Source organism: Furipterus horrens, unplaced genomic scaffold (assembly GCF_987537825.1).
Source record: "Furipterus horrens unplaced genomic scaffold, mFurHor1.1.pri manual_scaffold_3, whole genome shotgun sequence".
NCBI lineage: Eukaryota > Metazoa > Chordata > Mammalia > Chiroptera > Furipteridae > Furipterus > Furipterus horrens.
In genome coordinates, this window is record NW_028327173.1 from 4192992 (window position 1) to 4262458 (window position 69467).

At 50.4% G+C, this 69467-nt stretch overlaps 2 protein-coding genes and 2 long non-coding RNA genes across 8 annotated transcripts; 2 read left to right on the top strand and 2 right to left on the bottom strand.

The window, feature by feature from the left end:
• Window positions 1-3141: 3141 nt before the first annotated feature.
• Window positions 3142-17404, top strand: LOC150014119 (uncharacterized). Of its 2 annotated transcripts, none has more exons than XR_016509897.1 (3): window positions 3142-3634; window positions 4517-4676; window positions 17064-17404. It is a non-coding gene; the product is annotated as an uncharacterized LOC150014119 (long non-coding RNA). The 2 variants fall into 2 exon arrangements; XR_016509896.1 differs by having other exon boundaries at window positions 3142-3257.
• A 4933-nt stretch (window positions 17405-22337) lies between these two features.
• Window positions 22338-35072, bottom strand: TNFRSF9 (TNF receptor superfamily member 9). The gene is made up of 8 exons (XM_090268525.1): window positions 35037-35072; window positions 33944-34120; window positions 33160-33267; window positions 32658-32795; window positions 31877-31943; window positions 30302-30454; window positions 29665-29780; window positions 22338-23788 (listed from the first exon to the last, which is right to left on the bottom strand). Exons 2-8 carry the CDS (start codon window positions 34041-34043, stop codon window positions 23697-23699), a joined length of 774 nt encoding a protein of 257 aa, XP_090124651.1. The 5' UTR covers window positions 34044-34120; window positions 35037-35072; the 3' UTR covers window positions 22338-23696.
• A 9855-nt stretch (window positions 35073-44927) lies between these two features.
• Window positions 44928-47796, bottom strand: LOC150014121 (uncharacterized). 2 transcript variants are annotated; one of them, XR_016509620.1, is made up of 3 exons: window positions 47666-47796; window positions 46246-46317; window positions 44928-46160 (listed from the first exon to the last, which is right to left on the bottom strand). It is a non-coding gene; the product is annotated as an uncharacterized LOC150014121 (long non-coding RNA). The 2 variants fall into 2 exon arrangements; XR_016509619.1 differs by lacking the exon at window positions 47666-47796 and having other exon boundaries at window positions 46246-46407.
• Window positions 47797-47936: 140 nt separating this feature from the next.
• PARK7 (Parkinsonism associated deglycase) lies at window positions 47937-63413 on the top strand. 3 transcript variants are annotated; one of them, XM_090268526.1, is made up of 7 exons: window positions 47937-48022; window positions 49094-49206; window positions 50726-50827; window positions 52643-52702; window positions 53462-53531; window positions 57591-57677; window positions 63238-63413. In XM_090268526.1, the coding sequence occupies exons 2-7, from the start codon at window positions 49117-49119 to the stop codon at window positions 63396-63398; spliced, it is 570 nt and encodes a 189-aa protein (XP_090124652.1). In that variant the 5' UTR covers window positions 47937-48022; window positions 49094-49116; the 3' UTR covers window positions 63399-63413. The 3 variants fall into 3 exon arrangements, with proteins under 3 accessions (XP_090124652.1, XP_090124653.1, XP_090124654.1); XM_090268527.1 differs by lacking the exon at window positions 47937-48022 and adding an exon at window positions 48029-48114; XM_090268528.1 differs by lacking the exon at window positions 47937-48022 and adding an exon at window positions 48461-48484.
• Window positions 63414-69467: the final 6054 nt, after the last annotated feature.

Consider the following 69467-nt stretch of genomic DNA (forward strand, 5'->3'; position numbering starts at 1 on the left):
CGACCCTGCCGCCCCCCGTGGGGGCCCCACCGCTGTGCACGGTCCAAGCTGTGTTCGCTTTTTGTATGAATGGCCGTAGAAAGTGGTAACAGAGATGGGCACCGCAGGCTTCCGTGTTTACAGAACTGTTGCCCAGAGGGCTGTGTTTGCTGGGAGAAGAGGTCAGGATTTATGAAAAACCGGATGCTGTGTGAATGGAATCATTTTGCAATTAAGTGAAGTTTCATTATGATTCACAGGGTAAACTTAATCCAAATGAAATTTTGTTCCAACTGAATTTATAATTAGCTGTGTGAATCCGCTTGTTTTTAATGGTTATTAATATTTTAATTGGATATCTTTTTAAATAAAAACAATTTAAAAAACCACGTACGTGTAAAACTTGAGGCAGCTTCTCGCACTGTGTCAACGAACCTTTGCCCAGAGTGCGTATCTGATGTCATTTGGGAATCTGGACGGGGGGGTGCTGGCGCTGCTCCCATGGGCCCTGGTTTGTCCCCCCGTGGTGTGTCCCAGCGCCCGTGCGGACCACGCCGTGGTTCCACATTTGTTACCACTGATCCTCACACAACGGTGAACAAGTTAGTAGGTCCTGAATGTATGTACATATTTTTAATACTAATATTAATGCTGAGTTTATAAAAATCAGTGATCAGAATTATTCTTCAAGATTCTTCAGTGAACCTGTACTTTGCAAAGGCTGTGTCACTGGTAGCAACAAATCTCAAAACAGGAAACGAGCCTGAGACCAAGAGGACCTATAAAGCAGTATTCTTTTCAACTCATCTGCCCCTTCCCATAGCAGAACGTAGCTCGGGGTCTGTGGGGTGTGCACCCCTCTAGCAGGAGCTGTTCTAGGTGCTTCCCAGGAGTTGTCTCACGTGGTGCTCCCAGTCCCACAGGGAGCAGGGTTCTTATCTTCACTTACGGAGAAGGACCGCAGTGGGAAAGGAATCAGGGAACTCGGTCAAGGACTTTCTGGCTGAGTGCTTCGGATCGGGGATTGGAACCAGGCAGCCTGACTCCAGGGCCCCACCTGCAGGGACAATAGCCTGATGCCACTGAAACACAGGATGGGTGTCAGGGTTGTGTGCAGTGGCATTCCACCGTCAGCTCTTTCTGATAATCATGAATACGAAACCATCTCGCAGTTCAAATGTTCGGTTTCACCAGCGATAGACACCACAGCGCGGGAGCATGTTCCCAAGCTGACCGTCCGTTCCCCGAGTTGGAAGCCTCTTGTTCCGTGGGTGGGTTCCTGATGTCTTCGGGAAGGAAGGGGGGGTGGGGTACCGAGCCTGCGCTCTGGAAGAGGCCCGACGTTTGTGGACAAGATCAGCGCCCCTTGTGTGCAGCAGTCTGGTGCAGACCTGGCACTTGACCCCTCCAAGGTGGTGGTGATGAGGACGGCAGAGCGTGGTGGGTGCGGACGTTCACGTTCCCAGCGAGTTCTGGGCTGGAAGCGCCCATGGCTCTCGGGGCCCCCACTGTGTGTTCCGGGCCTGCGGGGCGGGCAGACAGAGGCGGACAGTGTTCGCGTGGGAAGTGGTAACAGGTTCAGATATGGAGGAACGAGGTAAATAGCACGATAATAAATAACAACACAAGGACAAAGTGTGTTCCATGGACTCACAACTGTACTCCTCCTTTTGCCCGCCCTGCCTGTAAGCCGCACTTACATGTATGACTAGAACATACGTCACACGCACACATGCCAGGCTGTTTCTTCATCACACAGTCCCAGGTCCCACCTCAGCCTTCTGCTCTCTGTGGGAAGCGGGTCGTGAAGGTGCTTTCCTGGTAGAAGTGAGCTCACAGGAGCGGAGATCAGACAAGTTCGGTGGTAAGAGACTCTAGTGTCCCCATGTCCAGCCCTTGGGTCAGCGAAGGGAGGTCCCCCGGGAGAGCACCGTCGGCCCGCTGTCCTGGGCTCTCTCCTCCTGCCACTCGCCCGCGTCCTTACTTCTCCAACACCAATGGGGTACGCTTTCTCTCTGACGGACCCTCGATGACGCACAAGCAGGGACTCGCTTCGTCACGTCGTGCAGCCTCAGGACCCTCCTTCCCCCCAGGCCCCTACCGCAGGCCCCCTCAGCCTGCTCTGGCTTCTCTCCACAGCCCTCTGGCTGCTCTGGAGCCGCATTGCCTGGAACACAGCCGCTGCGCAATTAATAATCGTTGACGGTGCTGACCCCTCATTAAAGAACCTATCTGTATGATAACTACATGCCTGGCCTGATCACACACGGCCTTTTTTCCAAAGGAATGTTCCAAAGTCCTGATTGCCAGGGCTGCTCTTCCAAAAGATAAGAGCAGTTCCATCCACCACCCGTTATGCAGTCATCCTCCCTCCATTCACCCATTTACCCGCCTACCACCCATCCGTCCCTCACCCACCCATCCATCCAACCACCCATCCATCCCCCACCCACCCCGCCATCCTCCATCCATCCACCCATCTACACCTTTTACTGGTTTGTGCGTGAATTTCATTAGAAAACGAACATTTTTGGAAAGTTCCCTAAAGGTAAGTTTTCCTTTCTTGTTTCTTCCTCGTCCACATGTCCAAGTCCCTGGCAGTCACTGTGTGTCCACAGCGCCACTTTGTCAGGTGTTTCGTGAACCAACGCCTAGGCTGGGCGGGCAGTTCTAAGAGTGGATCCCAGCCCGAGTCTGGGCTTCCCTGGGGCCTCGGAAAGTATGAGGTCCGGCCGCCCTGGAAGTGCCGGAGGCTGGCCGGGTCAGGGCGCGGGGGCGTGGGGGCGCGACTTGGGATCCCCGCAGGGGCGCCACCTTCTGCACTGTCTGCTCCTGTGCCGCCGCTTACCCTCCTGGGCTGGGGTGGGGGCGGGGCCTTTGTGGGGGCGGGGCCTTGGAGGGCGTGGCGAGGGCGGGAGGGGCGGAGCCTGACTGCGGGGCCTAGTCTAGGCTGTGTCCACAGTGGTGAGTGGTGGCGCGCGGCGGTCGGGAAAGGGTCTGGGCCGAGGCTGGGCGGGGTCAGACCAGGCGTCTGGTGGTTGGCAGGGGCGTGGCGCAGGTGGGAAAGGGCGGGGCCAAGGCTGAGGAGTGGGTGGGGCGTGGAGGGGGCGTGGCCTTGGGGCCCGGCGGCGGGGGAGGCGGAACTAGTCGGTCTCGAGCTGAGACTGGGCCTGAGTTCCTAGTTCAATGAGGGCGGAGCCAGAGGGATAAGGTGGCGAAGTCAGGAAGGGCTTGGCGAGGAGACGCAGGTGGGACTTATCGGGCCGGAGCCTTGGAAGGTGTGCGGGGAGGGTCGGAGCCCCGGGCTGGGTGCTGGGGGTCAGATTCCCTGATGGCGAGGCCCGGGCGGGGCCCTGTGTCTTGCTCCATCTCTAGAATCAAGGGATCTTGTCTCTTGTGCCCATCGGCTGGCACCTGCACAGCACCTGTCCCGAAGCATAAGGTATCCCAGGTATCCAGGTGCAGGTCTCCGTGCGGCCTGCGCCCTCCCCCCACACCAGGACACTGATGTGGGGGAGGATCTGGTACAAGCGCTTCCTGCCCGCGCAGCGTCTCTGGGACCTCAGAAGCTTTCAAGGTCATTGAGGCCCGTTTTGGATGTTATAATAGAAGTTAAGTTGTGGTCACAACTGCTCTCTGGCTCTAACAGTCAAAGGTAAATAAAAGTGAAATAATTTCACAGTTGGAATTAGTTTTTTGAACAGAAATTGTTTATTAAAGATTTTTAAGTATGATAGTATGTTTAAATCAATTAGTTAACCCGTTCTCCCTAGTCATGTTAAGAATGTAGATCATTAGAAGTTATGTGCCAAGCACTTTGTTGAATGATAGAAACACAGAGATAATTATTGGCTAAATTTTTTCAATTTAAATTTTATTTTTCAATGACAGCTTACATGCAATGTTATTCTGTATTAGTTCCAGTGGTACACGTAGTGGTTAAACAATCGTATCTTTTACAAAGTGTTCCCTGGATATTTCCAGTAACCCACCTGACACTATACATAGTTATTACAATAGTAAAGATATTTTATACTTGACATTTTGTTGTATTTTTCACCTTATTACATTTTTTTATTTATCCCATGGGGATAAAATTTCTTTTTTGAGAAATTGCTAAAGAAAATTCTATGTTTTTGCTTTTTGGTAAAGGCGTTTTTGAAAATAGTTTTCAAATATTTTGTACTTATAGAACATTCCGTTTACAAAGCACTGAGAAATATTGTTTCTTAACGTTCTGTACCATCGATAGACTTGTACCATTTGTGGACAGAAACGGCCACAACTGGAAGCCAATGAATGATCATCCCTGTAGGGAAGACTTGTGGTCATAACACTCCCCTTAAGTGCACATGAATCTAGTCTCCGGTGTCTGAGACAAAGGGGTGTTCTAACAGCAGGGCGGCATTCAGAGAGAAATATTTAAAACTGCTTTGATGGGGTTGTCGCGTGCTGAAGACGGGTTTCTGACGACATGAAAGTCTTATTTCTGCTCCTGACCTACATTTTACTGTTTATATTTTTATTTCAAGCGCAGGAGAGGAATATAAGGACTTTAGTAGCCCTCTTGAAATAAAAGAAAAGTAAAGAGAAGAATCCAAATATGGGACCGTTCCAGAGGAAGAAGTTACCTGGGCACATCATACGAGGAAGCTGGATATCACCTTACTGAGCTCATCAGTATTTTTATTTTGAAGGTAAATATCCTCTTAATTTAAAAAATCTATTGACAGCTGTTGCTGTTATTTAATAACATGACACAGCACATTTGCGTCCCTTCTTTACTCTATTTTATCAAAGTGAGGTAAAAACAACAAAAGCAAATTTCCTCTCATTGTTGATTTAGAACTCTGCTTTGTAATCCCACCATCTCTTGAACAGGACTGGTGACTCAGATTGGTCTCGCATGAGGAGTGTGGCTTTCTTTGTTTTAAAATGTTTTTCAATGATTGAATTTAAAATTATCATGCAGTGAAATGTATCCTTTTTGTTCAACAGTTTGATCATGTCTTGCCTCTTGTACTTTAAAGCTCTTTTGTGATGTATGCACAGTTGGGAACGGCGTGTCTTTGTGGTGACTTGACCCTTTTATCATTAGGTACATTTTTTTCATCCCTGGTTTTATCCTTGTTTTGAAGTCTACTTTGTCTATATTAATATAGCTACTCTGGTTTCTTTTGACTAGTGTTTTTGTAGTATACCTTCTTTCATCCTTCTGTTTTTGACCTATTTCTGTCATTGTATTTAAGGTGGTTTTCTTTAAATATCACATACATTTGGGTCTTGTGATTTAAATCAAATCTGACCATCTATGCTTCTTCATTGGTGTGTTTAGGTCATTTACATTTAATGTAGTCATTGATATAATTGGACTGAGGCCTCCCGTTTTCTATTTGTTTTCTGTTTGCTCCTACTATTCTTTGTTCCTCTGTCCTTCCTTTCCTACACTCTTTTTATTTGAAACTTTTAGTTCTTTATTTTCATTTATCTTTTTTTTTGTCCATATCTCTTATTGTTACTTTATAGTGGTTGCACTAGGGATTATAATACACATATCTAACTTTTCACAGTAAGACTTAGATTTCATATTTTACCAATTCACATAAAATGTACAAATATTATAAACATATAAATCCTTTATCCTCCTCCCTATATTATAGTTGTCCTATGTACAATATTATATCCTGTTCATTAAAAGTCCCACCAGACAATGCTGCAATATTTTCTTTCAGCAGTAAACAGATTTTAAAGAACTTAAGAAAACGGTCTTTTATATTTAGCCTGATAGGTACCATTTTTATTGTTCTTCCTTCATCCCTGAAGCACCAGGTTTCCATCACTTCCCTTCAGCCTGCATAACATCATGTAGCATGTCTTTTTCAGCAAGTCTGCTGGCAACGAATTCTCTTAGCTTCTCTCTATACTGCTGTTGTTCCCAAAGAATATTTCATTGTTCTGCTTTCCTTTGTCCTCTGCAGCTCCTGATGAGCAAGCCATGGCCATTCCCATCATTCCCTTGTGTGATGTGTCACTGTTACCTGGCTGCTTTCAAAAGCTTTCCTTTATCTTTGGTTTTCACCGGTTTTTCATGATGTGTCTGAGTCTGCATGTCTTTGACTTTCTCTTATTTGCTGCTCCATTGAGCTTCTTGAATCTATAGATTTGTGTCTTCCACCAGATTTGAGAATTTTGGGACATTATTTCTTCTAATATTTTTCTCCTTCAATCTCTTTCTCTTCTCTTTCTGGGGCTCCAGTGGCACAAATATTAGACATTTTGTGTTGTCCCAGAGGCCCCTGAAGCTCTGGTCACTGGTTTTTAATCACCTTTCTCTCTGTTCCTCAAATTGAGTGATTTCCTCAGATTTATCTTCACATTCACTAAGTCTTTCCTCTGTCAACACCACGCTACTATTTAATTTCAGACATTGTATTTTTCAGTTCTAAAGTTTCCACTTCTTTTGTGTATTTTCCATTTTCTGCTGAGAATGTCTATTTCCATTTATGTGAGGTGTATTTACCTTTTTCCCGTAGCGCATAGTTTAATAGCCACGGTAAAACCTTTGTTAATTCCAGTATCTGGGTCAACTCAGGGTTGGTATCTATTGATTTTCATTTTTCTTGAGAATTGTTCACATGTTCCTGGTTCTTTGTAGGCTGAACCATTTTTTGACATTTTGATGATTTTGTTGTGTGACTCTGTGTCCTGGTAAAACCCTTGGGAGGATGTTGGGGGGGGGGGGGGGTTGTTTCACAGGCAATCACCTGGTTAGCTTCCTACTGCAAGTTCTGTTTTGCCTTTTGTGAGTGGCGGTTCCAGAGTCACTTACGTTCTTTGCCACGTTCCTTTGGGTCTGCTCGTGCATGGGCTGCCCAGAGCTTAGCCTGGGAGGCAGACAGCTGTTCATATCAGCAGTTCGGTTCTCAAAGCCTTTGCTATGTTGCTCTGGGTCTGCCCTGCACGGGCGTAGCTGAAGGGCAAGCTGAGGACTTGTGCCTGTTTATACACAGGATTAGGAGACACCCCCCACCCCCTGCAGCTCACTCCTCTGTGACTCCCTGAATGCTCTCTGGCTCCCAGGGTCCCCTTCCTCAGTCCTATGGCTAGGCATCCAGACTTCCTCTCTGAGTTACGGCCGCTCTCCTTGCCCCCTTATAATAGATCTTTGCTCCCAGGGCAGCGCCTGGAGAGAAAAGAGAAAAAGAACACTCTCGCACTCTCTGGTGCGTGAGAGCCCCCGTTCTTGGTTCTGTGATGCAAACCACGGAGCTGCACGGTTCTAGGACTAGGACTGCCTTAGGTCAGAGCCATGAGAGGGGAGAGGAAAAGAAAAAAGCTCCCCACGCCCCCCACCCCAGACACACGTTACCTCTTCAAGTCTGCCTTCCCTCCCAGTCCTCTACAATGGCTTCCTTTCCAGAGTTCTCAAACAGCTGCTCTTTGTACTTGGATTTCTTCTCTTAAAGATGTTAAGGAGCCTTAACATTCACTGGAGTCGAGACTCTGTCTAAATAATAATCCTGTTAAGTTGAAAAGTGAACTTTTCCTCCCTTTGTCTTCACGCACGTCTCAATGTCCCGTTTTGTGCAAACCCTCCGACAGTAACATTTGGATTTAGGACACAGATGAACACACCACACACATACTTACCTCTTTTGCCCGGTGGGTAGACCAGATCCCCTGAAGAGGGATTCTCGAGAAAACACTTTCCTTACACGGACAGTGAAAACAATCAAGCCTGGAGAATGCATCTGTTCTTTTGACCTTGGCAAGGTGGACCTCATGTTTTCTCTGCACCCTGTGCCTCCTCATCTTGTTGGCCTGAATACGTGGGGCAGTGTAGCTTCATCAATGGGGTTTGAACTGCATTTTGGTGAATCGTGTTTCGCCGTCATTAGCGTGTAATTACAACAGGAGATTTCACTTCCATTAAACAACTCCTGGTCTTATGTGAGGCCTGGATGTGAGCATTAGGGTTGCAGTTTGCCCCAAATGCAGGCCACGGGCATTCATTATTCAGCGAGCCTCAAGTTTTTAGAGGGAAAAACAAAGACATTGTTTTGAAATGAGAAATGTCAGGTGTAGCTGAGGAACTTGATAGTTTCATTGAGCCTGGAAGTTTCCGTGTAGAACTTATAGTTCAATCAGACTGTCCCCCAATTTCTCTAGGTCTGAATTTTCATGCCTACATCTGACCTAGGATGCATCAAACCTGTTATGAAAAATGACTTGATTGCCCCTTTATTCTCCTTCTCTCCCTTCCTTACCTCTTAAAAGTATGGCACACATCAATAAATATAATTTATGCCCTGGCCAGTGTGGCTCGGTTGGTTGGAGCATCATCCTGTAGCTGAAGAGCCGCAGGTTCAATTCCTGGTCAGGGCACATACCTAGGTTGCAGGTTTGATCCCCAGTCCAGGTGTGTATGGGAGGCAACCAATCGATATTTCTCTCTCATGTCAATGTTTCTCTCTCTCCCTTCCTCTCTCTCTAAAAGCAATGAACAAAAATGTCCTTGGGTGAGGAGATACATATAATTTATAATCTGAGAGAGATTATTTCTTTAAACATCATTTCTTTCTAAGAATTGTGACTAATGGAACTTTTTGTTTCGGTTGAGAATATAGAATTCCATATAGAATCTTGGGGGAAGCTCCGGTTCTGGGGTCTGAGGACTCACTACGTGGGTGACACGGACAACTTCTTAATCCCTCAGTGTGACAGTTTTCTCCCCGGTATAGAAGGGGAATGGCGTTCCTTCTTGTCATTCTGAGGATTACAAGTGATGGTATGAACACATGCTGGGCGTGGTGTGTGGTGTGGAATGAGCACCAGGCAGTGCCAGCTCTCAGGGTTGTCTTCTAGACGGGGACATCATTGCCACCATTGTTCGGTGACAGCAGTCCTCTCCATGTGCTGGGTGCTGGCCCCAGCGGGCGGGTCCGACACGGTCCCTGCAGCCGTGCTGGGGGAGGAAGTACGTGTAGGTGAACAGACCTTCACGAAGTGCAGCGGCAGTAACCGGAACACGGGTTCGTTTTCTGTTCACACGGTCTCAGCCTTGACGCCTGCCCAGAAGATGCTCTTCCCATGGACTCTCCAGCTCTTTGTCAGCTCCTGGGTGCTTCGCGTTGTCCCTTTGGACGTTTCTGGGGAGCAGTGACATCTAAAATGATGATGGCTCTGGCATCTACAATCCATAAAGAGAAAATCTCACAAAAGCTAAGTGGGTATTCTGCATATAACAGGCTCAGAAAAATACTCCTGATGGACTCGTTTTATTAGATTTAGAAGCAGTTAAAATTTTTTTAACCAGGATAGTTTTCCTTTCTCTCCAATCCCTTTTTTTTTTTCACCCATATTCCGCCTCCAGAAGCCCCAAAGCCCACACGTAACTATCTCATAGGCGAGAACCCCGGGAAACCAGTTCGTCGCTGCAGTGCGCTGGTCCCATCGTGAACACAACCTGAAGCCCAGTTGAAACGTTCTGCCTTCAAAGAAACAAAAGCAGCAGCAGTTGATTCCTTAAAGAAGTGGGGAAATCAGTAGCCCTTGTGGGGTTACGTGTGTCAGCTGACGATGGTTAGCGCCAATTCAGCACAAACAGGAATCCCCAATTTGGGATGCAGTGAAGAAGGAAACTTGATTCCGTTCAAAATGGCTCAATTGTGACACAGCACAGACAGCTGGGAGGCAGCCCTGGAGCCAGGACCCCCTCCAGCTCAACAGCGCCACCCTGCTCCAAGGAGACGTCTGTCCCGGTTCAGCTACAGCCAGGCTAGCTGGGGAAACACTGCCACGCAGCTCCCACGGAAAGCAAACGTGCCCTCCTAGGGCCCCGGGGGAGCTGCCTTATATAGACTCAAAGCCCCACCCCTAGTCCCTGATTGGTCCATTCTCATGTAAATGAGGACTTCAAGTCCTTGAAGTTTGATTGGTCCAAAAGGCACTTTCCTGATTGGTCAGAATGGAGCTGTTCTGATTGGTTGGTAAAGATCCTGATGGGTGGGGCTATAGTTGTACATTTCTGATTGGTTGGGGAAACCCTCAGTCCTATTGGTTGAAATAGGATTCCAGGAAGTCCAGGGCTGGCTCAGGTGGCAAGACCGCAGTGCAGACAGGCAGCTCAGTGCCAAGGCAAGTAGTTCAGTACAGGCTTCTCCCTGGGGTGCCATTTGTGTGACACGTTCTTGTGTAGAAGTGGCCGCTAGGCTCTGTTTTGTAAAACTTGACTCCAGTTAGCCACCGGGAGCCCTTCTTAGTAGGCATCTTCTTCCTCGGGGTTGACACCTGTTTTCAGGAGAAGACGGGGCTTACAGGAGAGCTTAGAGCGGGTCCTGCCACGTGGGAGGGGACCTGACGGCAGAGGGGCTGCTGGAAGTTGCCAGGTGAGTTAGGTCCTCAAAACCTGGGCGTTAACCCGAGAGCAGAATTCTTCTGCCCTTCCGTCCCGCTCTCACTTTCTGCTTCGCCCTCTCCTCGGGCAGCCATTGCCTTACACAGCAACTCTCCGATGGCTGTGTTTTTGAATTGTCAGAAGACAATTCCAAAGGAAAGTTCCTGTCTGGCCGCTCTTCTGCGCTGTCACCTTGTATTTCCTTCGCTGTATGTTGTCCCCATTATTTACTACTGAGTCATAGGCGGTAGGATAGGATTTTGTCAGCGTGACCATGGCGATATCACAGAAATTGCCACTGTGGCTTTTTCCAGTTCTTCAGAGGATTTATTGTGGAATTAAGTTGCTGGAGACCATTTCCATTTGGGGCACCCTGCAGTGGCCCTTCAGCGGCACAGGGTCACACAGCAGCGTGTTTCTAACTAGAGGAAGCCCTGTGTCACATTTGGACTTGGGCACATACTTAGCATCAGGAGGCTAAAGCAAAGATCAAGGAAGTAAAAGGATGGAATTCTTTTGTCTAATAATGAATGTGATCACACATTGTGTCCAGTTTCCATCTTTATCTGCAGCAATAAATGCATTATTTATTTTTTTAAATAACTGAAATTTAAAACAGTGAGCTTGGGATACTCATGAGGGACCATTTAAAAAAGAAAGAAAGTACTCAGCGGGATATTTTATAAGCTTGACTTTCAATTAGGCTCAAAGGCAAAAACCATCTATCACAGGGGAAGCAGGGTCACTTTCCAAAGCCTAAATAAAGGGTGTGTGTCGGAAATGCTAAGAATTTGTGCCCCGGCTCCAGCCTACAAGGGCTAAGATTTTAGGGGATCATAGAGCTAAGTTTGAAAAGCCCCATCCTTCCCTGCTGTGTCTTTCCCCCCATGTGTCTCCTGTACTCCCGCACGGCTGCCGCGCTCACGCCGCGGGGCGTGGGGCTGTCTCCCCGCCCCGCAGTTCTCGCGACGCGGCCTGGGTGTCCTACAACTTAGCTCAGTTGTGACCCTATCTGCCCGGAGAGCGCGTCCGATCCCGCAGGGCTCAGTCCCACGAGACTGCGCCCCCCGCCCCCCACCCCACTTCAGGGGCCAGTTACAAGTCCAGCTTGTCCCCTGTGCTTCCGACTGACTGGCTGTGGATCTGAGGCTCCCACGACCCCCTCCCGGGGTTCGGTTAGTTTGCTAGAACTCAGGGAAACACTGACTCACGTCGCCAGTTCATTAAAGGGTGTGACGAAAGTTCCAGATGGAAAGCCAATGAAGACACGCAGGGCGGGGCCTGGGAGGGCCCCCAGCGCAGGAGCGTCTGTCCCGTGGGGTTGAGGGGTGTCACCTTCCCCGGCAGTTGTCTGAACCCTGTACTGTTGGGGTATTGTGGATGCCTCTCATGATCAATCCTTGACTCCATTTCTAGCCTTTCTCCCCTCTCTGGAGAGTGGGGGGTGGGGCAGAAAATGCCACCGTTCTGATCATGGTTTGGTCTTCCCGTGACCAGCCCCCACCCAGCAGCCCACCCAGAGTCACTTCATTGGAGAAGATGCACCCACCACCCAGGAAATTACAAAGGTTTTAGGAGCTTTGTGTCAGGAACCAGGAACAGAGACCAATATATCTATGTCCTATTATAAATCACAATATCACATAAGAACAGGCACGTTAACGAAATTAAAATGTTAAACACTTCTCTCCATCAAGTGGAGAGACCGAAACAACCCCCAGACCCAGATTCTTTCCTCTCCCCTCCTTGGTGGGCCACGTGTAGGTTTCACTGTAACTTCTGCGTCTGGCGTTTAGGAGCCTCGTCTTTCTCTAGAACCTCTTTTCGCACCTAAACTGTGTCCCCAGCCACGTGACTCATTGTCGCGTGGACGGCACTTGCCCCTGAGGCGCAGCAGTTCCAGAGGAGCGCTGCGCAGCCCCGGCTTCTCGGCCGGCCGTCAGGCTGGCTCTGCGGCGGCGCCCCCGGCCCGCCGGCCCAGTCTCGGCCTGGGACGCGTCCCCTGCGGCCACGGCTCTCCTCTCCAGCCAGGGTTCGCTCAGTAACGAGGTCGGAGCAGCCTTTCCCGAAAAACCCTCCTGCCCGTCCGCCTCTGTTTCCAGCGCAGCGTCCCCTCCAGGGTCCGGTGAGCGGCGGGAGCCAGCGCGGGGTTGCGGCCGCTGACACCCACCCGAGACGCGGGGTCTGAGGCCAGGGCGCTCGCATGCTGCGCTCCTGCCTCGTCAGACCACGCGGGACATGCGAGGCGGCGGCACAACGTGGCAAAGCGAGCTGTTTCCCGACGACGGCTGGGTCTGGACCCTGTCTCGGGCTGAGGACCCATCGAGGCGACAGGTCGCTGACTATCAGGAAAGGGGCCGTTCTCCGGGGCTCGGGACAGGCGCATCCGCCCTGACCGTTTACCGTTCTGGCCAAGTCCTTGGAAATCGTTTCCATGAACTTGATGTCACGGGCGCCTGAAACCTGGCCCTGGCCGCCAGCGCGGCTCTTCCCGTGCGCTTTCCTGCCCGTGGGCGCGTGCTGCGCACAACCACCAGGCACAACCACCAGGCGGCGGGGCGTCTGGGGGGCGGCGTCCCCACTACGGCGCCTCCTGCGTCCTCCCCTGAAGTGTGGGGGCCCGTCACCCTTCGGGGAGGGCTGCCTCTGGCACCGCAGGGGCCCGCTCCAGGGTCTCAGACGTCTCGGCGAGGCCGGGGGCTGGTGGGCTCTCCGGAGCCCGGGCCTCCCAACACTTTCGGCCTGGATCCCCGGCCGGAGGTCCGCGTTGAGCAGTCTCCGCTGCCCTCGTGTGGCGGGTGGTGGTTATTCTTTCCTGGTCCCGCTGAAATCCGGACGGGTCTGCGGGTTAGTGTCACCCCTGACTCAGCGTGGCTGCGGGTTCGATCCCCGTGCAGGGCACAGACAAGACGCAACCAGTGAATGCATGGATACGTGGAACAGCAGATCGGTGCTTCTCTCTCTAAAGTCAGTTTTTTCAAAAAAGAGTAAACCCCTGCTCTTTGATGTTTGAGCGTCCTGCTTAGTGACAGGAGGCAGGAAGGGAGGGAGAGGGAAGTTTCCCTGAGGCCTGATGTGCGTGGGGCGGGCAGGAGAAACGTCGAATTTCCTCCCTTTGATAGGGATTGCACAATTCCAGGTCAAGACTTAGATCCATTATCCTAGGGGAAAATGCGAGAATATGAGCTGTTTTTCCTCCTGTCGTGGACACTGACCGGGAGCTTTCCTGAGCCATGGGGACATATGGTGGGTTTTATCATTTTTGAAATGTAGAAGTGTTTCCTTATTGTCTTTGAAAGCTGTTTGTCTAATAAAAAAATAAAACATAAAACTAAAGCAATGGCCTTAAAGTGTGGCATCGCTAAGCCTACTTACACGCCACTTGGATGTAACTGCCTGGAAATGTGGCCCTGAGCCCCCCCCCCGGAGGGGCAAAGAAGGCTGAGCTGGAGCTTGGGGTGCGGGGGCGCAGCTGCAGAAAGATGGAAAATGGTCGGCGAGGGAGGAGGGCAGGAGGAGGGGTGGGCTCCCAACAAGAGAGCAGAAACGTTCTTAGCATGTTTTGGGGTTTTTTCTTGAGGTTTTAAGGCTGAGGAAACGTGTATTCTGTCAGGCTGGATAAATTTTAGAAATCTCTCCCGAGCACTTAAGTAGAAGGTCAAGGACATGAAGAACAGAATGTAAGTGCCTGTGTGGCCAGCTCGCTTGACTTACTCTATGGCCATTCAGTCATTAGATTGTTCACGTGTTCGTTGTACCTTTATTGAGCACCTACTATGTGCTGGGGACTGTGCCAGGTGCTGGAGAGACAGCAGTGAACAGAACAACCCACGTCTCTGCCCTTAATATTTTAAAAAGTTATTTCTTTTTCAAAATTGCAATAAATTATACATAACATACAATTTGTCATTGTCACCATTTCCAAGCGTACAGTTCAGGGGCACTAAATGCATTCACACTGTCGTGCAGCCAGCACCCCCATGTGTCCTCAGGAGGCTTTGCATCTTGTGTCACCACATGTCCCAGGGTTACCGCGGAGAGTCACCGGCCCCTGCTGTCAGCGGCCAGCAGCATAATGTCAGGCCGTGATTACCGTGAGTCCTCCCCAGGATGCGATGCACACACCGTCTGTGCCGCTTAGCTTTGTCATTGTCAAGGTCATTTTCTGGTATGAAGGCTCTGTGCCTCTTTTGTCCCATCGAGATGGGGTGGGGGGACAGGGGCGGTGGGGAGGGGCACGTTTCAGCTGACAACTTTGCCCTGCTGACTCTATTTCCCCCCAGAAATTCCCATTCACCAGCGGAGGCTGCAGCCTGTCCATATCCTGTCACCACTCTGTGGGTACAAATTCTGTCACCCCATCCTGGGAAACAGCCTGCCCCCCCACAGGCTGGGACAGTTCCCAGGGCCTCCCGAGCCCTTGCTGGAACCCCAACCCTACAGCAGATATGGGCCCACCCCTTGCTCCCTTATGTTCCAAATCATTGATTTGATTCTTGGCTCCATTTACTCTACTGTTGTTACCTGTAAATTGTTTTTTTATTTCAATTAGTGTATCCTTCGTTTCTGACTGTATCTTTTTTATGCTGCTGAGATCCCCACTAAGCTCCTTGAGCATCCTTATAACCAGTGTTTTGAACTCTGCATCTGACAGATTGCTTATCTCCATTGCGTTTAGTTCTTTTTCTGGAGTTTTGATCTGTTCTTTCACTTGGGCCAGGTTTCTTTGTCCCCTCAGTTTGGCAGCCTCCCTGTGTATTAAGTAGAGCTGCTTTGACTCCCTGTCTTGGTGGTGTGGCCTAATGTAGTAGGTGTCCTGTAGGGTCCAGTGGCACAGCCCCCCTCTCACCCAAGATGGGTACTCAAGGTGCCTTTCATGTGGGCTGAGTACACCCTCCTCTTGTAGTTGAGCCTTGGTTGCTGTTGGCAGGTCAATGGGAGGGATTTACCCAGGCCAATCAGCTGCAAGGATTAGCTGTGACCCCCTATGTACATTTTATTGTCACCTCTCTAGCCTCTTGGTGACCTTTGATAGTCCTGACTCTCATCTTCTGGATTGTGGAGATGCCCCACCCCTGCCGCATCATTCCTCTTTCCCACCACATGGTCCCTCCACTGGGGCATCCGCAGCATCCTGCTGCCCCCCCAGATGCCCAGACCAGGAACCAGGGCCCCCCTATGAGTCCCCCACCTGGAGGAACCCCAGTCTCTCTGATCCATTTTTCTCACTGTAGTCGGGGAAATCGTCCTAATGTGCAAATCTGATCAAATCCCTTCCCTGGCTCCTCAGTCAGTGTCCACAGTTTAAAATTCTAGCTTCTTAACACGGCTTGTGGAAATCTGGGTATCTGGTCCTTGCTGACCCCATAGCAACCTTCACACCCCTCCATCCCAGCCACTGAGCCTCCCTCCCATTTGTCTGAGCCCTTTGCTCCTGGGAAACACAGAGCCTGATATATCCTGTTCATCCCCAGAAAGCCCCCCACCCCTACCACAGCACCCGCCCCCCACCCAGCACACAGGTGCACCCCCAGCTTTCCACCAGCCCTGAAGCTCCAGGAGGACCGCACAGCCCATTCCTGACGCACGGAGGGCCCAGGTTCCATTGTGTGTCTTTTCAGGTGGTACTCGTCAGTCCCCTGGACTCCAAGCCCTCCGGTGGCAGGAGGGTCCTTTATCTTTGTGTCTTTGCCTGGTGTCTGGGTCAGAGCGCCCAGCTCCATGAAGGGTTCTTGGTGTTTCAGAGTCACCCCTGAATGGGTTTGTGAGAATCAGCCTCTTCACTGAATTAGTGCAAGGCATGTGTGCAAGGCTTCAGTGACGAACAATTTGAAATACAGCTGTTGGTGTCAGCACTGATATCAAAACAGGATTCATTTGTATGTGACCAATACATCAATTTCTGGGAGCAAAAGAAATCCCAAACTCTGAATCTTGCACAAACCTCGGCACTAAAGTCTGTTTTCAGGGTTCACAAAAAACGGCACGTTATTTCACTATTAGCCTTTATGATTCGACGCTGCAATAATGTTATAAAGATTTTTTCATGAACCATTTTTTCTTAGTTTCTTTTTTGTGAAAATAATACCTTTGTGTTTTATTATAGAGTCCTTTTTAAAACTACAGATAACGATCACTCACTGAGCCCCACCACACACAGACCACACGTAACTCACCCGAGCTGTGGTCCAAGGGTGTAGCCCACCCACAGTGGAAAGATCTGCCTGCACAGGAGGAAGACACCCACTTTTGCAGCCAGATGCCCCTCATATCAAAAGTTTCCGTTAGAGTGATATCTTCCACCACAGAAGAAAATCAGAATTTATTTCAGAGGTAACCTAAGCTTGTTTTTAAGCACATAGAAAACTATTTCCAACACGTATATCCCTACATGTGTTCATTTATTTTGAGCACAGAAAGTTACATGCATTTTTATTAAGCTCAGTAATTCGGATTTCCTAAATAAATCCCCAGAGAGGATCATTTCATTCTGTCCTGCCTTCCTTTCCTTGCTCGCCGTCGTTTAGGGGAAAGGATGACTCATTTCCAAGTGCCTGTGTTTTTCATTTATAACTTCTACATTTCATACCAAACTCTACTATGATAAAGTCATCATGCAGTCTGTGCAGTAAAAAAGCCTCTGTCGGAGAAGCAGAATAAACTGGATTTATCTGTGTTTATAATCTAGGACAAAGGAGTCGAAGTGAGTTACCTTGAGGGACCCAAGTCTCTGGGGCATGACCATTCCTTTCAAGTGTGTGGATGAAGGACAACAGAGAATTAAACACCAAGCATCCAAAGCCAGGAGGGGAAGCCACATTAGAATTTATAGCATCGTGGTGTGGAAGGAGAAAAAAAAAAAAGGTTATACTTAGCCCTGTTTCTGAAGTGGTTCTGTAAACGCCCTAAGCCCTGCGCTGCCTCCTACTTTAAAAAGATTGTACCATCGGTGATGATCGTCTTGCCAGAAAACCAGATGCGCAAGATTAAAATCCAACTGAAGGTACTTTATTTCAATTAAAACAAATGTTTGGCCTGGCCGGGTAGCTCTGTTGGTTGGAGCGTCGTCCTGATACACCAAGGTTGTGGGTTCAATCCCCGGTCACGACACATATAAGACTTAACCAATGATGCATCAGTAAGTGGGACAAGAAATTGAAGTTTCTCTCTTACTCGCTCTAAACTCAATCAAAAAATAAAACAAGTATTTTCTGAACACATACAATTATATTATACACCAAGCATAAGAAAAACACATTCTTTATGGAAGGAGGAGGAACACCTATTATTTCATTGAATTTCTTTCAGGCAGTAATTTTCTTGCTGAAGTTTAAATCCAAATCAAACATGAGAGGATCACAAGCTGAGTCATGTGCAATTGAATGCTTTTTAAAATATATATTATATTTATTTTACTATTACAGTTGTCCCAATTCTTCCCGTTTGCCCCCTCCTTGCCCAGTACCCCAATTCCATCCAGCAGCCCCCTTCCCCTTAGTTCATGTCCATGGGTCATGCATATAAGTTTTTTGGCTTCTCCATTTCCTATACTGTTTTTAACATCCCCCTGTCTATTTTGTACCTACCAATTATGCTTTTTAGTTCCTGCACCATTTCCTCATTTCTCCCCTTCCCCCTCCCAGCGGATAACCCTCCAAGTGATCCCCATGCCTATGATTCTGTTCCTGTTCTGGTTTGCTTAGATGGATTTTGTTTTTATTTTTTAGATTCAGTTGTTGATAGTGGTGAGTTTGTTGACATATTAATGTTCATAGTTTTGATCTTCTTTTTCTTAAGTAAGTCCCTTTGACATTTCATTTAATAATGGCTTGGTGATGATGAGCTCCTTTAGCTTTACCTTGTCTGGGAAGCACTTCATCTGCCCTTCCATTCTAAATGATAGCTGGATAGAGTAATCTTAGTTATAGGTCCTGGCTTTTCATCACATTGAATACTTCTTGCCTGCAAAGTGTCTTTTGAGAAATCAGCTGATAGTCTTATAGGCACCTCTTTGTAGGTAAGTCTCTGCTTTTCTCTTGTTGCGTTTAAGATTCTCTCTTTACCTTGAACCTTTGGCATTTTAATTATGATGTGTCTTGGTGTGTTCATCCTTGGGTCCAGCTTGTTTGGGACTCTCTGTGCTTCCTGGACTTGTATGTCTATTTCCTTTACTAATTAGGGAAGTTTTCCTTCATTATTTTTTCACATAAGCTTTCGATTTCTTGCTCTTTCTCTTCTCCTTCTGGCAGCCCTATGATTTGGATGTTGGCACGTTTAAAGTTGTCCCAGAGGTTCCTAAGCCTCTCCTCATTTTTTTCAATTCTTGTTTCCTCATTCTGTACTGGTTGACTGTTTTTTTTCTTCCCTATGTTCAAAATCATTGACTCCAACCCTGGTTTCCTTCCCTTCACCATTGGTTTTGTGTGGATTTTCCTTCGTTTCACTTAGCATAGCCTTCACTTCTTCCCTTATGCATTTGCCGTACTCAAGCATACCTGTCAAACCTGTGAGCATCTTTGTCACCAGTGTTTTGAACTCTGCACCTGTTAGGTTGGGTATCTCCTCATCTGTGAGGTTGGCTATCTCCTCGTCCCTTAGTTCTCCCACTGGAACCTTGATCCATTCCCCCTTTTGGGCCACACTTCTCTGTCTCCTCATCTTGACAGGCTCCTGTGTTTGTTTGCCTCTGTGCCTTAGCTAGAGCTGTCACACCTGTTATGTTGTAAGGAGCGGAGCCTTAAGGATTCGTCAGTACAGGGTGACCCGTTTCACCACATTGTGGCGCTGTGTGGGGGGGAGGTGTCCGAGAGGGAACAATGCTGCCTGCCCAGCACTCGCCCCTTTTCCAGGCACCTCTCCCACCTCCATATGGGACTTGCGCCCCTCTAGCTGCTTCCCTGGCCGTCGTTCCCAGAGTGGGTGGGTCTGCGGATGTTCTAGGACCAGGGGGGCCCTTTAAACAAGGGGACTCTGCTAAGAGATCAGCAGTTTCTGCCTCCACCCCAACCCCCACTGGTCTGCACAGTCAGAAGCAATGAGACTTGATTTTCCCTGGTGCTGGGACTGTGAGCTGTGCTGTCTAGTCTCCTACTGGGAGCGCTCCACAGGTGTCCCTCCCGACTTTCTAAAATGTGTAATTGTGCTTTCCACCGGTCTGCTGCTGCCACCGCTGCTGCCACCACACCGCGTCCTCTCCACCCCGGCTCCACCCCTCCTACCTGTCTGGATGAGTATTTCTTCTTTATATCTTTGTTGGACTTCCATTCCATGCAGCTCGATTTTCTGGAACTTCTGGTTGTCTCTAGTTTTGAGGTAGTTGTACTCCTTCTTAGTTGTGGAGGGAGACGCAGTGTGTCTGTCTAGACCTCCGTCTTGGTCGGAAGTCCCTCTGCAAAGTATCTTTTGAGAAATAAGCTGACAGTCCTAGGGGAACTCCTCTGTTGGTAATTACCTTCTTTTCTCTTGCTACTTTTAAGATTTTCTCTTTATCTTTAACCTTTGGCATTTTAATGATGATGTGTCTTGGTGTGGTTCTCTTTGGGTCCAACTTGTTTGGGACTCTCTGTGCTTCCTGGACTTGTATGTCTATTTCCTTCATCAAATTAGGGAAGTTTTCTATCATTATTTTTTCAAATAAGTTTTCAATTTCCTGCTCTTCCTCTTCTTCTGGCACTCCTATGATTCAGACATTGGTATGTTTGGAGATGTCCCAGAGAATCCTTATTCTGTCTTTGTTTTTTTTTTAATCTTTTTTCTTCTTGCTATTCTGATTGAATGTTTTTTTCTTCCTTATGTTCCAAGTCATTGATTTGTTCTGTGGCTTCATCTCCTCCACTGTTGGTTCCCAGCAGATTTTTCTTTCTTTCTTTTTGTTTATTTATTTTTAGAAAGAGGGGAAGGGAGGGAGAAAGAGGGAGAGAAATATCAATATGTGGCTCCCTCTCGTAAGCCCCCAACTGGGGACCTGGCCCACAACTCAGGCATGTGCCCTGACTGAGAATTGAACCTGTGACCCTTTGGTTCGCAGGCGGGCATTCAATCCACTGAACCACACCAGCCAGGGCTAGATTTTTCTTTATTTCACTTAATGCAACCATCATTTCTGCCTAGGTCTTTTTTTATACCGCTGTAGTACCTGATGAGTTCTTTGGGCATCCTGATAACCAGTATTTTGAACTCTGCATATGATATGTTGGCTATTTTCATTTCGTTTAGTTCTTTTTCTGGGGTTTTGTTCTGTTTCCTCATTTGGGCTGTGTTTCTTTGTCTCCTCAATTCTGCAGCCTCCCTATGTTTGTTTCTGTAGGTAGAGCTGCTTTGACCCCCTGTCTTAGTAGCGTGGCGCATCCAGAGGAATGTCACTTCTTTAAATCCTTAGTTATTGCACTTCATACAGTTCAATTTTATGACGAATGTGGTGATATTTGTTTTGTAGTCTAGTAATTTTTGCTGTGGTTGTGCAAGGAGGCGAAGTATGTTTACCTACATACTTCTTGACTGGAAGTCTCTGCTTTTTTTTTTTTTTCAGATAAATAACTTATTAAAATTCAACATCTATTCATGATTTAAAAATAAAAAAACTAATCCTCTTCATAAACCAGGAATGGAAGGGACCTTCCTTAAACTGATCATATATTTCCAAAAACAAACCAAAAACTCTGAAAGTATCCCCCATAAATAAGATAAAGCAGACGTTGTACCGGGGGCCCGAGCAATAAGCTGGACGGTACCTCAAACAAAAGAAAAAGAACACAAGGGACTAGAAAAGGAAGAAAATGTTATTATTGAACATAAATGATGTTCTAGAAAACTCCAAAGAATCTACCTACATATTATTAGAAATCACAGAAAAGTTTAGTTAAGAGACTTATATGAAGTAATATAAGAAATCAATGGCATCTCTCTGCCAACAGCAAATAAAACCATCTAAAAAGCAACCACAAAGCATGGAAAGAAGCGTAACCAAAAAAGAAATGCACAAATTCTGGAGAAATTTCCTAACGCTTTATTGAAGGGCATTAAATTAAAGACCTGTCCTACCAGACATCAAGAGCTTGTCTAAAGCTACTGTAACAAAGACAGTGCGAATGGACCCGTGGGACAGAATCCAGCCCTCGGGCATGTGGAGACAGGATGAGTGACAGGCAGGACAGTAGGTCCGTGGGGGTAGGACGGAGCACCGGATAAACGAATTAACGGGCTGGACTGTGGCTCCCCATTTACAAACCTCAGTCGGGTCATTGGCTCGCAGCATACACAGAAAGCATTCCTGATGGATCACGTTTAAATACCGAGGACAACACTTAAGACTTTTAGAATAAAATGTGAAGAAATATCTTTATGATATTGGGGCAGGGGAGGGTTTCTTTAAACAGGAAACAAAAGGCCGTGTAGGAAATGAGTTGTAAATTTAGCCAGAAATTTCACTCCCAGGACAGTTCCCTGGAGGCCCTCCGACACAGGAAACACGCAAAAGGACGTGCATAGCAATGTTATTCATAACTGCAAAGACCTGGAAACTACCCGCAGGTCCTGTGGTAGAAAATGGATCGATAATTTAGAGTTTATTTGCGAAATTAGATGGCAGTCAAAACAAACACCTTGTAGCTACACACAGCATGAAGGAGTCTTAGAAATGTAATTTGGAGTCATTAAAGTGAAGTCACCAAAGTCTCCACACAGGACGATATCATTTCCAGAAATCTCAAGAACACACAAAACTAAATAAAATAGCTTAGGGTATATAATTACATAATAAATGATTTTTTTTTTAAGCCAGGGTGATAGACCCAACATTCCTGAAAGAGGTTGCTTGGGGCGGGCTGAGAAGGTGGGCAGGAGATGAAGGGAAGAAGCGCACAGAGACGGATGCTCTGACCTTGACCTTGACCCTAGAAGGAGCCCAATACTAAATATCTTAGGCTTGGTGGGCCACAGAGCCCCTTGGCCCAGCCATTCAACTCTGCTGTTGTATCACAAAGGCTGCCTTAGACGGTAAGTAAGGAATGGGTGTGGCTGTGTGTTCCAGTGAGACTTTATTTACAGACTCTGAAATTGGAGACTCATATAATTTGAGATGTCATGAGATATCACTCTTCTTCTGATTTTAAGAACCACGTAAAACCTGTTCTTAGCTCCTGAGCTCCAGGAAGGCACACAGCGCCTCAGCCTCAGCCCAGGGGCGTTTGCTTGGCTTCCCCTGCTCCAGCTCTCTGGTTAGGCCCGTGGGTCTTTATCCCATGACTGTGTTTCGTTCCTGTTTCACATATCGGTTTATGTGTAGAAAACATTATTAGAGGTTTTTTAAAAGATTTTATTTATTTATTTTTAGAGAGAGGGGAAGGGAGGGAGAAAGAGAGGGAAACATCAATGTGTGGTGGCCTCTCTGCACACCCCCAACTGGGGGTCTGACCTACAACCCAGGCACGTGCCCTGACTGGGAATCGAACCAGTGACCCTTTGGTTTGCAGGTTGGCACTCAAACCACTGAGCCACACCAGCCAGGGCTATTATTAAAGTTTTTAAGAATGAAAAAAAATGTTCACCCTGGCTCAGAGGGAAGTAGGAACAAGGCAGATGATATGAAGATGGAGGGAACCCCAGGACACCCTGGGACACTGGCACTCTTCCCAAACTCGGGAACTGTCACCCTCGCCCCAAGCAGCGGAGGAAGCCATTGTGCTGAATGACTGAACTACCAGAACATTTGGTTGGGGATGTTTCCTATACCTTACAGCTTATTGTCACATGTCATGTATATTAACACACACACACACACATGCACGCACACCCTGAATAATATTATATGGACCGTTCATTTACATGATTAAATTTAAAATATAATTGTCTTCCAATTTCAAAAATACTAGCCCAAACCTGTCAAGTACTATCTAGAAAATGCCCGTTTTTCACCAGCTCTGTCCCACCTTGTTCTGTCAAAAGTGACACATTTTTAAAGCCGGACTCATTAGCATTTAGAAGAAGCTTGGTCCTGGCTGGGTCGCTCAGTTGGTTAGAGTGTCCTCTGGATATGCCAGGGTTGTGGGTTCAATCCCCAGTCAGGGCACGTACCATAGAGTCAACAAATAAATGCATAAATAAGTGGAACAGCAAATTGATCTCTCTCTCTTTCCCTTTCTCTCTCTCTCTCTCCCCCCCCCACCCCCAAAATCAGTGAATAGAGAAAAATAATAAAATAAAATAAACATTATATGTTGGAGGTAATCCTGGGTATCATCTCGGATGGTGTTTTCAATACAGAAAGCTGTGTGTCCTCTTTGATTCTTCTTACAAGAGTCCTGGCAGCTCCTGGGATTCCCATTCACAGTTTACATTCTTCTCCTTCTTCTTCTTCCGGAAATCTGCAACTATAGGCGTCTTCCTCTTGGGCAGTTTGCACTGGTTTCATAAAAGCTAAAAAGTAATTTCAAAGATATTTATCTTTGGTTGCCTGCTTGAATCATTTAACACTCGTTCACCACAAATCATACTTGTGGAACAAACCTCTCTAACTAGCAAACATTCTCCGCTTTAATGCAAACCAGCTCACCAATAAAGAGGTAATGGCAAGTATGGGCTTTTTTCTAAGGATTATTTAAACTTTTTTCTTTTTGCCAAATATTTTTATTGGTGCTGAAAAACTATATTCTATATTTTATACAATGGCTACACATATACACTTGAGCGTGAATCACACATGCACAAAATGTGCCATGTCCCAAACATAGCTGTGGTTTCAGTGAGGGTTATTTAACACATTAGACAGTTTCTTCCTAAGGAAATGCCGTGGCATTGAGGTGCTAAAGATGCACCCCTCCTTCCATCGGTCAGTAGGCAAAGGACTGACTTAGGCATCAGCTTCCAGGGTTCCTTTCACGCATCAGGGTCGAGTATCTGTGTTACTGCTGAACAAATTTCATCCTAAGCAGATATTTTTATAGCATGACGAAGTAAGAGGCCCTATCCCAATTTTACATGTTTACTACAAAAAAATAACCAAAACCCCAAAACTGCACCATCTCCAAGAATTTATGAAAAACTGGCAAGACTTATTCAAAAATACCAATGGGATGTCATGTCTCAACTTATTTTTTGGCACCAGTATTACTCTGATACCCAAACCAGACAAAGACGGTGCTAGGAAAGAAAAATACAGATCTATATCTCTCAGGAACATAGCTACAAAAATTCTTAACAAAATATTAGCAAAATACAATTCAGCGACTTAGAAAAAGAATTATATTCTACAAACAAGCAGAGTTTAGTCCAGGGATACAAGGCTGGTTCAGTATTCAAAAACGAATTTCTGGCTGGCTGGTGTAGCTCAGTTGATTGGAGCGTCGTCCCATGGATTCAGTTCCCAGTCAGGACACATGCCTAGATTACAGGTTCAGTCCCTGGGCAGGGCAGGTACAAGAGTCAGCCAATCAATGCTTCTCTCTCACATCGATGTTTCTCTCCCTTTCTCCCTCCCTCCCTCTCTTCCCTCTCTCTAAAATCAATAAGCATGCCCTTGGGTGAGGATAAAAAAGTGATTCTTTGTAAGCCATCATCTTAACAAGATAAAGAAGAAAATCATGTGATCATACCAACTGATGCAGAGAAGGCATGTGAGAAGACTCAACGCTCATTCATGATTCTGAACAAACTTCTCAGAAAACTAGAGATAGAGGAGGAACTTCTTCAACCTATAAAGAAGATCCACTGAAAATCTACAGCTCACCCCATACTTACTGGTGAAAATGAAGTGTTTCCCCCTGAAATTAACAGCAGGGCAAAGACGTTCCCTCGCAACTCTTAGCCAACACAGTTCTGGGAGTTACAACCAGCACACAGGCCAAGGAAAAGACATAAAAGCCTACAGATAGACAAAGAAAAACAAAACTGTCCTATATTTGCAGATGACATTATGGTTTATACAGAAAATCCCAGGAAATCTCCAAAAGACTCCTACGACTAATAGACGAGTCCAGCAAAATCACAGGATACAAAATCAATCTGCAAACATCAGTCGTACTCCTATAGCGGTGAACAGATGGAGACCAAAATTTAAGAGAAATACCATTTACAATTGTTTTTAAAAATTAAATTCTAAGACGTAAATTTAGCAAAACATGCACAGGATTTGTATGCTGAAAACTACAAAATGATGACAAAATAAATCAAAGGAACTATAAATGAGAGGCACAGTGTGTCCATGGACCGGAATACCTAAGGTAGCAAACAGGGCATTTCTCCCCAAATCGATGTACAGGTTTAACACAATGGCTATCAGAATCCCAGCTGACTTTTCGTAGATGCATATAAGATTATCCAAAAACCTATACAGAAACACAAAGGAACTATAATAACTAAAATGACTTTGAAGAAGAAGAAAGCGGGGAGAATCTAACCTCCACCCAATTTTAACATGTTCTGTAGCTACAATAATCAAGGCTGTGTGGACTTGGCAGGAGAATAAACATGCAGGCCCGTGGGACAGGAGGGAGAAACCAGAAACAGCCCCCACACGAGAACCACCAACTGGTTTTCAGCGAAGGCGCAGAAGCAATTCCATGGCGGGCAGATAATGTTTTCAGCAAACGGGCCCGAAGCCATTGGCCATCCATAGGCCAAAGCAGCAACAAAAACGGATCTAACCCTCTCACCCCTTACACGAGGCTTCACTAGAAATGAACCATAGACTTAAATGTAAAACATTCAGAAGGCAACACAGGAGGAAATCTAAATCCTTGCGGCCCAGGACTTGGGGAAGCTTTCTTAGGCATGACTCCGTAAATGAAAGAAAGAAAGAAAAAGTAGACGTTATCAAAATTAAAATATTTTTCTCTGCCAAAGACCCTGTGAGGAGGATGACAGGCACCTTATAGCCTGGGAGACAGTACTTACAAACCACATATCTGACAAAGGACTCACGTCTAGCAGACACGAAGAATTCTCAAATGTCTATGGAAAACAAACAAACACTTCAATTGTAAAAATGGGCAAAAACCATAAAGGAACACTTCCCTGGAGAGCATAGGCAGATGGGAAATAAGTATATGGAAAGACGCTGAACTCTTAGGGAGAGGCAAATTAAGACCACAAGGAGCTGTCACTGTGTGCCTATTAGAAAGCCAAAATAAGAACCCGTGGCAATACGAAGTGTTGGCAGGCGTGGGAGAAGCTGGGTCACTCACACGTTGCTGGTGGGAGGTTAAATGGTGCAGCTCTCTGGGAAACAGTTTCGTGGTTTCTAAAAACACCGAACATATTCTTACCATACGACTAGTAATTGCACTCCTGGGCATTTAGCTTAGACATGTGAAAACTTATGTCCGCACAAAACCTGGACAAAACCCGTCACAGCAGCTTTAAAGGCAATAGTCAAAAACTGGAAGCAGGTGCGATGTCTCTCCAGGAATGAACGGGGACACAGACTGTACCCCGACCCCCTCCAGGGAGTACCAGCCCTGCAACAAGAAGGGAATCGTGCAGATCCAATGCCTGGGCTGCATCTCGATGGCCTTCAACTGCATGAAAAAAAAAGCCAGTCTCAAAGGTTTTATACTCATGACCCATTTCTGTATTATATGTATGATTCCAATGCTCTGTGACATCCCTGAAATGAATAAAATTGTAAAGACAGCGAACAGACGCGTAGTTGCCAGGGCCCAGGGGTGGCAGGAGGAGAGCAGGTGGATGTGACTCTGAAGGACGAGCCAGAGGGAGATGTTTGTGGTGGTGGAATAGTTCTGGGTCTTGATTGTACTGGTGGTTACAGCAGTCTGCACATGGAACAGAGTCACAACAAGGACACTCACACAGTGGCTGCGCGCCTGGTTTTGTTCTTGCGCTAGAGTTACATGGAAGGTAACCTAATGAATGGCCCATGAAACTCTTCTGCACCATCTTTATAACTTCCTGTGACTCTACAATCATTTCAAAATAGAAAGCTTCTAAAATTGATCTAAATTTTTAAAAAATGGAATACAGTGCCATTGCAACTAACTCACTAATTACTCATAAATACTTTTGAAAATCATTTTATAAAGAACTTTATTGCAGTTTGGGTGAAAATGAGAAGATTAGCTCTTTACATGAGAGGTTTCAGTGACAGCCTAGAAGTTTAAATCAAAGGTTCAGACCTCGAAAAGAGAATCAGCAAGCAGCCACAGAGTGGAAAATGATATCTGCAGTGCGTGAACGGTAGACTAAAGGGCTCCTGCACGTTGCTAAGAAAAGGACAGGCAACCCCATAGACAAACGCTCAAAGACTTGATCGAGCACTTCACAAAAGAGGACATCCAAATGGCCAATATAACATGAAAAAGGTCCCATCGCAATAGAAATCAGGGAAATGCAAATTAAAACTGCAATGAGGTCTACTATCCACCCTCCAGATAGATAAAAACGAAGACTCCTGATAGCACAGGTGTTAGCAAGGATCGGAGCACAAGTTCTCCGGTGTCACTGCACGAGTGGAAATGCGGTCCCACCATCCTGGAAAACCGTTTGGGGTATCTACTGAGGACCCAGCGATTTTATTTCTAAGTTAAAACAACAGCAACACAGAAACGCATGCCTCTGTGTACTGAGACAGCAGCAGAAGTATCGGAATGCCATTGTCCCTAACAGCCCCAAACTGGAAATAACCCAAGTGTCCACCAATATCAGAAGGGATCAACAGATAGGGCTGTAGTCATTCAATACAAGAATATTCGACAACAGAAATTAACTAAGGTAAATGCAACACAGGCGTGAATCGTAACGATACCATGTTGCATGAAAGAAGGCAGATACAGAATAGATACAGAAAATACAGGCTAGATACAGAAAACAGAATAGACACATGTGATTTCACTTGTAGTTCACAAGCTGCCAAATTAAACTGTGTTGTTAGGTAGCAAATCTATAAATAAGAGCAAGGAAGTGAATACCATAGAATTCTAGGTGTGGTTAGTACTGGGGTGGGTGGCGTGTTTTCATCTGCAAGGAAGGACAGGCAGGGCTTCAGGGAGCAGGTGGCTTTCTGTTGCTTGACCCACGTAGGGCGGTGCAGATGTTCCTTTGACAACAGTTTGCGACACTACGTGGATGCATTTTCTCCTGCGTGTTATATCGCACCATGTAAAGAGATTTGATATTGTTTTCATTTGTTTTAACTTTTATTTTTTTATTTTTAGAGAGAGGAGAAGGGAAGGAGAAAGAGAGGGAAAGAAACATCGATGTGCAAGAGATACATTGACTGGTTGCCTCTCACAAGCCCCCAGCTGGGGACCTGGCCCAAAACCCAAGCATGTGCCCTGACTGGGAATCGAACCCGCCACCTTTTGGTTCACTGGCCGGCACTCAATCCACTGAGCCACACCAGCCAGGGCTGACACTGTTTTCAAAAGACCCTTTACACAAATTGATGTAGCGCATCTTTAGATACGACTTGAGGGATGCTGTCCCTGCTGCACTTTTAACACTTCGGGCGCCAGCATAGCGCTCTCAAAGCGCTCCCCCGGTGGACAAATCCCTCTGAACAGGTCTAGCCCGTACCTCTGGTTCTGTCCTCTAGGAAGCCAAAAACCAGGTCGCCCCCATCCATAAACTTTCTGAAGAAATACTAGTAGGTTTCTTTTAGCCAGTGCTGACTCTTGCCAGGCATATGCCAAGTTCCATATGGAAATAGTATCTTCGTTCAATGAAGGAAACCCATTACTAAAGCTTCTCATTTAATCCAGATCGATGTCAGAATGACCCGTCCGTTAAGTCCTCTCCCGACCCCTCTGAGTTCTCCGTGTCTCCGCCCCTTGTGGGTCTGGCCCAGACTAAGGCCATTAGCCAGCCCGAGGAGCCGGGCTTAGTGGGGCAAACGTCATTTCCTGATTCCGCTTTGCCAGTGCCTGTGCACACAAGTGACTGGCTGCACACATGTGCACACATGTGCACATACGCAGAGTTTTGCAGGACTGCACATACGGTGATCATTTTTCTAGAACCCCTGGATTATGCTCTGCTCTCGCCAGCTGTCTGCCTCAGCACTGTTGACATTTGGGGCCGGGTGACCCTTTGTTATGGGGCCGTCCTGTGCCTGGCAGGGCGTTCGGCAGCATCATTGGCCACTCACTAGGCAGTGACAGCCGGAACCATCTCCAGATGTTGCCAAACGTCCTCTTGGGGGCAACATTGCCTGTGCTCGGTAACCACAGTGCTAGGCTGACCCAGCTTCTAGAACTTCAACGGGCCCCCATCTTTTCCTTTCTACTGTAAGAAGCCTCCCCTCAGAAGAGCTCCCGTCGGCACGTATATGTTAGTCTTACGTTGCTTGAGTATATACAGGAGTTTCCTCCGGCCGCGCTGGACCGCAGAGATACGGAGCGCAAGGAAGAGCAGGAGGAACAGCACCGCCGTCGCCACCAGCACGAGGAAGAAGAGGCTGAACTGGGGGCGCTGACCTTGAGGAGAGAGCAAAAGGAGAGGCGCGCGTTGCTTTGCAAGGGGGCTGGCGCTGATCTTCACATTTGTGACCCCTAATCGCGAGGACAAGTGGGTCCTTGGACGTCTCCAACGAGCTAACTTAGTAAACTCGCCCGCGGATTAAGACGACTTTTTTTTTTCAACCTTCATAATTTCCCTGGAGGCCCACGGGGACCAGGTGCTTTGGCTTTTCCACGTTTGGCCTTTCGGTATTTCACACAGAAAAGACGGGACTCTCTCACCCCCTTTCCTCGGCTTCGCTGAGGGTGCAGCACCGTCCGGGCTGAGCCTCCCTTTGCTCTGCTTACTAACGTGTCTCAAACTAAATGACAAGCGCCCAAGAAAACTGCCGGGTGCCCTGGCGCCAGGGGAGGAGAAGGGAGGCGTGCTGGAGGTGGCTGTCACCGCGGAGACGTGGGACCTCGGGACACCGGGGTGAGTCCGGCTCCGGTGGCAAGCATCATGACACAGTCGCATGACCTGACAGCAGCAGACCAGCCACATGGCTCTGTCGCAGGGGCGAGCGCAGCGGCGGGGGACGTACCTGGAGAGAAGTCGGCCGGGGCCGGGGCGCACACCACGTCACTGTCCTTCGTCCCATTGACCAGCACAGCCTTTCCATCCCGGGAACAGCTTAGACGGTCCAAGGAAAAGGGTTCCGAGAGTTAATTAGCTACAGGTCATTGTCATTAAAACCACCGGCGTTCCCCACCCGGAGAGGCGGCCTAGTTACAAAGACTTGCCGGTCTGGGTTCATCAGGATGGTCTGAAAGACGTCCATGTGACCCTCTGGCTTTCACTCGGCTTCTGTGGTTCTCGGCGATCCACCCCACTCGACCCCCCTACCTGGGTCCTTCCTCCCCAGGCCGAGGGGCCTTGTCCCGTGACAGCTCAGCCTGTGGCCTGGCCAGTCCTCGCCCCCACCCAGCTTCCTGGGCCTATGAAAGACGTCATCGGAGAGACCAGGGGCCGAGCCCCGGGTCTGTCCCTTTACAGAAAAGCCCTGGGCAAGTCAGGTCTCCCGAAGGCTCAGTTTCCTCATCTGCAAACCACGCTGTCCGTGTTCCCAGCACTGAGTGGGGGAGCAAGCAAATGACACACTTTCACTCGCCTGACCCCCCCCCAGTAAATGGCAGCTGCCACCACCACCATCGTCGTCACCATCATCATCACCATTATCACCACCATCTGTTATCATCCTTACGTCTTCCCCTTGCCCCTTCCCCTGACCCCCTCCCCCCCAGCTCCAAAGCCCAGTTTCATGCCCCCTTCCCTGCAGACTCATTGGACTGTTCTGAATGATTTGTGATGAAAGACTTTAAAATAACTTTCCAATCTGTTACGAACCAATACTTTTGTAAAACATAGCAGAAATGTAAATATAAAATAATAATAAAAATGATTTTCTAGTAAAAAATTCTAATGACACAAGAGCAAAGACATAGCAAATACAAGACCTAGGTTCCCTTTAGTGGCGTTGGCATGCGTGGCCGCCAGCTTGCCTTAAAGTGTCTAACTGCTTCCTCTTAGGGCCTGTGTGCTCCCACTGTGGACAGGCGACAAACAGGGGTCAGCCCCCGTCCGCATGCCACTCTGAGCAGCTCCAGTCACACGGGTCAAGGGGAACATTCCCACGGGCACTGCTGGCTGCCTCTACTCCCTGTGACGGTCCTTCGCCCAAGGACATGTGACGTGTGGGAGGGGGCCGCAATGCAGCTGGGTCTCAGTGCTGGACGCCGCGCACTGGAAGATGAGCCGCCCAGCAGGGCAGGGCAGGGCCACAAAGAGGTCGGGAGGAAACAGACGGACACCTGGGGCCGACGAGAGCAGCGTCCTGCCGGCGGCGCTGGTCTGAACAAGGGGCATCATCTCTGGAGAAAATGCCCCCTTTGTGTGCGCAGTCACTCCCACCCACACTGTCCCCACACTGCCTGGGACTGTCCTGTTCTACGTCCACACTTGACAGATTTCCAAAAGCTTCCATGATAACATTCTTTGTCTTTAAAAAATTAACCCAAATTCTTCATTTTGTAAGCAAAAGGAAATCATACATACTCTGTCCAGGGTCGACAGATGCCATGTTTCTGATCATTAAATGTCCCCACGTCACAGTCTTTACAACCTTGCATAAAAATTAAAGCAATAATTAAAAAAAGGAAGAATTCCCATCCTTTCATCACTTTCCCTATGAGGAACATAACCACGCACTACAGTCATTAAGGTAATTCCGTCTACACAGATTGTCCAGTGATTCTTGAAACCAAACCCTAGCATGAGCGATGTTTTCATTCCGGTGGAACACGGTATCGTGTCTGTATGCATGGAACGGATGAAACCGTGTTGTTCTGCTGAGTGACAAGTGTGGTTTCCAGTTATTGCCAGTGACTGACAAACAGTCTGTAAATATCATATACTATACTTGGTCGGTGGCTCATTGCTTGTTACTTTAAGGTTCTACAAAGCGATGCTTTATTTTATATTCAAAGATCGAGACCACACTAGGGCACTGGCAGCTGAAAGCCAGCTCTTGGCTGGTTGCCCACCCCTGTGCGCCTTCAAGTATAAAAAGATACACCTGCTATTAACTTTGGACTTGACACCTTCATCTCCCCTAGCCCATAACATAGTGCGCTTAATCTCCTTCTATTTGGAGTATGTTATTTCTTTATTTGGATTATTAAGAGATATTATTCTGTATGCTATTAGCTTGTGAAATTGCCACAGTGAATCTGTGCTACATAAATTTTTAAAAGACAAAAATAAAAAATAAAAAGACCAGGACCTAAGCTAATGCCAGATGACAAGCCTGCATGAGACCGAAGAAGCACACACCTACCATCTTGGGTTAATTCTTGACCTTGTTTACAATCCGGTTCACACAGGTTACATCCGGCCCCTCGGCAGTGGAACCCTGAGACGCACTCACATTCCGCATTGCTGGTGGGGGAGCACACCTTCTTGGTCCTGAAAACACCTGCAAAGCCCCCCACATGTTACATGACCCTTGACCTCCAAATCCAGGAAGCGAATTTACGTTCTGCAATAAAAAACCACGCCCACTCTCCTTAAAATGCTCCCAATAACCTCAGAGGGTGACAGTTCCTTCTGAATCCCGATGGAAGACATGTTTACATTTTGCTGATGAAAATTTTCTCTCTTATCAAGTGAATGTTTTCTCTACTATTTAGAAAGCTCAGTCCACAGATAACGGCTGTTACTGGACATTATTTTACTGGCCCCGCCCATGGGCAGCAGAACCGGCACCTGACACCTGACTTTCACTAGAGGTCAGCTTCCCAGCACGTACCCGAACGAAGAACACATCTCTGAAGTCATACCTTCGCACCGCCTGCAGATGTCACAGGCCTTTTGGCCGCTGGCACTGGAGAAACTATTTGAAGGACAGGGAATGCAGATCTGATTCTTGTTTTCCCCACAGAAAGTACCTGAGAAAGACAGACCACCGCTGCACACGTCTGGCAATGGATGACTGTCACCCGAGGCACTAGGACGTTCATAAGAAAACTAGAATAGGAAACAACAGTTCGTTTCTAGGTGCTACGGGGTTAGGCTTTACTTTGTTGATGGGCTTTTTAAAAGTAAACAGTTGCAAGAGTTCCCTTAGCACAGAAATAAGAATAACAAAGTATAGATGTTGCAACAGATAAGTCAACAGGGAGAAAATAGTTTCCTTTGTCTATTGACTAAAACACAATGATTTCTCTCGATTGACCTGGGAGATTAATATGATGGGATTCACTGGTACATGTGTGTGCCTTCCCCCACTCTGGTCCCTACCCCCTGCCTCCTGCTGGGCCCCCAGTAGGGTCACAGGTGCGCACACACAAAGCTAACACTTGCTGAGGTCTTGCCAGGTGCCACGCACTATTATAAGCCCATATAGGAAACAGGTTCTCTTAGTGTCCCTAGATGACAAAGTTGGGGCACAAGAATTAAGGGACATGGCCTTGTTCACACAGCTAAGCTGTAGCATTCAAGAAATGTCTGTAAATGAATGAATAAAAGGTCTTTAAAGCACAGCTCATCGGTCCTGACTGCTGGACTAACTGCACCGTGTTTTCAACGGAACAGATGAAGCGCACACATTAATTCAGTTCTTACCGGCGGGACAGTTGCTGCAGGAATCCACCATTGAGCTTGTCTCCTCAGAACTCACCACCAGCAGCACGGCGGCCATGAGGCAGTAATACCCACGTCCCATGATGAAGCCTCGCGCGGGGACCAGCACAGCAGATCCCAGAAGAATCTCAGTCGAAGTCCCTGTTCTCAAACAGCACTCTGCGAAAGGTAAAGATGGACAGGAGCGAGGTGGTTTCCCCTTCTAGACTCACACATCTCAGCCATGACCTGTCCAACTCCACAAGCCTGCAACTCAAAAGCTTTTCAGGAACAATCGGGGAAGGAAACGTAGCAGATTCGTGGACACGTCTACGCTAGGACAGGCAAGGCTGAACACAGAGCATCGTGGGTGCTTGCCTGAGTCCGAGGGTGCACTTTCCTGCAAGCTTTTCCAAAATACAGAAATAACAATAGCAAAAACTTTTGGGGACTTTCATGGGCATTCAGCATTAACATCCAGATTTGAGCACCGCCCGTTGCTTGCTGCCCCTGAAATATAATCCTTCGAAAGATCCGTCAGGCACATCTAACAATCCAGCTGAAGGAGAAGACTTCTCTGTCACCATGGGTCTGAACAGCATGTGCAAATTTCAACAAATTGCTAAGAAGTGGAAACACCTCTCTGCGCAACGCTCGAGCACAGTACAATCCTTTATTTTTCAATGACCGTTGCCATTCAATATCCTGTTAGTTTCAGGTGCACGACATAGTGGTTAGGCATTCAGGTTACTCACAGAGTGAGCCCCCCCCCCCCAGGTCCGGTGCCCACCGGCACCACACACAGGCATCACAGTATTACTGACTATAGTCCCTGTGCCGTACACACTTTCTTAATAGACAGATTGGCCCATTTTGAGATTTGAAGCTCATATAGTAACAAACAAAACCAAGGAGTCAAAGGAAAAACCTCTTCAGAGATTTTTATTTGATCTTCCTTGAAGGGGCTATAGAAGAGGTGTTATTAGCCATTAGCAGGAGGGGGAAGTCTAGAACCTCACAAAGAAAACAAAGCCTCCATCCTCGCCTGCCCCCGGGGTCCCCCTACCTGCCCCGGACGGACCGACCTGGAGCTTACCGGGCCAGCAAGGAACTTCCACTTCTTGGTCCCCTGGGCGGCGCGGCTCTGCAGGCTGAGCGGGGCTGCAGGCAGACAACCTCACACCCGGTGAGTCAGCGAGGGGCTGGGCTTCCTGGGAAATCCCCACAGTGCGCCTGGTGTTTGCTGACCCCGAGTCCCCCCTGTCCCCACTTAACAGTGGCACTTCAGGCGTTTCTTGGAAGCATCTCTCTAGTGTCAGGACATTTCTCAGATGACTTTGGAAAAAGGATTTTGCCACTTTATGCATTTCTTAAAATATCTGAGATTAGAGGAATAAGGATCAGCCCTTGCGCAATAGGCTGTCCCCTCGCTCTGATGACAGTGCTGCTGTCATTACTTATTGAGGGCAGCGGATGTACTAGGCATCTAATAAGCACGTCCATGAACAACTGTCCCCAAAGAGACCTTACGGGTTATTATTATTGGAACAACGTTATGTAAGTGCGGGCGTTGAGACTCTGCGTCTGGCCAGATCACCCACGGGGTGCGGAGCTGGGATTACAACCCAGGACGGCCTGACTCCGTTATCCTGTGCTCCTTGCTGCGTGGGTCGGGTGGGGGGAGAGGGCGGGAGAAACAGGGAAGTGAAGACCATGGGAAGCGTAGAATTTAAGGGCCAGCTTCCATTGTTGGATAAAGGGAGATCTGTGAAGGAAAGGGAGGAAGAGGGCGAGGAGGAGGAGGAGGAGAGCAGGAAGGGAGTGGGGAGGAAGAGGAGGAGAAGGATGCTTTCGAGATGCTAAGCTGAGCTGTCCGGCTCCGAGCGTCCTCGGGAAGACAACCAGAAGCCTAACAGCAAGAGTGGTTTTGACTAAAACAGATGGGTTTTCCGGTAGGATCTTAACCGAAAACAGCTGCTTGTCCCCTCCGCGGGGGATGGAGGCTTGGTCTTGACTTGGAGGCTGGAGGGAGAGGACAGGGGCTAGTGTTCACTAAACAATGCTCTGCGCTGAGCCCTTTACATGTCCTCACGACTCATATCACACGCCCTCCTTCTTAGAAAGTCTGGGGGCTCCCTGCTCTCCAGGATTCAAGGACCTCCTGGGTCTGAACTTGCTTTTCCTGAAAGTCATAGTTCACATAACGTAAATTAATTCACAGTTTAGAGTGTACATTTTGATGGATTTTAGTTTATTCACGGGGTTGTACAACCAGTCCCAGGACGTAATTCCAGAACATGTTCTTTGGTCCAAAAAGAAACCCTCTACCCATTAAGAGTCACTTCCCGGTCCCCCTCCCCCTCGTCCCTGATAACCACTAGGCAACTTCCTGTCTCCATAGATTATCCTACTCTGGACGTTTCCTATAAATTAAATCATACAATATTTGCTTTTTTGTATCGGGTTCATTTCACTCAGCATTGTTTTCAAAGTTCCTCCGTACCGTAGCATGTATCATTCCTTCGTGCTGCGGAGTAACATCCCATTGCACGGACATAGCCCATTTCGCTCGCCTGCTCACCACCTGATGGACATTGGAGCTGTTTCCGGTTTTTGCCTTTATTAGTAATGCTGCTGTGAACCTCTGCGTGTGTGTGGCTACGTTTGCTGTTCTCCTGAGTGTGTGCCTAGGAGGGGAGGCGTGTATTGCATGGCAGGTCTGTCTCACCCTTTGAGGAACTGACCGATTGTTTCCAGTCTGCACCATTTTACATTCCCACCGACCATGTATAGGGGCTCCAATTTCTCTGCGTCCTTGGTACCACGTGTTAATTTTTTAATTAATAAGTTATAACCATCCTAGCAGATGTGAAGCTCTGTCTCACAGTGGTTTTGATTTGCACCCTTACCCCAGGTTTACCACCCCCGCCCCATCTAATGGGGACCATAGAGAGCTCAAGCTTTGCTGGCAGACTGATCAAATGTAGGCTCATGACCATGGATGGCCATGTGACCTTGGGCAAATGTCCTAATCTCCCAAGTCTCAGGTTTTCCAGCCATAACTTACAGATTCCATGACATGTATCTCCTCCTTATTCAGTGAGGAGTAACATGAAACAGTGAACCTGAAGAACCTAACTCAGTGCCTGGCCCATAGTTCTCAAGAAAATAGTACTTGTTATTGAGATTTATGGTTTTTGAAATTTTCCTTTCCTACCCTCCCATACTGATCACCGGAGCAAGCAGCAAGAGAGGGAAGAAAAATGCATGGGCTATCTACAGATCTCACCCCCCAATTCTGTACCATTCCATACAGAGCACATTGCTGATCACCTCCTAGTACTTCCAAAGCCACGATCTGACCAAGTCCCTCCTCATTTACATGTGCTGCTCTCTGTTTAAGATCGCAGCGTGACATTTAGCTGGGCTGTACTCTCGTTTAGCTAAATGTTACTTACCAATGTACATTTTGGGTATCCTGTGGGCAGAGACATTACCTCCCCTGAAAATGACGTATGTGGTTTCCCAGCACGGCAATTAGCTCACTTTTTCAAGCCGAGCCAGTGACATAAAAGTCTTTCCTGAGCTAAAAGATTCTCAAGATTAGTTTCACCAGCCTACATACAGTGCAACAAAATCACCAACTTCAGAATGATTCTACTGAAGGCTGTGCACAGCTTTATTTGGGTGTCTGAACGCACGTGACTGCGTTCCTGTTTGATAAAATCATCCCGGGAAGCGAAGGCAAGCTCTCGAGTTACCCAGACACACGTGCGCCCTGAGCTAGCCGCAGGTGTTCCCACGTGCTTCATGAAGTCTGCAGCGCGTTGCTTTCCTCACTGCACGGTTCTGACCTTATCAATGCAACAGAAAATTCATCCCGTCCACGAAGGCTCCCCAGACAAAGTCCGAGATGACCCCGAGCAAACGTCAACACTTGAGCACGTTCGACCATAACGCGCCTCATCGCCTCCTACGCGCCGCACCCTAAGTCGGGGAGTCGGTTTGGCTTCATCGTGACCGACTGCGGGGGTAACGCTGAACATCTGCAGTGAGTCTGCTTTGAGGCTGGACGGCAATGATGGTTCCACTCGGAGCAAGATGAAGACAGTGTTTGGAAATGGAAGGCTATCCGGCCCCTCCGAATAAAGCTTTGTGTAAAGTAATGCTTCTGCTGTCCCAGGGCACACGTCGGAGGTGACTTTGTCCATGGAATGCTCACTGTTTATACTTAGTTCCCCAAAGATCAATTCTTTCAAGGCTCAGCACCCCCAGCCGGACTCCAAGCACCTGACTAGCCCAGGCAGTAGCCGCTGTCGGAGGCGGGGCTCTCGGGACGCTGTCGGGGGGGCAGGGGAAGGGAGAAGTGCAAAAGGGATTAGAAAAAAGAAAGTGAGTGGGAAGGAGGGGGGAGGGATGGTGTAGAGCGGGGACTTGGCGGGAGCAGAGGCAGGGGGGTGGTGCAGGCATCAAATTCGCCCACTCTCCTCCCTCTTCACACTTTCTCCACGTGCGAACCCCTTGTACGTTCAAGACTCACAGCTATGACTTCAGACCCCCCCCCCCGGCACTGTGCAGCCGGGCAAAGGGGCCCATGGAGGCCCACATCCCACCCGTCCAGATACGTAGATGCTGCAGGTCAGGCGAAGCGTGCCGTTCGATAAAATATGTTCTCTCCAGGGTGGGGGCCCACACGTCGATCACAAACAGGTGCCTCTGGGACTGGGGCTGTGACACTTCGTGCTGCCACTGCTCGGTCAGCCTCGCCCTCGGGGAGGGCGCTGTCAGCCCCCCGGGCCACACCCCGGTTCTTGTTCTGTGTCTTGGGAACACAGATGACGGCGTCTCTGTGCTGTGCTCTTGCCAAGAACACAGGGAGGAAGCCACCGAAGCACCGGGGCCGGGAAAAGACACAGACCTGTCAGGTCCCCTCACACACCTAGGACGGAAGAGGTCCCCGCACAGTCCGTCGTTATGCGACACAGTTACGGGACGCATGTTTCCCAGAAGTCCCAGGTGTCCACTTCCTTGATCCTCTTTATATCCCCATTTGTGGTCCTGGAAGTCCTCGTGAATGAGCGTGGAATCCACCACAGGGGCCTTTGCAATATGAAACAGTCCCCAAATATGCATGCGGGGCGGGCAAAAGGAAGGTTACAGTTCTGGGCGTGCGAGACACACAATCTGCTCTCGTATCTCCGCTTATTAATTATTGTATTGCAACTGCAGACGCCCTTTGGCCCGCCCCGTACATGGAGCAAGTGGCGTAAGAACCGTCCTATGGGCTCTTTACTAGAATCAACTAAACCCCAGAGTTAACTGCAGCTTTTAATTATCAAAATATTTAATGAAGTTTGATTACATCTCTAAAACTAAAGAAGTCTCAGATATATTTACACAATTTTAGATACTTGATGTTTATCAATTATAATTTTTAATTTTAATAGATTATTTTGACACTTCAAAGAAAAATAACTTTAAAAACAAATATGAAAATAATTTTAATTAAAAAATTGTATACTTACATTTACATTTTACATTAGCAATGGGCAAATCCTGTACACTTTGAGTATATATTTTTAATCTTTTAAGTCAGTACTGTCAACAAAACACAGTGTGTGATTCTCACTTATAACAAATGAAATAAAGGCAGAAATTAGAAATTGTATGAAGTTTTAGAATATATAATTATGTAGTAACTTGTGACTACTGACAAATAAAAGCGTCCAATACTTGATAACGGCTAAGCTGTATGGGCAGCTCCCTGCATTGCAGCTGTCGTACGTCAGCACATGAAATATTTCCTTTAGCCTCATCAATTCTGCGGGCAGGAACCACTGTCACTCTTCTCCTGTGAAGGAGGCATAAGCTGAGAGGGTTCTAAACTGCACCAAGCGTTCACGGCCGCACTTGAGTGTCCCTATGGGCCAGTGTTCTAGCTCTATCTCTAGTAACCCCTCAAGTCCTCACCGCCCCCCTTTGAAGTTACCCCTGTTCTCTAGATGGGAAACTAAGCCATAAAGCATAAGTGATCCGTTCAGGCTCTCCTGGCCAGCATGCGGCAGAGCTGGCCCTACACCCAGACCGGCCCGACTCAGCGCCTACACACTCACTCTGCCACATTCAATGAAGGGAGAAACCAGGGACGGGACCCGGGGCTTCTCATTCCAAGGCTGCCTTAGCCTTCGGCCAAGAGCGACGACTCACTCGGGAGCTACTCGTCATTCACCCACTCGTTCCTGTGAATGAATCAAAAGGTGTGTTGACTCAGCAACCGAGACGGAGGGAGACTGTCAAGTCAGTGGTTTGAGAGCTGACTTGGAAACCACATTCGATCTCATCTATGTGAATGATTGCCTAGAAGCTGACAGTTAATTTAAACTTCGAGAGACACTATGAAGAGCAGACTCCATAGTCCATAGTAACCACTTTTTGGAGGGGGCCAGACTAACCAAAAAAAAGAAAAAAAAAAAAATTAAGAGTTTACAGTATCACCAAAAGCTATTAAGTAAATATGTGCTCTGTAGTTTTTAATTCTTCTGGAGAGAGAGAGCATTGTCACATGGCATTAAGGGAAAAGGTGTTATTTGGGCTGCAAGTGATAACTGTGATCAAGGCAATGGCACTCTAATAAGCGACATTACCCCGAATTCTGTGACTGTGCCGAAGGCTAGGTGCTGCCCGCCAGGCGTTGGCTCCCTGTCCCTAGCATTCACCTTAGCCCTTGGGAAGGGAAGTCCTGTTAAAGTTATCAATGTACAATTGTATCCGATTATTTCATGAACTTGGCTTCCGTCAACTAACACTCAAGTATTTTTCCCCAAATAAAAAGCAAGGTCACATCGATGGATTGTTTCCTTCTGAACTTTTCAACAATCATCAATGTTATCTAACAAATCATTCCACTCACGTGTCGATCTATTTCTTCCTCTACAAGACCTGCCTCCCCGTCTGGGTTTACATGTCAATGGAAAATCACTGCACAAACCGCTCACTTTCATTAAGTTTTTTTTTTTCAATTAAACATTGCTACGCGGAATGAGAGTTCCAATGTACATGTAAACTGTGAATACTTTACATGTGCCTACTGGGTGTGCCCCACTCAAGCAGTTTCCAAGTGTCCTTGTTACTGTCATTATTCTCCACCCCCTAATCAATTCGATAAATTCCATTCGACAAGCATTTCCTGAAGATCCGATGCACGTGTGTACATGGTCTGACCCGGCGACTCCTGCTTTGCATCCTGCCAGCCCCCCTCAAGCCTGATTCTCTTGCTTGCTGCTCTCTTAAGGTACCACAGGGGCCTTTCCTTCGCTGCCCTCTCATCTAAAAGGCTCTTCCTCCCTCTTTCTACATGACTTGTTCCCTCCCCTCATTCAGGTTTTCTCTTTGGAGGAAAGCCTTCCTTGACCCCTCTGAAAGCACAGGCCTCCCTGTTACTCTCCATCTCCTTTCCCCTTTTTATGCTCCTTCATCAGTCATACTACCACTTGGCACATCTAGTTTTTGAGGTGTTGGTTTATGGTTTTGTGGTGGGCAGTTAGACATGCGCAGAGCAAGGATAATGGGTCAGGTACAGAAGGTCACCACGGTGGAAAGCCCCGGGTGCCTAGCAGCGGGCAAACCTGGGCCAAGGACCTTGCCCTCAGGGTAACTTTTCCTCCCCTGGCACGTTGCTAGTCATGCGGCGTAGACCCCCTTAAAGGGCGAACAAACAAAGGGGCTGGAGGGTAACCCTTAAGCATTAAGCCCCCAAGACAATGCAGTTCTGACCTTCATCAGATACATCTAGGCTCAGTTGTGTGTCAGTTCCAGGCCTAGAAAAGCAGCAAAACCAGACAAGCAACACCCTGACTGCCATGAGGAACAGCTGCACTGACTACCGACCCCTGGCCCAGGAGCCCTCCAGTCCGTGGAGACCACACCCAGGAAGGACACACCTGGAAAGCTGATGGATGTCCTCCTGGGACCCTCCCGAGACCTCCAGATAAATACCCTGGGGATGGAGGCCCCAGCACGGCTTTCTTTCCCACCCCTCCCCCCAGGTGTGTTCTCCTAGCCTTTCCCCTAAGCTCCAAGGGCCCTTCTTTGCCTCTGAAACTTGTTTCCGGAGCCCATTTCTTCTACGACTCACTTCTACCTCGGTGACCTTCTAAATAAACTCTCCCTTATAGTTTGAGGCTTGGCTCTGAAGTCTTTCTTAACCAGAACTCAAGCACCGGGGTTGCTGAACCAAGGTCTAGTCTGACTCCACCTGTCTGACTCCACCTGGCACCATCTCCTCCCCAGAAGAACACAAGCTCTGTGACAGGGACATTGTTTTCACCCTGCTGCATCGTGGGCATTCAATGCAGTGCCGGATATGTAACAGGCACTTGTAAATGTTTCTTGAATGAGTTTTCCATCTTGTGAGTCATATATAGATAAAGCGAAACCCCGACAGCCTTCACGGCCTAGAGAGGAATGAAGAAGTTTACACAAATATCTATAATAAGGCCGCCACACAGCCTTACAGATTCTATAAAGGACAGAGAGCTGCGGGAGTATAGAACAGGTTTCCTGGAGGGAATGACCCTGAAACTGGGTTTTTCAGGATGGCTAACGCTGCATTGACAAGCTGGTACGCAAGCAGAGGGCATTCTAGTTAGAGGAAACTGCTAGGCCGAAGCGTGGAGGCAAAGTCCAGAGTACGTGCAAGGAACAGAGAAAATGAGTGAGGCAGAGGAAGAGGTAAAAATGTGAAAGAAAAGGACGGAAAGATGTTTGAACACGGCGCAGAGGGATGTGAATGTCGTCAGCGTACCGCCATGATCTGAGCCCCCTACATAGGCGCCCGGGTTAGCGGATGCTCAGAACCACGCTGATGTGCACAAAGCCGCCACAAATGTTTCTTCTCAGCCTGAGAGCAGCCGTGGTTTAGCCCTCTGGGGAGCAGGTGGGCCTCAAGGAAAGGACGGGAAACACGGGACAAAGGGCAAGGGCAGGGAGTCAGGAACGTTCTGCTGAATGCAAACGTGTCCTGCTGGGTGGAACACTGATGGCTTTGCCTGCTGACAGAAACGCTGGGTGGCTCCCGGGTCGCTGTGTTGCTTCCAACGTTACTGGAATGCGGACACATCATTGAAGCAGAATAAGAATAAAAACCCTCAATAGGAAATAAGGAGAAGGGACTCAGCGTTTCAGTTCCTTTGGGTTTTGGGTTTTATGTGAGATCTCACTAGGTCCTTGGCATCACTAGCCACATTTTACAAAGGAGAGGGGTTTTTAAAGCATTGGACAGCCCGTGATTGACGCCCTAATCAGATCCTTCTCTTCTTCTAGAAATAAGATGCCAATAACAGCAGGGCAAGGCAGTGTCTTCCGAGGAGCCGAGAAAAGACGGTGCCTGGGCGATCAAGGAGGCGGTTAATACCCTGAATGCAACTGGGCCTGCCTGCCGATTCGTCAAAGCAGCCAAGGCTCCCGGGCCGGGAACAGGTTCCGGGGGTCGTTCCCTGGAGCGAGCATCGCACACCAGAACCAGGCTGGGAGGAGGAGGTGGGGTTTCCTGCCTCGCACTTCCAGGCCGCAGCTTTCCCCGGAAGTCCGCGGGGTCGCCGAGGGGCGGTGGAAACCCCAACATGATTGGCCAGGGGGTTCACAGACTTCTCACCGCCCACAAACAAGCATAGGCAGCTCGCCCCGGTCATGAACGTGACCCCAGCCCGCCGCCGAAGGTTGGGCCTCTGGGAGCGCAACCCGCTCCGCCCCCTCACACCCCGCCCACTGCGGCCCGGCTCGGCCAATCACGAGCGCCGCCGGGGGCCGCGCGCCCAGGTAGCCGGAAAGGCCCTCACGTCACTGCGGGTCGGCCCGCCCACTTCCGGCGCCCGGCCGGCCGTGGGAGTTCTGCTCGGTGGCCCACGCTGGGGGGATATTTCACACGAGACGAGTGCAGAGGCCAAGCCGTCTCCCCCGGCCCCTCACAGGCTTCGATGTCAGAATTTCCCCCTCGCACCAGCGCCGCCTCAAATGTCAGGGCTCGCCCACTCTTCCCCGGTCTCGACGACCTAACCTTTCGGGGGCTCCGGCGGGGAAATTCGCCGTCTCAGCCGGACCTCCAGGGGCCCTGAACCAGCCTCGAGTGGATGTGGAACAATACTTTTTCCTAATGCCGCGAACGGCTTCCTTAGGCCCGACAGCTTCCGTTTAACCTCGCCCCCCGTAAGGAATAGAAAACAGGTGAAAACGTTGACTTCCTGCCGCACGTACAACTTCCCGTTCGTCCTCTGATGGGAGGAATTTCACGTGGGAAGTAAGATGAAACTAGGAATAAGAAATCGGCTGAAATCATACCGTCCACTGCAGTGTTCTCCAAGTGTACGGCGTTCATCGACAGCCTAAGAAAGGGAGAAGCATCTTACTGGGTGACATTGGAAGGATGCTTAGCAAGCGTTTATTGAGCTGCTGCTTTGTGCACTCGGCAGTGACCGGGACAGGAAGGGCCCGTCACGGAGTTCACAGGGTGACGGGGACACAGACAAGAAGTAAACAAAAGACAGGAAAATGCTAGAGTAACTGCTATCAATGAAATAAAAGGATACATTCGTAGGAAATTTGTGTGTTATTGAGTAAGATGAAATCCCAAGATATGAGTGACCCATGAAAAAAATAACCCGGCAGCACTTTCTTTGCTATTTATTGCAATCAGACTAATTCTAGGGAGATTTGCTTTTGGAACGAGGATCGGAAAGGCCATGGGTGACTGTAAGGGAAGCAAAAACTTGTCCTCTACCTTCTTAGGGCCCCTGGCTGGGCCTTTGAATTAAACTTCGCTGAAAAGACTAACAGGGGAAAAGCATAGACATTTAATGCAAGTTTTATCATGACCTGGGAGCCTACATGAGGAAATGACCCCAAGAAGTGGTAAAACAAATGCTCCTATACTGGGTTGGACAAAGAGTGATGGTTGTGGAAAAGTAATTAAATTAAAATGAAGCGACTTAAAGAAGATAAAAAGTTATTTATTTTAATAAGATCTCTTTGTACAAATTCTGCCAGACTCAGCTCCCTCTCTGGTGGCAAAAATGTTTCTTTACTCCCGGCATAGGGAGGGCTGTATAACATGAGAGTTTCACCTTCTGCTTTCAGGAAGAAAAAAAAAAAAGGAATCAGTGACTTTTTCCACCTGTTGTTTTCCAAATGTCTTTTAACAGAATAATCAATAACTCCTTCAGTAACATTACCAACACCGGTCCTCCATGGTTGGATTGTGAGCTCCACAGGACAGAACAATATTTAATTAAATGTTGCCAGGCGCTGCAAGACACTGGTGAGTCTTTCAGTGTGTGCCTCCCACAACACCTGACCACTGGTGAAGTGCTGAATTGTTGATTAAAAGATGCGGTGGGTGGGATGGGGTTGCTGCTCTACCTGGAAATAAAACTGAACTAGGAAGTGTCTCCATTGCCAGTGTTTTTTGGTAAGTGGTTTTTTTATTTTGTTTTGGAAATGTGTGATGTGAAATGGGTATGAACTATGAAGTTAAGAGAGTGTCATGAGTGATGCTGACTTATTAAGCAATACTGGTAAGAGTTGACTGGGTAGTGTGAAATTTGACATCAGAATATCTGAATTTGACCCAGACTCTGCAGGACCTTATACAGTCAGTTCACCCCTCTGGATCTCAACCTATGCATCTTATGAAATGAAAATTTGTTACTACCTGCCAGGAAGTCAATATATAATGTCGACAACCAGTAAGTGAGACATAACTATTAGTATATTGTTTAAAAATACTGAGATAGCCATCAAGTGAAATAATTTAAGGAGCTGAAAATAATGGCCTCTGAAGAGCAGGGCTGAAGGGCTGAGTGAGAAGGCTGCTGTTCTTCATTATGAGCCTTTTAATGCTGTGTCACCGGGCTACAGTCGTATTACAAAATCTGAGTGCCGCAGTCTGTCATTTGGCCGTGGTGATCTGGTTCAGATATAGGTAGCTTGGCTGGGGCAGCTCTGTTCCACGTGTTCATTTTGAAACCCAGTTTGGGAGCGTGGCAGCACCTTCCCCGGGGAAAGCTCTTCCCACAGCAGTGCAGAAGGACGACAGAGCAAGTCTCATCACTGGTCAGTGCTTTTCAGGGCTGTGGTCAGCCCATGTCTGCTAACATGCCATTAGCCCAAACAAGGACAAATCCAAAGTCAAGGAGCAGTGCCTTCCACTCACGCGATGAGAGTATTTCTGAAAAATAATCCAACTTACCACGAGTAATTTGAGTTTTAAAAACTGTGTGCAATCTCATCATTTGATTAAAATAAATGCTTACTTAGGACCATTTCAGATCTTGATGGAGATGCAGTCATCTCAGGAGGTCCTTTCTCTTTCACCGCTGAAGCACCTTGTCATTTTTCGTAAAGATTTTATTTATTTATTTTTAGAGAGAGAGGAAGGAAGGGAGAAAGAGAGGGAGAGAAACATCAGTGTGTGGTTTGCCTCTTGCACACCCCCAACTGGGGGCCCGGCCTGCAACCCAGGCATGTGCCCCGACTGGGAATCGAACCGACGACCTTTTAGTTTGCAGTTCCGGTGCTCAAGCCAGAGCCACACCAGCCAAGGCTGGCAGCTTGCAGTTTTTATTCTGTCATGGCTTTTCTTCTAAAAATGCAAAGTGATTCCAGACACTTAAAGGTTTTGCACGAGTGCAAAGCGTTACATAAATGAATCTATTTACAGTTTTAAAAACTGAATAAAAACCACTGTCATTGGCGCTATAAGGTTAACATGAGATATATGAACGTGGTCTGTAAACCAAGCGAGAAAAATAACGTTATTTCTTAAAATAAACATGTTTTTAACATCTAAATTGGAACTTTATAAACACATTTAAAATACTATTTGATCTCACCTATTACTGGTGAGAGCGCTAAGTGACCCAACTTGTATGGAGTTGCTCGTGTATTTCCCATTCCTGGGAACTGACCCTCCAGTTACATCCACACAAGTAGGACATACAGATAAGGTCCTTCAGCGCAGTGCTGCGTTTCCCCACAGGGCTGTCTGCAGAGAGAACGACTGGAAATAACCTCAGTGCTATCCGCAGGGCGCCAGTCAATGAGCTATGGGGGAGGGGGTAGAGGAAATGTTTTATGAGGAAAAAAAAGTATATATTATATATTATATTATAGTATTATAGATAATAGTATATATTATCTTGCAAAGATGCTGGAAAGATGCCCAAGAAACTAACATCCTGTTAGGGATGGGAATGGAACTGGATGCGGATGGAGATAAGGAACCTGTCCAATATAACCGGGATCCTCTTGGTTTTTGAAACTAGTAAAAGTATCAGTATTCAAACATTAAAAAACAAAATGTGAGGTTATAATTTCAATACATTTAATCAAGTGCTTGTTAGACTTAAGTGCTCAGTATTGCTCTAATTCTGTGGCTGCAGAAGCAGCACTGGGGTCTTTTAAAAACACTGCTTTGAGGAACGAATGAATCCACGTGAAATTACCGCGCGTACATTAGTCGCCACCAATGGTGACCGAGCGTGGGGTTGATAAAGCCAGGACCACCTCGATGGAAGTCCCAACAGGGCGGAGGCGACACGGGAAAGCGCTGCAGAAGGAGGAACAGTGCAGAGAGAGCCCTAAGAGCGCAGAGAAAGCGTGAAGGAGCGACTCTCTTTTAGGAAAATACAAGTTTAGAGGAAGAAGCCCCGGCTGCGCGGTTGGAAAGCGCACCTACGGGCTGCGGCAAAAAGGCGGGGTAAACCCAGCAGCTGCTGCGGATACACAGGACCGCGCCATTCGGGGGCGGGGTTTCGTGCGCACGCGCGAGTCCACGGGATTCTCGAGCTGCCGGACATCCCAGCTGGAACCAGGCTCATCACACTCTCGGGACGCATAACAGACGTCACGCCGCGGTTCTCCCAGGTGAGTTCGGCCCACCGGATGTGACGTAACGCGCTGCGAGCGACGTGAGTCTGCGCAGTGAGGAAAGGTAGGCAGCCCGGCGGCATGCGTCTGCGCAGTGCTGAGCTGAGGGCCTGTGTCGGGCGGTGTCCGTGCGTGCTCGCGTGCGTCCTGCGTGCGTGCCCGGTTAGTGCGGTTTTGGTCCCGTTGTCCTCGGCGCCGCAGTGTCGCCGAACTGGCCGAGGAGTTGCGTTTGTAGGAGGAAAAGCGAGGTTCAGGTCTGGGCCTGGGGAGCGTGGCGCGTGCGCAGGCCTTGGCGCTGCGGGGCGGCGAGAGGACGCCTGGCCCCCTGGCGCGACAGTCCCGCGCCGCCGGGGCGGGGCCTCGGGGCGAAGCTCCCCCGAGACGGCGTCCCCGATCCCCCCCGCGTCTTAGCACCGCGCGGCCTGCCCGTATAAGTGGGGAGGCTTTTGGCTGCCCGCGCGGCAGCGGCTGTAGAGCTGCCGACACTGTGCGTAGCGTCCCAGCGGTTTGCTGCCGGCTAACCCGCGCGCGCTGGAGCCGTTTTGTAAAAGTCTGCGCGCACCAGTTCCCCCGAAGAAGAGGCTGAAACCCACTTAGGCCCCGGCGTGGCGGCCGCCCTTTGCAGTGAGAGGAGTGTCTGGGCGGGTCGCCGCCGGGGAGGGGGATTCCCGTCGCTCTGTCAGAAGAAACATGTCCGTGTATTTAACGCCGTTAACCCCCCGCCTCGCTCTGAATTTTTAGTGCTATTACTAGAACTAAAAAACAAAATCCCCTCAAAAGTCTCATCGGCTAACTGCTGAAGGCTGTATTTAGGTTTCTGCCCGAGAAATGAAATGTAGTCATTTCCCTATAAAACGGTATTTCAGAAAAGGCTTCCCACGTCCCTGATTGTATGACCCGCGGGACCCACGGCCTTGTGTTTCAGAAAACTCCCATCTGCACCGTGTTACTAGAAACCGGATTTTAAAAAACACGTTGAGAGAAATTAATATGAATACGGGCTAGCGACCGTGCGGGGCTTTCATCTCAGAAATGCAGCGGCTGAAGTTCTGTGCGAACCAGGGTTCCCCTAAAATGCTCTTTCCGTGTTCAGCCGTGTTCGTCCATCAGAACTCGCCCCCGGGAGGCATGGACTCGGCTGAAACGTGTTTCTAAACAGTGAAAAGCTTGGCTGTTCCAGGATCTCGGTGAAAGTGTTTTGAAAACCTTTTTTCTTTTTTCTTCTCAATGAAGTCTTTACGAAATCCAACGTAAAAATGGCCTCCAAACGCGCCCTGGTCATCCTGGCGAAAGGCGCCGAGGAGATGGAGACCGTCATCCCCGTGGATGTCATGAGGCGAGCTGGCGTAAGTCCCCCGCGCGGTCCGGCTCTCCCGCTTGGGAAAAGCTTTTCTGGTTTTTAAGTCACTTCGAAGGGGGCGGGGGGAGGCAAAGGGGGGCCGCGTGGGATGGAAGGAGACGCGGGGGCGCGCGCAGTGCGGAGTACAGTGCAGCTGCCGCGTTACGGAGCGCGCGCCCGGAGCCCTTGGGGCTGCGTTAGCCGTCGTCAGCCCGCCACACTTAGCTTTTAAAAAGCCGTTTGGGATACAATAATATTCAATTTTTAAAAGTCGTTTGGAATAAAACTATTCCATTTTTTAAAAGTTTGGAATAAAATAATATTCAATTTTTAAAAAGTCGTTTGGAATAAAATAATACTCAATTTGTGAAATATTTCAGGCATCACAGAGACTCCATAACGATTCCCTGTTTACCTGCTGTCTCCGGGTAATGGTTTCTGCTCTGTCCTAGTCCCTTCAGAGCGTCTCTCGAGGGACAGGTGTTTGCCAGAAAGCAGGCGTGGCAGAGCACTGCGAATCCCCCCGCTCCGCTCCCCCTCCCCGCCCCAGAGAGGACGCAGCGTCGGGCTGTAGTTCTCAGTCTGCGTGTGTGCTAACTGCCCGCGTATGTGGTCTGCAACCGCAGTGGCGTGTACCCAGGGCTAGGCCTCCTCCTGAGCTCCGCTAGGAACTTGTTTAAATCTTAAAACCACGCTGTGAGCTAGCTATTGCCATCCCTACTTCACAGGTGAAGAAACTGAGGCAAGAGACACCAAATAACGTGCCCGCACGGCCCGGTTAGGGCGCAGAGGGGCCGGCACGCAGACCCCGGCAGCCTGGCCCGGAGTGCGTTAGGCCTGCGTTCCTCTCGTTCTCAGTCGTGAAGAGAAGGGTGGATCCGCGTTGTCCGTTGAAAATTGCTGCCTGGTATTAACACAACGAACGTGCCACAAGATGTCTCCCTAAATTTATTCTTATGGTGCCTCGTTCCACAGCGTTACAATATTGTAGGATTCGTGCACAGGTTTCCTTGTGCAAAATGCGCGGAAGAGTCCCCAGGCTCAGTGCTGGAGAGAGAATTACGAGCCCCCGGTCGGTGTTACTAGGTTTTGTTAAATGGCTCCAGAGGGCCGTCGTGTGCGCCCCCCAGCAGGGCAGGGACGTTCCCGCTTTCAGGCTCCGGCTCTGGGTCTCGCCAGCTCTGTAGATTTCTATAAGATAACGCGGCATCTTGTCGTTTAATGGCCGTGGTTAATTGCAGGGTGGATTATTTAGAGTGATCACAGAACTTATCTCCCAAACCAGAACACCAGGGGAGAAAGGACAGGAACCAGACAGGGCGCCGGGACAGCGTCTGGGTCCGCACCGCCCCAGGCAAACCAGGGCAGACCTCCTTGTCAAACGTTTTGCCCGCTTGTTAGCTTAAAGTCCGCGCGTGGCTTTGTTGCAGCGTTTCCTGCGACGGTATTTTAAAGCACAGGGCCGCTGAGGCAGTGTCGCTGTGTGTTCCAGCGTTGTTAACACCGTGACGACGTGTTCCTCTTAGATTAAGGTCACCGTTGCCGGTTTGGCCGGAAAAGACCCCGTGCAGTGCAGCCGCGACGTCGTCATTTGTCCTGATGCCAGTTTGGAAGATGCAAGAAAAGAGGTTTGTTCTCCCCACTTGCAGTTACTCCTCCCTGTGATTCTGTATCGGTGTCTTGAAGTGTCTTTTGAGTGCACGGAAAGCTGTTGTTAGCAGACGTCCTTCGGGAAAGTTATTTCGCTGGAATGACTTCCCCACCCTAAGCCCCAGTATTGGGGGTCTCTGCCTTTCTCCCCCTTGTGTCTGTGCCTGGAACCCGGCAGCGCCCCAACCCCCGTGGGCTCAGGGCGTGGCTGGGGGGCCGGCGGGTGGGTGGGACACCTTCTGCGGTGCTCGGGCTCACGCAGGCCGCCGGGCCTCCTGTTACAGCTCTTCCCGCGTGTAAGGGCCCGCTGCCAGGTTTTCCATCCGTTTCTGCTTCTTTATTTGAAAGCTGCCTTTTACCTTCCCTTGGCAGCGACGCAGAGGTAGTCGTATGACCCGTGTGGGAGAGCCACCTGCGTGGTGCTTGGCTTAAGGGAGCAGTAGGAGAGCCACTTTTTCAGCATCTCTAGAATTATGGTTCTTACTCTTGGGGACGACCAACACCTGTGGGAGTCTGTCAAAAGCCGGGGTCTCTTCCCTCAGACTTGTGCCCTCCACACGTGCACAGACACTTCTGCACCCTTTCATGGGGTGCAGGCTTCCCGGCCAGTGGGGCAGGTGAGTGGGCTATGCCCTCGTGCGAGGAGGAGGCAGAGCCAGCTCATGATGGCCAGCTCTGTCCCCCCGAGGGGCCTGGGAGGATGAGTCCCTGTACTTAGCGGTCCTCAAATGCACAGAAGAAAGCTTACGACTTTCTAGTTAAAGTTCAGATAGTTCAGTGGTAGGTTGTGGTGTTCTAGAATATCATTACATGTAAATGGTTGAGACTTTCTAAATAGCATTCTCAAAGTGGGAGCCGAAGTCAGCATTTCTTCTCTGTTCTTTTTCATCCTGTTGTGTTTCAGAATCGTTGTTACCTTTTGTGTCTGTTTACGTATGAATTCAGAATCTAAAAGAAGTAAAAGAAATTCTATGCACCACATGTTTTCTTTTTTACTATTTAGTTTTCTTTGGTTTTAAAACAACAGTGGGATGTTTATAGTCTCTAACTAAATAATGGATGTTGCTCTAAATATACTACATTTTCATTTTATAATTTTCTAAATGGCTAAAGTTTTACAACTTTTTAAACATCTGAACCAATTTCTATTTTGTAATGTCAGCAAATTTTAAATCATTAGGTTTCTAGGATGTTTTGGTATTTGGGATACTAAACTATTACATCATATTTCTCTTCCAAGTTTCACTTTTCATAAAGTTTAAAATATTCTTTTACTTAAAATTTATTTTAATTATAGTTCATGACTATGTACATCCTTGCTGAGAAATAACTTCTAAGTGTAGATGTACATCAGGTCACAGTGTTAAACGTCTCATTCTGCCCCCTCCGTCCCACACCACCCCATTCGCATCTGGGGCGTCTCCCTTGTCTGTGAGTGTCTGTACTATACACAGGCGGGCGGGGGTGTGTGTATATAATACACCTGTACGTCTGCATACACATACATGCAGCTGTTTTTCTTCTTACGAGAATGAGGTCATGCTGCACCTGCAATTCTGCAACATATGGTACCTTTCGTGGTACTATTTACAGGTTTTCTGTATATTTCTATGTTTTGCTGGTTACAGCACTCTATCATAGGGATACACCTTAATTTATTTAACTATTTTATGAGCAGTTTTTTTTGCTATGTCCTATGTTTATAATATGAAAGTTTTATTGACTGACAGTTGGATGCACATTTCAAGTGAAATGTTTTCACTTTCTTTTTTATGCTTTAAACTTGTTAACAGGGCCCTTATGACGTGGTGGTTCTGCCAGGAGGTAATGTGGGTGCACAGAATTTATGTGAGGTAAGAACCATACAAAGGAAGTATTCGGCGTCTGCGTGTGCTCTGTTGGTTTTGATGTCGTTGACGTATTTCAGGAAGGAGGCTGTGACTGTAACAGGAACAGGTGCAATTAACAGTTCTAACTTAATTAAAAAACCTAATGACGTAGACGACAGAAGTAAGCTGCATTGGTGGACAGTTATTTCTGGACACGTTTGGTGAACACAGTCCCAACGTCCCGACCTCAGACCTCAGCAGCAGCAGAAGTTTGTGTTCCGTGCGGGGCTGCGCAGGGGAACGGCAGAACTGCGCTGGCTCCTCGGCGGCTGGGGGGCGAGGGGTGGGGTTCGCGGGAGCTAGAGCCGCGACAGCCAGAAAACCACGACTAGCAGGGCCCCCGGGAGGGGGGAGTAGGGGGACGGGCCAGCTCGGGAGCAGGCGGGGCGGACACGTGGGCCCCCGCTTCCAGGGCTGCCCCTGCGGTGCACACGCGTGGCGTGGGCCGCTGTGCCCGGGGGAGTTGCCCGTCTCATCTCACCTTCACACGTTTTTAAGGAAAGGATGCTTTTCTCTTACAGTACGTGCCGTGACTGGGCTTAGGAATGTAGGGACATTGTGAATTCGATAACTTTTATACTAATTATTTAGAAATATTGTTGAAAATATAGCTAGATTTAAGATCTTGCGGTTTAAGGTGAAAGCAGGTTGTGCTCAAGTTTCTAGCAGATACGGCGTGTCGCGTGCCAAGACCCTGACGCGCCCTTGGTCTCCCCTGACTAGTCTGCTGCCGTGAAGGAGGTCCTGAAGGAGCAGGAGAGCAGGAAGGGCCTCATCGCCGCCATCTGCGCAGGTACGTGCCCGCTGCCCCTTGGAGGCACGAGGGCATCCGGGGTGGCGGTCTGGTCCGGGGGGCGTGAGGCTGGGGTCATTTCAGAAATGAGTGCGGCTGTTGTTCCCTGCCCCTCTGCTTCGTCTGCACTCCGGGGAACACACTGTTTTCTGTGCTTGGCTGCCCTCGGGGCAAACGAGGCCTCTGGAATCCGGTAAACAGCTGTCACAGCAGGTCTCTGCCAGGGAGGGCTCTGCCCGCGGTCAGCAGGGGCCGTGAGGCCTAAGCGTAACAGCCCTGCCCTGCGCTTGCCCTGCGGCCTCGGGTGCTCTCTAAAGCCTGACCCCCGGTGCTGACTGCTGGAGTCTAGGCACTGTTATCTGCCCCCCGATTCAGAATGAGGCCAGCGGGGCTGCATAGCTGCTCCCCCATCTTTGACACTTAAGTCACATTTTGATTTCTGATGCCACTTTTAAATCCATTCTTGCTCTAACATCAGATGGTCTTCTGCCGTCTTGCATTTTTTCCATAGTGTAATTTTGAGTAGTGCCCCCCTTGTTATGGTTCGTTATTAAATGTTTGTCAAAAGAGGGAAACAGCCCTGGCCGGGATGGCTCAGCTGGAGGGCCGTGCCGGAGCCGAGGGTTGTGGGCCCCCCTCCCCGTCAGAGCACACGCCTAGGTCACGCGTGATGCCCAGTCCAGGCATGGGCAGGAGGAAACCTAGTGGTGGTTTGTTCTCACAGTGATGTTTCTCTCTCTCTCCTTCCTCTCTAAAAACAATGAGAAAATGTCCTCAGGGGAGGATTAAAAAGAAGAGTGACATAAATGAATGCATGGGTGGATTTGATAAAACGGCAGTGATGTTTTGTTCAGTACAGTAGACTTTTTAAAAGAAGCGAATGGCTGAGGACCCTGGGGACTTTGCATTAGAGCCGGGGTTCTCAGCTTTCTTTCAAAGGGTTCAAAGGTCACGCGTACCCTGAAGACATTACTTGCCTGTTCCCGTCTTGTCCTCAAAGGAGTGACAACAGTGTGTTGATGCTGGTACTCAGGCCTGGGGCGTGCGCCCGGGGGCTCCTGTGCTGTAAAAATGTCCCGTGGGGACGGTTATTGAGAGGTGTAAGGCACATGAAAGCTAACCAGGGTCAGGCACATGAAAGCTAACCAGGGTCAGGGAGGGGACCGCCCCCGCAGGCCCTGTCCTTGGGTTGCACTCCGCACAGCTTCTCGACCTGCCCTCGGGGCACAGGGGTAGGTCCTCTTAGCTGCCCAGGCACCCCGCCCCCGCTCGTTCTTCTCACCAAGGAAGAGGGGGTGCTGGGCTGGGCTGCTCCCCGTGACTCTCCTGAAAGTAGGACCAGGTGTCAGTTTGTCCTTCGGTGTCCCTAGGATAGCAGAGTAGCAGCCCCGTCTGGCTCACTGTCTCGTGCTCAGCAAGCTTGGTGCTCAGGTCTCAGGGTCACCTGAGTTGCCTTTGAAAAGGAACGGCGCCCGAGCAGAGTGCGCATGTCGTGGAGGGCCCGGCTGCTCTCCTGGGCGCTGGGGAAGGGGGAAGCGTGACAAAAGCGGGGTGGCTCCTAAATGTCGCAGTTACACACCGGGGACTGTTGATTGGCCTGAAAGAAGAGCAACTTTGCTACTAGGCCTGAGGGAAGTAGGGGAGACAAATTGGGAGGGAGACTGTCATGAAAACAAATTAAACTAAAATGAGGTCACTCCGGGTGGGGGAGGGGAAGGCAGTGGTCGGGTGCCCCAGTCTAGGGACAGTCTCAGGGCCCCGGCAGGGCCATGGGGGTCCTTCTCTAAGTCACCACACAGTGGCGCTGACGGCGTCCCCCTCCTGTTGTCCCTTGCCCTGCTCACAGCTGGGTCCCTGCAGACTTCAGAGTAATAGTGGTAGTTCAGTGTCTTCTCTCATTTTCCACGTGGCATGTGTAAGCCCCAGACGGCAGTAATTAAGAGCTAACCCTAATGAGTGAGTGAGGCCTGAGCAAATGCCTCCGCTCAACTGGAACCGGAATTTATTGACACGTCGCTATAGGCAGCAATTTTATCGCCCAAAGGAGCGGCCTAGAAGCCCCTAAGGCGCTGTGTGACCACTGTGACCACTGTCCTCGCTGTGCAGTCATCTCTTGAGGTTGCTTTAAAATAGGAGATAATGTAGGTGATTATTTCTTCAAGTCCTACAAAATTAGAATAAAGGGTAATTCCTGAATTCATACCAATAAAAATGGAGTGATAATTACGCAATTTTAAAGACTTAACATTTGCTGCCCTACGCTGCTGTCCCACGTTGAGGAGAAAAGTAAGGTGGGGAGAGACATCAAATATATTCGAGGCTTTTGATTTAAGGGAAAAGGCAGGGCTTGGTCTGAAACGGACGCCCGGTGCCGGCCGGAACTTACGCAATTACGTGCTGTTTGTTTGGTCTTCCTTTGTAGCGGCCGTGATCTGAGCAGCCCGTTGGTTTAGTATATAACCACTTTGTACTTGGACTCCGGTTGCAAAATGTAGGGCCGGCGAGGGCAGGTGCTCGGCGTGCCCCGTGTCTGAGCCCCAGCACCCTGTCCTTTACCATTGAGGGCAGTGCTAAAGTGTGTCTTTCTAGGTGTGACATGGGGTCTTAGGAAGGTGGTTTTTCGTTTTTGTTTTTGTGTGGCTTAGAGGACAAAAGGTAGAATAACTATTTTTTTTTTAAGTTTCAAAGCCCTGGTCAGGTAGCTCAGTTGGTTAGAGCACTGTCCTGATGCGCCAAGGTTGCGGGTTCTATCTCCAGTCAGGGCTCATACGAGGATCAGCCAGTGCTGCACCAGTACGTGGGACAGAACCACGAAAGACTTTAAGATCATGTAGCAAAGGTCTAAAACCCTTTTTGGTTTGTCCTTATTGGGGGAACCATTACACACAAACATATATGTGACCATCGGTGAAGTTGACCATTTCAGCAAATACATGGTGATAAAAATCTTATTAGCAACTGTGTATTTTTTTAAAGATTTTATTTATTCATTTTTAGAGAGAGGGGAAAGCAGAAAGAAAGGGAGGGGAAACATCAATGAGTAGTTGCCTCTTATGCGCCCCCAGCTGGGGATCTGGCCTGCAGCCCAGGCACGTGCCCTGACTGGGGGTCGAACCGGTGACCCTTTGATCTGCAGGCCGGCGTTCAGTCCATTGAGCCACACCAGCCAGGGCAACTGCATATTTTTTAAGTTTTCATCTTAGGAGGATTATAAACCAACATTTGTTCATGGCCCTCAGGTCGTTTTAATAAAGAAACGCTCGGGTCTTCATCGCTCAGACCTGTGGGTATTTCACAGGTGTCTCCTTCAGGACCGGACAGTCTTCTATTCATGTTAATAATTTCACCACCTGGTGTGTTGGATGGATGAGTGCTAATTTTTTTTCAAGTAAAAAAATGAAATTGGTCTGTAAAATAGCGATCAAGTTCAGAAGTTCAGAGAGTTCCAGCTGCCTTTAATGTGTAACTAAAATTTTTACTTGCTAAGAGAAACGCAAGACGTTCAGCCCTCGGTTTCCTCCCCACTTTTGTACTCGATCTCAAACTGTCTGTTCCTTGAGGCGGGGCCCCAGCCTGTGTGTCAGTGTGCTCCTTGCTATCAAGGCAAATCTGTGATTAAATGGTTTTTGAAGTATTTTGAATTTGTACACTTTTGCCAGGAGTGCTCAGTAGATGGTTTATTATAAATACACTTCAGGCCCTGGCTGGTGTGGCTCGGTGGACTGCACGCCGGCCTGCAAACCGAAAGGTCACCGGTTCAATCCCGACCAGGGCACGTGCCTGGGTTGTGGGCCAGGTCCCCAGTTGGAGGCGTGTGAGAGGCAGCCACACATGGAGGTTTCCCTCTCTTTCTTCCTCCCTCCCCTCTCTAAAAATATTGTTTTAAAAAATAAATACATAATATATTTTATGTATCTTACTAAGAAGTATATAATTCAGAATCATAAGTATATTTTAGGTAAGAGCCTGCTGATTTTGAAGAATACTTTTGCTTTTGGAATTTTTAAAACACGGGATTTTCTGTATCTGCACTTACATCTGTATCCATCTTCTTTTTAGGTCCCACGGCTCTGTTGGCTCATGAAATAGGTTTTGGAAGCAGAGTTACAACACACCCACTTGCTAAAGACAAAATGATGGCTGGAAGTAAGTGCGTGCTTACGCTCTAACGTGCAGAGGCGCCTTCTCACAGCGCCGTGATGTGGCGGCGCGGCCCACCCAGTGCCGTCTGTGCGCGGGGTTCTCTGGGGGTTGGCGCTGGAGGGCTCCGGTCGCCCTTTGCAAGTGTCCTGCTGGGGAGAGGGCGCTGGCTGAGGGCCCGGAGGCCTGTGTGGGACGCCCTGGTGGGGCGGCTCCTGGCCATCGCAGGCTGAAGCGAGGGTGACGTGCCAGTTCAACTAGTGTTTTCACCCCACGCTTTGCCGGCGGCCCGAGGGTAGATTTTTAAACCTCAGCAGCAATTTCAGAAAGTGCCCTTTCACCCATAGTCCAAAGTAAAACGAACATTGCGCTCTTCCTTCAGAGAATGCCTGGGTGGCAAGCCCGTTTCCTTTGGTGACACGTTTCCTTTGTAAATATCAGCCTGACACTTGACTTTCATTAGTTTATGTCCTTAAAAAGAATGTCTTTTCATGGGGAGAAGCGAAGAGGACAGAGGGGGTGAAGTGGGTGCTCATTCCTCTGCTAACTCCCCCCTCCCCCTTCCCCAGGCAGCTTGTGGTCAGAGTTCTTGTTAGTTCTAGAATTTTTTCTGCACGCATGCGTTATCCTTCGTAGGAGAATATTTTCACTCGCGAGAGTCACTGAGTGTGCTGTTCCTCAGCTTGCTTTTTAAACCTGACTTTGTCTTACATCTTCTTTTCTTTTTTTTTGTTACTTATCAACTGTTTGTTTAATTTACTTGTGCTGCTTATGATTTGGGGGCTACAAAGGCAGCGCAACGCTGTGTCTGCCCTCCAGGGATTAGCTTCTCACAGAGACACAGACACCGGATTTAAAACACAAGGTGATGTCTAGTTAACAGCCAGTGTCACCAGGCACCCGGTGTCAGCTAACCGCATAGTGAGTGGTGCCTCCCCCGTAGCAGCGGCTGCTGCTCAGCGTGACGTTCTGAGCCCCAACCAGGTGGTGTCTTTCGTCACACGGGGTGTCCCTCTGGTGCCTGCCCCGCGAGGGGTCCCACAGAGAGATGGAGACCCGCGAACTTGCCAAGAGAACGAGAAATCACACCTGTGTACATAATTGCGAGGGAATCAGAATGCCCGTTTAGAAGCCGAACGGGCTTCCCTGGCGCCCAGCTAGTGCAGAAGCCGCGTTTGCTGCGCCAGGCCGCCGGAAGCCAGCGACTGCGCAAACGGGCAGAGCACCGACGGCCTCAGAGCCTGCTGCGGGCTCAGCCGGGCCGGGACGCCGTGCGGCGGCAGGCCTGTGCTGCCCTCCCACTGCGGGCGGTGCACTTCGGGCATATTGCCGCGGTTTTAAGTTAGTAGACTGTTCTAGAGCAGCTTCAGGTTCACAGCGGAAAGGGCAGAGGCTCCATACCCCGCCTGCCCCCACACAGCCCAGCCGCCCACGCTGTCTGCTTCCTCCGCTGCCCCAGATGGGGCGTTTGTCACGGTCAGTGAACCGGCCTGGCCACGTCATCTACCCAAAGTCCATAGTTTACATTAGGGTTCGCTCTTGGTTTTGTCTGTTCTGCATATCCTTAAATTTGATCCAGAGCAGTGTTTTCTTGAAAACCTATAATTTTAGTTGCTGGAAGGATCCTAAGTTGTCAAAACTTTTTTTTTAATTTAATTATTTTTTTTCTCTATTGCTATTTAGCCCCCTTACACCCCCCTCCTGAAAACTGAGTTTTTTTAAAAAAGGTCTTTCACATCTGGGCATTTTTAATGTAGGGCTTGAATTTGCTTTGAGCTAATGAGGAGGCCGTGGAGGTCAGAAAGGGCCTGTCGGGCGTCCTGCGGTGGTGACAGCACAGCAGGGGTGGGGCTTGAGGAGGACGCCTTCCTCTGTGACCTGAGGACATGTCTGCTGCTCAGTGTCCTTGGGGTGCAGGAGAACAGATGGGGTGGCACGGTCTCGGGCATCTGCACGGACGCCCGGAGGAGCCTCCCAGGCCCCGGCCCCGGCAGGCAGGTGGCAGCCTCTCGGCCTCGCCGATGAGGAAGTGGGCGCAGTCTGGCCGGAGCGCCGCCCAGCCTCTCCCCGCGCGGCCCCCACGCTCAGGCACGGCACGGCGGGCTGTCAGTAAGTGCTGTTGTGAGAAGAGGGGGCGAGACTTGGGCCCCCGCAGACGGTCTGAGACGTGGGGCTCTGCGCACCTCCTGGGGGTCCTGCTGGCCATCGCCGTTCACTTCGCTGATCAGTATGAGATGTTTTCATTCAAATAAGCAATCCCAGCTGAGGGGCCGAGGCTCGCAGTTCTTCCCTTCTTACCCTGAGCAGGGTGTGGCTTGGGTTTGTGCTCAGCTTGAGTAAGCAGCCGGCTGCCCGGTCCGGCCGCGGGGAGCCGGGGGCCCTGGAGCCCGGCGACTCCTCCCCGTGTGGCTGGGCCTCCGCTGCACCTGCTCAGGGCTGTGGGCGCTCGGCGAGGCGGGGTCTTCAGCTCACTGGGCGCTGCCCTGCCGAGCTGTGCGGAGGGGCGAGCGGGGACAGCGCCGGTAGCGGGCCACCCTGCCTGGCCGTGTCGAGTAACTGCCACCAGCCTACTGGCAGCTGGTTTGCCTGGGCTTCCCCGCAGTCCTGTGAGGTTGGTGTCATCCCCATTTACAGAAGAGAAAAAGGGGGGCTCGGGTCAGGCAGCTGCTAAGTGGCAGAGCTGGGGTTGATCCCAGTTCCCTAGAAGGGCCAAATCGGAGACGTGTCAGGCTTTCAGCACCCCAAGGAGCCAGACCGAGTGCCCAGGAGCTGTGGTGGTGGTGGACCCTTCGCTGCCAGCCTCCCAGGGGCTTTATCTCTGCAGCGCTTTCTGGCTTTGGGGTGCTTAAAGCTAAAGGAAATGGCCGCCCCATGCCAGGCTGGTCGTGGGGTGACCTCGCCAAGTACCCGGCAGCCGCAGCTGGCTCTGCGCGCTTGCTCCTGGTCGCCACTAGGTGGCGGAAGCGGGCAGGAGCCCACCGTGGGCGCTGCCTGGCCGTCGGTCGTTCTGCGGAGCGCCCGCGAACATCTCTGAGCATCCGGAACCAGGGCCAGTGGCGTTCGTGATGTTCTACCTGCAGAGACTGTTCAGGGAACCACTTACATGGAGTCGTGCCTCCCGCTGCCCCCGTCCAGGCAGCTCAGCCCGCAGCTCTGGAAGACCCAGCTCAGCCGGTTTTCTGGCTTAGCATTTGGAATGACCTTGGCCTGCTTGAACCACCAGCAGGTGGGGTTGGACTATGGAAGCCTCTCCCCTCAGACCAGGGTCCTCTCTAACTCTGCAGCAGTGTAGCCGGGAGGTTTGCGATGTGCTGTGTTCAGTCACTTAAGTGGGTGACGTGATGTCTGATGAGGGGAGTAGGACATGTCATTGTAGGTGGGGCTTCTCCACTTGGAACGGACACAAAGCCCATCGTGACGCCAAGCGTGATGCTTCTGCTTTGCGGGGAGCCCTGGGTGACGTTCTCCATGTGTGTCCATCGGGCCAGCCGCTGCTGAGCCCGCCCCAGGCTCTGGGAGTGGGGTCCCTCGGTGTGGGGAGAGCCTGGCAGAGGTCGGCACTGCTTCTGGGCCAGGGGTGCCTGCAGGCCTGGCTCCAGCTGCGGTGACAGGACGTGGCAAGATTCCACAGAGGACCCTCCTCGGCATTGCCCCCCCCCCCAAGCCTGTTTGTCCTTCATGTCCCGCGTCACTGCATGGTGCCCGCACCTGCCTGGGACACACAGCTGGCAGTCACCTTGGATGCCTCTCCACGTCTCAACCTTCACTGACTTCTGGGCATTTTCTAAGCCACATCACAAACCTTCCTTTCCTCTTTTTTGCCACTGTCCCCAGCTGAATGGCACGTTCTTTTTTGTCCCCCTTTTGGTTCCTTCCAATTTGGTCTCGGAGCCCAGGCCAGACCTGGAGGGCTTGCACACTGTGCCACGGAGTTCAGAGTCATCTTTAGGTGCTGGAGAAAGTTGGCAAAGGTCCTCCAGGGGAGGGAGCAGGAGAGGCTGTGATTTGCACTTTGGAAAGGTCACCTTTGTGGTGGTGCTGAGCGTGGAGTGGGGGAGGGGAGCCAGAGGGGCCGTGGCGCTCAGAGCCTGGGGTGAGGCCGTGAGTAGGTGGGCGTGGAGCATCCTCAGTCTCTGCCTGCCTGGGGGCATCTCCCTGGGGCCACCAGTCCTGTAGGCCCGGCCCTTTAAAGAGCGGACAGTAATCAAGGAGACTGCTGGTCGGCGGCAGCTGTGTGGGCGCAGGGACGGTACTGTGACCTGCAGGACCCGCGGTCGGGAGGGGGTCACAGACAGCTTCCCTCCCTGTGGACACGGGAACCGAGGCAGCAGGTGGTGAGAGGAGCGTTCCGGGCAAGGAACCAGCCAGTGCCGCGCTTCCTGGGGCAAGGAAGTTGGGGTGTGGCCTGCAGCGGGGGCGCCCTGTGGAGCTGGTTCTGTGCACAGTGGGGGCGGCCGTCCGTGCAGAGGAACCCCACCTCTGTGGTCCGAGTCTTGCCCACAGGTAGGAGCAGCACATTTCCAGCTGTTCTTTGCAGAGACGCCTTCAGTTGAGGGGTGCAGAAGGAAGAGGGTCCCCGAGAAGGAAGGACGTCTCCCTCCGGTCCCCCGCCCAGCATGTTCCGCTGCAGCAGGTGGTCTGTGAGACAGCAGGGGGCGCGTGTAACCCCAGCAGGTGGCCCCTTCGGCCCTGGGTGAGAAGGGAGAGCAGCCCCCCTGTGCCGTGGGGAGCTCTGGGCCCAGCGCCCTGTGGTGGAGGGGGGGCTAAGGGAAGTTACGTGCCTGCCTCAGGTTTGCGTGGGCGCTGCCCAAGGGACAGTGGGCCCCTTCCTGAAGTGGCTCGGAGTTTGGCCTCAGTACCGTCGTGAGGGAAAGGGGGGTGCGGGGATGGTCACTAAGGGGGAGAGGGCAGTTTCAGGGAGGACGGGTGGGCCTTTAGGACAGAAGGTGAGAGGAATGATGGCCAGTGACAGAGTCTGTCTGGGGTTGGTGCTGACTTCGGGCCTCCTCTCCTGGGAGAAGAGCCCGCCTCCCCTGGTTAAGGAGGGTCCTCTCCTGGGAGGTACTGACGAGCATGGAGCTCCCCTTGGGGGTCTGTGTGCGGCTCGGGGAGGGGAGTTCAGAGAACGCTCTGTGCACAGTGTTTCAAGTGCCTGCAGCTCAAAGTTGTATATCAGAGTGGCTTATTTGGGGGTGACATGTCCTGAAGCCCCGTAGTCACGTTTGGGGGGCATGTTCTGGCACCCCTCAGATTCCAACATTGAGCGTCTGTCTTATAACAGAAACGGAGCCGTCGGCATTTAGTCCCTGCGCTCAGCGGCCCGGTGCAGCTGCGGGTGCCCGCGTGCGCGTCCCCTTTCCCAGCCGCGGCCTCCCTCCCGTCCTGCCGCGCTTGGAGCGTGTGTGGCACCCGTTGTTGATGGGTGGCTGGAGGGAGTGCTTGCTGTCCTTTAGCTTATTTACGGGAGGCCAGCGATGGGCGGTGACAAGGAGCCGATTGCCAAGTGACCCTCGCTGTGCAGCGTAGCCCATTAGGACGTAACCCTTTTTGTATTCTTACGTCCAAGGTCATTACAGCTACTCAGAGAACCGCGTGGAGAAGGACAGCCTGATCCTCACGAGCCGGGGCCCGGGGACCAGCTTCGAGTTCGCTCTTGCCATCGTGGAGGCGCTGAGCGGCCGGGACGTGGCTCAGCAGGTGGCAGGTCCGCTCGTGCTCAGAGACTAGAGCCGAAGCGTCCGGTGACGGGTCAGAAGGAGCCTGCCGCCGTCCCTGTTCTCCACGTGCTCCTTAGAGGCGGGCGGGTCTGTGTGGAGGAGCCACGGCGCTGCCCTCGTGAAGGGGGGCCCTGGAGGGACCCCCGCAGACTCCTCACCCACAGCTGTGTCCCCACATTTCTGAACCTGGATTGCAGAATAAACAGGAGATTTAGCAAACGACCAGATGTTCCTTCTTTTGTCTCCCGTTTCTTCTGTGGGACTCAGTTCATTGTCAGCTTCGTGTGCGGCTCTTCACTGTTGATGCCGCTACGGAAACGGAGGAACAGTGGCCACGTGTGGTGCCGTGACTCTTTAATTAAAAAGAGCCACGTGTTTGGTTTTCGCCCGCCTCTGGCACCAGGCTCCCAAGCCCTTGGGATTTCCTAGGTACGGGGAGTGATCACTGTGTGTCATTATGTTCCTGAAGTTGCTTTTGGATCCCACCCAAGGGTGGGGGCTGGTGGCCAGTGGAAGCAATCGTGGTTAGACTATCGGGACTTCCAGATGCACCCCTGATTTCTTGGGGAGTAAAGGGGGTTGTTGAATCAGTTCCCTGGTGGCCAGTGACTACTCATGATTATGAAATGAAGCCGCCATAAAACCCTAAAAGGACAGGTCGTCGGTCCCTTTCTCGGAGAGCTTCCTCTTTGGGCAGCCAGAATGTCCCACAAGCCAGCCTGCTGGGCCCCAGGCTCTGCGGGGACAGGAGCTGCTGCCTCCTCCGAGACCGCACCCTGTGCCTGTGTTCGTGCGGCTGTCGGCTTACACCCTTCAGTCCTCCTGGAGTAAGTTTGTCATCTGGTGAGAGGCGGGTTTGCCGGCGGGTCAGAGCACGGTGGGGGGGCGGGGGCAGCCAGGGCGCACGCCTGCTGCTGCGGTGGAGGGTGGCCCCATGGGCCTGAGCCCTTTCTGGAATCTCATTCCCTCCCCGGTGGTGTCACAACGGGGATGGGTTCTCAGGGACCTCTTCCAACGCGGCGGCCACATCCGGAACAAGGAGCGTAAGGTTCCGGAGGCCCTGACCGCTCGCTGCCCACCGGCTCTGCGCCTTTAAGGGCCTGAGCCTACAACAGCAGTGAAGTGGGCTGTCCGGGTGCATCTTCACCCACCGGCTCCTCTTTCCGTGGCAGGTGGGGCCGAGAGCTCTGTGAGTCCGCTGCGGCCTCTGCTTCCCTCCCCGGGCAGCACCTCCTAGCTGTTCACGCGGGCAGCCCACCCAGCTCCCCCGCGGTGGCTGACACCCTACCCCCGCTGCCCTGCCCCCCACCACCACCCTCCTCGGCCGGGAGAGCGCAGCCGGCCAGTGAGCCTCCCTGCGGGCCTGCCGCCCGCGCCGGCGTGTGCTCACCCTGCCCTGGAGCATGTCGCCAGCACGGGGGAGTGCCGGCCCGTCCCTGGGTGGGGACCCGGCCGTACCTGAGGGACAGCTCCTGCCCCTGCCCACAGGAGCTGCAGGCTTCCCCCGCTTTCTCCTTTGTTTCCTTCCTTCTCCGTGACGATGGTGACAAAGGGGCCGGAGAGCCGTCGGGCCCCCGCAAGCAGCGCGGCGGCCAGACTGAGGGAGACCACGGAGTGCTCAGGGGCCCTTTGCTCCGCGGCCCGGCCACCGGCGGGCCTGTGGCCTCGGCTCCTTTCCTCCTCCCTCCTCTGACAGGACAGACGTCGGTGAACTTTGACACGGCTGGGCCGCACCGTCTGTCGCAGCTGCTCCCTCCCCTCTAGCCCTGAGCAGGCGGCGGGACGTGGCCCCTGGGCTGCAGTTTGCCGACCCCAGACCGGCAGGCAAGGCAGATTGGTGATGGTTTCAGTGTAAACACGGGCTGCTCCCCACTGGGCGGAGCGCTCTGAAGGTGCAGGAAGGCCATGGGGGCGAGAGCCCGAGCGACTCCTTCCACTGGGGGGTGGGGGGTGGGGGCGTGGGTCTCCCGGGAAGTGGGAGCTGGGACCCAAGGGCCGGGTGGGGCTTGGGTTTCGTTCCCTCGGCAGCTCCCTGTTCCGTACCGACTGCACCAAGGGCATCCCTGGGGCTGGGAGTAACAGAGACAGTCAGCCCTCGTAGAGCTCATAGGGTAGGAGAGGGGCGGTGAGGAAGAAAACACAGATTTAAGAACAGCTACGTTCTGTGAAGAAGAGCGGGATCCGGCGGTCAGGGAAGGCCTCTCTGAGTGCCTAAGAGCATTCCCGGCAGAGGAAACAGGACGTGCAAAGGCCCTGAGGCAGGCGAGCTGGGGGTGTGAAGGACCAGCTGGAGCCGGACTCTGGAATGGACTCCGATGGGAACCCCTCGCTCGCTGCAGGAGGGCCCCCATCTGCTGGCTCAAGGGCCCCCTCCGTAGGAAAGGAGGCCCAGGGCGGGAGACTGCGCCGTGGTGAGCATGGGCACCCACGTGTGGGTGTGAGAGGGACAAGTCCCCCGTTTCCAACTGGAACACAAGGTCACCTGGAGAGTCCATGTCCCGAGCTGCGTGGGGGGCAGGAGGGCTGGGTTTAGAGTTCAGGTTGATGAATTCGAGATGTCTGTAAAATACACCTTTCATAAAGAAAAAAATCTCGAGACCTGTTGCTGTGGAAACCACAAATTACCGACGGAGACGGAACTGTGTGGTTAAAGGGCGAGCGTTTGGTGGCTCTCCTGAGTCACAGGCGTTTTACCTGCAGCGCCTACCTCGGCTCAAGCTCCCTGGAGTTGCAGAGAGAGGAACCGGGTAGGAACTGTCAAGGTTATCTCTGTATTGTCGCGCCTCCGGGGAGCGTGTCTGAGAGACTCCTCAGCCTGGCAGGCGGGGAGGTGGTAGTGTGCCTTTGGGGTGGGGCCCTGGGACCCTCCTGGGCCCTTTCTGACCAGGTCCAGGCTCAGAGCCTCTCCCTGCCCATCTGCCTGTCTCCGGGCTGAACACACCTGCCCCTTCCTTTGGGGGGAGCGGTGGGGGGTTGTGCAAAGGAGACCTTGGGAACTGAAGGGGGAGGGAGGGGGCTGTTGGCCTTTGAAAGGGACCCCGAATTGGAGTTTAGGTCTGGGGTCCATCCAGCTGAACCCAGCCTCCTCCTAAGCCTGAGTGGCTGAAATCAAGGGACTTGGGGCCTCATGTCTTTTCTTTTTTTAAAAAGTTTTTAGCTCTGGCTGTTGGTGGCTTATTGGCTTGGGCACCGGCCTGTGAACCAAAGGGTCCCCAGTACGATTCCCGGTCGGGGAACATGCCTGGGATGCGGGCCAGGTCCCCAGTTGGGGGCACGTGAGAGGCAACCACACATTGATGTTTCTCTCCCTTTCTCCCTCCCTTCTCCTCTCTCTAAAAATATATAAATAACATGTTTTTTATTTATTTTATTTATTTTCAGAGAGAGAGGGAGAGCGGGAGAGAAACATTGATATGTGGGAGAAACAATGATCAGCTGCCTCTCGCACACCCCAACCGGGGGACCTGGCCCGCAGCCCAGGCACGTGCACCTGACCGGGAACAGGTGACCTTTCTCTTTGCGGACGATGCCCAGCCCACTGGGTCACACCGGCCAGGGCGGCATCTGTTCTTACACTCACTTCAGCGCAGCTTTGGGAGCTCCAGTGTGGGATTTGCCCAAGGCCTCTGGGAGGAGCTGCGTTCTCGAAATGAAGGGCTCAGCCCCCTTGACTCAAAGGAGAAATTCCTTGGGGTTGTGGCTCAGAGCCCCTGACCACTCTGGCCATGGCTTTCCCGCGGGCGGGAGGGGGCCGGGTGGCAACCCCTGAGGCCCCGGCCGGAGTGTCGACCTAGGGACGTGGCCGCCAAACTGCCCTGTGAGGGGAGCCGCTGTCATTGTGGCTTCCTGATGTCATGTGAGCGGTTTGTGGCCCAGGTGTAGAACGAGAGCCAGGAAGGGCCAGAGCTCACTGAGCACCCGCCGTGTACAGATCACCCCGCCCCTCGGCCGATTTGATCTGCTCTTTACACACGAGGGTCCCTGGGAGCGGTCTGTGCTCTGACCCCGCTTGCTCCCGTACTGTGCCCGAGAGGACGTTTTCTCCACCAGCACGTGCAGCTTGACTTGTGAACCATCATTCCGTGCAGTCCTCCCCACAGCCTTACTCAGTGGCCATTGTCACCCATTGTGAACAGAAAAACCCCGGTCTCTCTGGTGGTCGAGAACCTGCCTGTCCTGTACCATGGGGCTGTCCAGAAGCTCAAAGGTCACCGTGGAGGGGGCGGTGTACATTTCAGGAACTGAAAAATTCAGTGAGAAGTATCATTTTCATGTAGCCAACTGGATCATCTTCCGGTCGGGTTATGTGTTCTTTATTCTAGGCCAGTGATTGTTCAAACAGGCAACATCTGAGTGTTCAGTCAGGGGCACTGCCCTCTTCTCGCTTAGATGGTCAAGTATAAAATGGCAACAGCCGTCCCGTGTGAACGAATCAGAACTAGGCCTATATTTCTTCGTCAGAATGTTAGTGATTAGTGTGTGTGTGCCGTGAGGGGAAAGGGTTGGAACCTGCTGCCCTGGAGTGTGGGTTCCCTAAGGAAGGAAGGAAACAAGTTTTCCCGCAGAATCATCTTCCCGTTTGGGAGGGTTTTGTTGTTCTTTTTAGAAAATTCCCTGCCTTTGCCCTTAGTAAGGAGCCTGGGCACCCTCGGAGCAGTGGTGGGTCAGGCCACGCGCCCCCACCAGGTTCCGTCGGCCACACGGGTGGGATCAGAGCCCTTGAAGTGGCAGGATGGGGCCACAGGAAGTCCTGTTGCATCCGGGCTGGACACCCCTGCTTGCTCCTAGCCGGGGTCCTTCCAGAACTGACCCTGCTCAGAGCCCAGCTCCAGCCTCGAGGCACCAGGGCCTGTGCCCTCATGGGACCACACACCGAGGAAGAATTTATTGCCACTGTCACCGTTATCACTGTGGATGTTAAAAAACATCCAAACCTGTGGAGAATTTTTCAAGTTTATTTGAGCCAAAGCGACCACCTCAGCTAGGGAGTATGTATTCTCTCAAATGCGCCTGGGACCAGCCCACGGCTTCTTTATGCATTTGAAATGATGGAGGGAAAGGAAGGTTCTGTGGAGCGGGGAGAAAGCATTCCCCGGGGCCTTGGATTGCAGGGTAGCTAACGAGATCGGGTGCTCCCTGGAGACGGTCACTGCAGGTGCACAGAGGCCATGGGCGGGCCCGGCTTAGGCGAAGGGAAGCCCTTCCCTGAAACAGTGCAGACCTGGGGTGTGACTCCCCACCAGGACCCGCCCAGTTAGGGCTTTATGATCAGACCGACCCCAAGGCTGCTTTTCCCTGCACATCACGGTCGCTGTTAGCATCGTTTATCTTCATGTTCATTTCCTTTCCTGCAGCCGTGCGGCTGCTCCGGGTTCCGCACCAGCCCTGGGCCGGCCTCAGCTGCTGGGCTTTGCTCTTCCATTTTCTCCTGAGATCGCCTCCTCAGGTTTTTGTCTTTTAAAAGAAGTCTGTTGTTTTTTGAACTCGGCCTGCTCCTGGAGATTTTTGCTTGACTTAAAAATAACATTAGAATGAAAAGTTCATTGTCTTCAAAAATCAAGAAGGAAAAAAAAGTCGTGGATGACCGAGGAGCCATCTGCAGACACAGGGCCGGGTGGGATGACAGAATCCGGGGCAGGAAAGCTGCCGGGGTCAGGTTGTGGGGGGCCTCACCAAGCCCCCGCGTTTGCCTGAGTGTCTTTCAGAGCCAAGCGGAGGTGACCGCGGAGGGAGTGCGCCTGGCTCGGGCTCTTTTGGCAAGGGGGGAGCTGTCCCACCAAGTTTACTGAAGAGAAGGCTGTGCTTTGTTTCTAAACCCAAATGGAATGCAGCAAATCAGTCCCGAGTTCCCGCCGGGCCCCCTCCCAAGGGCTCGTCCCTCCCGCCACCCCCCTGCCTCAGTGAGGCCTTGGCCTTGTCTGCCTCGAGCCTCCAGGCCCCACCAAGGTGTGTGGTCAGCGTCAGACAGAAAGCAGGGTTCTCTCCGCTCGCCGCCGAGTGACCGGTCCTGGGGAGGGCGGCTGGGGAGGGGGCAGCCCTGTCTCGGACCACGTGCCCGGTGAGAGGCAGGTGAAGGAGA

What these genes read in the sequence shown, in the direction of transcription:
- TNFRSF9 (XM_090268525.1), bottom strand. Translation starts at nt 34,043, where the DNA reads ATGGGACGTGGGTATTACTGCCTCATGGCCGCCGTGCTGCTGGTGGTG. An exon ending in CATCTGCAGGCGGTGCGAAG is followed by an intron (nt 32,796 to 33,159) that starts GTATGACTTCAG and finishes GGGGCTTTGCAG; the next exon opens with GTGTTTTCAGGACCAAGAAG. An exon ending in ATCTGTCGACCCTGGACAGA is followed by an intron (nt 30,455 to 31,876) that starts GTATGTATGATT and finishes GGACCGTCTAAG; the next exon opens with CTGTTCCCGGGATGGAAAGG.
- PARK7 (XM_090268526.1), top strand. Translation starts at nt 49,117, where the DNA reads ATGGCCTCCAAACGCGCCCTGGTCATCCTGGCGAAAGGCGCCGAGGAG. An exon ending in GTGCACAGAATTTATGTGAG is followed by an intron (nt 52,703 to 53,461) that starts GTAAGAACCATA and finishes TCCCCTGACTAG; the next exon opens with TCTGCTGCCGTGAAGGAGGT. An exon ending in AGACAAAATGATGGCTGGAA is followed by an intron (nt 57,678 to 63,237) that starts GTAAGTGCGTGC and finishes CTTACGTCCAAG; the next exon opens with GTCATTACAGCTACTCAGAG.